At 45.5% G+C, this 71,399-nt stretch overlaps 2 protein-coding genes across 7 annotated transcripts; both read right to left on the bottom strand.

Annotated features, from left to right (window-relative positions):
- Positions 1–11,730: 11,730 nt before the first annotated feature.
- On the bottom strand, positions 11,731–53,470 carry DZIP1L (DAZ interacting zinc finger protein 1 like). Of its 4 annotated transcripts, XM_032869618.1 has the most exons (19): positions 53,306–53,470; positions 50,373–50,629; positions 49,700–49,762; positions 47,785–47,869; positions 43,607–44,188; positions 41,173–41,257; positions 38,069–38,190; positions 37,212–37,373; positions 34,270–34,398; positions 29,004–29,066; positions 27,445–27,585; positions 25,169–25,199; positions 24,017–24,070; positions 20,118–20,251; positions 19,228–19,420; positions 16,524–16,740; positions 15,893–16,083; positions 14,195–14,334; positions 11,731–12,657 (listed from the first exon to the last, which is right to left on the bottom strand). In XM_032869618.1, exons 5-19 carry the CDS (start codon positions 44,105–44,107, stop codon positions 12,496–12,498), a joined length of 2,325 nt encoding a protein of 774 aa, XP_032725509.1. In that variant the 5' UTR covers positions 44,108–44,188; positions 47,785–47,869; positions 49,700–49,762; positions 50,373–50,629; positions 53,306–53,470; the 3' UTR covers positions 11,731–12,495. The 4 variants fall into 4 exon arrangements, with proteins under 4 accessions (XP_032725509.1, XP_032725511.1, XP_032725510.1 ...); XM_032869620.1 differs by lacking the exon at positions 49,700–49,762; XM_032869619.1 differs by lacking the exon at positions 53,306–53,470 and having other exon boundaries at positions 50,373–50,950.
- Positions 53,471–59,613: 6,143 nt separating this feature from the next.
- Positions 59,614–69,039, bottom strand: A4GNT (alpha-1,4-N-acetylglucosaminyltransferase). Of its 3 annotated transcripts, XM_032869783.1 has the most exons (4): positions 68,934–69,039; positions 65,634–65,822; positions 64,134–64,567; positions 59,614–60,247 (listed from the first exon to the last, which is right to left on the bottom strand). In XM_032869783.1, the coding sequence occupies exons 2-4, from the start codon at positions 65,755–65,757 to the stop codon at positions 59,633–59,635; spliced, it is 1,173 nt and encodes a 390-aa protein (XP_032725674.1). In that variant the 5' UTR covers positions 65,758–65,822; positions 68,934–69,039; the 3' UTR covers positions 59,614–59,632. The 3 variants fall into 3 exon arrangements, with proteins under 3 accessions (XP_032725674.1, XP_032725675.1, XP_032725676.1); XM_032869784.1 differs by lacking the exon at positions 68,934–69,039 and having other exon boundaries at positions 65,634–66,082; XM_032869785.1 differs by lacking the exons at positions 65,634–65,822; positions 68,934–69,039 and adding an exon at positions 64,774–64,804.
- Positions 69,040–71,399: the final 2,360 nt, after the last annotated feature.

The raw sequence follows: 71,399 nt of genomic DNA, 5'->3' as shown, positions 1-71,399 counted from the left end.
GGAGGCCTGAAGGGCCTGGACTCAAGTGCACAGTTTGAAGTAGGGACTCTCGCGTGACTGTTGCATTTCACTCCCTAGAATAACCTCCACTTGCTGTGGCTTTTGAAGAGGGTTAAACAACAAAATGTGACCAAGTAAGTTTGTAAGTCTAATTGGTTTTATGAAGCAATTCATAAATCGGGCATCTTTCCATCTAGCAAGTAGAGAGATTCTCCTAGGAGCCTTATAAAATGGAAGGTTTTCATAGGAAGGAGGCTGGAGCAATGAGTTACTAGCAAAAGAAAAGAAAGAATTATTTCAGGCCAGCACTTTCTGGGGGGAGTAGTTTGGGGCTGGAGGGCAGAACTGCAGGGTTTTTATCATATTGATTATCTCACTAGTGCTGATCACGACATTTCAGATTGACTTTTAACAGGTTACAGACCTTGGGACACTCTGGGTGGCTCAGTCAGTTAAGTGTCTTACTCTTGATTTCAGCTCAGGTCATGATCTCAGGATCATGATCTCAGGGTCATGAGATCCAGCCCTGTGTCAGGCTCTGCGCTGTGTGTGGAGTCTGCTTAAGATTCTCTCTTCCCCTCTCCCTCTGCCCCTCCCCCACACCCCTACTCTACTCTCTCATCAAATTAATTAATTAATTAATTAATTGATGTATGTCGGCCACATTCCTGGGATAGGTCAAAACTGTAATTAAGTCTTGGTTTCTGTTGTGGGGGGCAAATGACTTCAATTTGGGTTTGTTTTTTAACTTTTTAACAAGAGTTAAAGTTATTTACCAATTAAAATGCTCTACTTTTAGGCCCTCATTTTCAAATAAAATTGAAACCTCAGGAAGACATACCTTAGTTTCCTGGGGGTTTCAGAACCTTGTGGCAGCCCCACTCCCTTGTGGGCTGGAGAAGCATGTGAGAACCTGACTTACCAGGATGCAATACCAGGGTGTGATCCCAGGGATGATTCCAGAGTATGGATCCCAGGGTGTGGACCCAGGATGGGATCCCAGAGTGTGGATCCCACCCAAAGTGTGATCCCAGGGCATGATCCCCGGATGTGGGTCCTAGGGGGTGGATCCCAAGTTGTGATCCCAGGATATGATCCCAAGGCATGTACTCTAGTGTGTGACCCCAGGTTATAATCCCAGGGTATGACCCCAGGGTATGGATCCCAAGTGTGATTCCAGGATGTGATCCCAGGGTGTGGATGCCCTGGTGTGATACCATAGTATTGTCAGGGAGGAAGACTTTCCTCTGCCCTTTGCTTCTTCTAGCTGGACTTAGAATCAAATTGACGTGAGACAAATTAGCAGCAGAAAGTCAAATTTATTAGCACACCTATGGAAAATCCACAGACATGAAATTCTCAAGACAATGAGGGAACATGAAGCTTATATGAGATAAGCACAGGCCTAAGGATACAAAGGGGAGAAAACTCATTAGCAAGAAGGTGAAAGAAGGTGTTTGGAAAAAACAGGATTGATCTATCATGTAGCTGAGTTCCTTCTGTAAAGAGGGTCTAGTTAATACTTCTCTTCCAGCTGCAGGCTCTCCTTCCAATGTAAATTTAGTCAGTTATGAGGGAGGCAGAGCACCTTTCTGGCATCTGCTGGATTTTTACTATTTTCAACTCAAAATAATCTTTACGTCAAAGTGGCCCATTTTGGGGTATCTCATACTGCACTTCTTCAGTATAATCCCAAGGTGTGAGTCCCAAGGTGTGGTTTCAGTATGGGATCCTAGGGTACGGCTTTGGTGTTGTGATCCCAGGGGGTGAGGCCAGCGTGTGGACCCCAGGCTGTAAATGCCAGGGTGTGATTCCTTGCTGTGGGACCCTCATACATTCAGGTCCCTGAGAGCATCCATTTCCTCCTCTGTTAAATCAGGAATCTAGTACCTACTACAGCATGAAACACACCCAAATAAAAATATACCTTATGTCACAGGAATAATTGAAAAAATAAACCAACATCTACAACAGCTCCCAAAACACCACACATACAGACATTCCTACTAGAGAGTATCTCCAGATTTGAACGAGCTTATCCAAGGCAGGAGACCTCAGGTAAGCAAAGAACAAACAAAAAAAGAATGAACATTTAATGAAAGGTTTCCAGATGAGGCAAAAAAGAAAAGTTCCTCTACCCAGCCATAGAGACCTGATAAGGCCAAGGTTAGGACAGGCTTCTGCAGATGGAAGAAATGTCTTTTCCTCATTCTGGGTTCAGACTGTATGGTCAAGAACAAAATGTCTTCAGGACAGTACTTACTTTAATGCATCAACTGGTAAAAGAGGTGAGTATATCTAACAGGAGACTGAACTTGGAGGACTCCCATCCATCATCATTCATTAAGACCTAGCTCACCGCAGCCTCACTTCCTGGGCCCGGTGTGCAGGGGCCTAGGGCTTTCATCAGCCTCTATTAATGGTGATGTGGTCATCTAATGAGGTTCTAGAAGGGCAGGAATAGTTTTGGACAAAGGAAAGTAAGCAGCCCAAGCCTCAAGGGGCTCTGCTCTTTTCCATGTCCTCCTTGAGATTTTCAGTCTTCCCTAAGACCCAAATGGGCTGGGGCAGCAGTGCCATTTGAAAGGGCGCCTCAAGTCCAGATGAGGGTGCAGGGAACTCAGTCCCTGTTTCTCCCCTTCTCAGTTCTCACTGACTCTCCACCCTGAATGAGGGGTCAATCAGATAGATGTCCAAAGGGGTCCCAGGACTTGTGGCAGGCATATGCTCTTACTAGTTGGGGCAGTGATTCCTTGAGAGCATGCAAATTTGGGTTCCAAAAATGCTACTAACATGCTAATTTGGGGTGACACATTTTTCACAGAGGAAGTTCAAGGTTCTTAGTTACCAAAAGTCCATTGCCACGTGAATGGGCCCATGTGTCAATTCTCATGCTTCCATGTTTTAGTTCAGTGCAGCCACAGGCTGACAACTTGGGAGAGCAGTGGGTGACATTTATCCTGCGTGTCCCTCACTGCTGACACCCAGGACAGTCCTCTAACTACTCATAGGCTTCAACAGTCCTTTGGGGGTGGTCCCTTCTGTACCCCCTGAGGTGTTTCAAGACTGTTGCACAGCAACACAAATGGACTCTTCCAGTTGATGTCCTTTCTTACCTCCAGCTGTTGTGGTGACATCCTGCTCTCCTGGGTCAGTCTTATGCCATGGTAGAGAACACAGGGACATGCCTTGCATAATGGACAGACCTTGCTCTTCTCCCTCCACCCAAGGACCCCTTTCCTATCCTTGCTGCAGGCAGCTGTCTGTGGAAAGCAGGGACATGGTCAACATAGAAAGGGAACACATTCTAGAAAGGCAATGATTAAGGTCTAACAACCTCAAGAGAAGACATGGTTGGAAGACATGTTAGTCTACATTTGTGTTATAAAATTCTAAATGGTAAATTTACCAAGACCAGAAAATTATCATTTGATTTTCCTATATACAGTGGGCAAGATTTATATTTGCACTCACCAACAACGAAACACTGCAACAAGATTTGAGAGTGTCATTGGAAGGCTGTATTCACAGGTGGCATGATTGTAAGTAATGATGGAACTAGCATTAAATAATAGGTCTCAGGGAATTGCAAAGACCAGTAGATCTGTATTGTTCCAATACACACAGCCACAGCTTTGGGAGAAATAACAGTGTTGCTACCTTTTCCTCATGGTGAAGGATATGAAGTTAGCCAGGAATGGTACATTTGATAAGAAAGAACAGGAAGAGATGGTGCCAGGATACTACCCAGGGTCTTCACACGCAATGACTCAACAAGAAACAAATCCCTAAGTAACTCTTCTCCACTGATTTGTCTATGCTCATGAACCCATGAGCTTTGTAATTCTTTGTTTCAATCAAATTATTTATACAGGCAGCCCCATGAAAAATATTTGTCCAAGGCCATGTACTCCCTGGAGGTTGCCTGGGCACGGTTGTGTCTTTTGGAGGCAGGGGAATGGGGTTTGTGGGGAAGAGCTGGACAGAAGCCTGCTTGGGAAAGTGCATTCAAAACTGAGGACAAAAGAACCCAGTAATGAGTGGAGGCTTTTATCCCCTTCAAATAACTTCATTAGCCTTCCAAAATCCTCTCCAAATAGAATAAAAATAAATTGTAAAAAAGAAAACTGAGCAAAATTAAATGTTTGAACATTTTAGGTTAATGTCAGGAGGAAGTATAGCACAGTAGTTAAGAACAGTAGCTTCTAAAGACAATTACCCTGGCCTCAAACCCCACTTCCATCATTTACAGTCATGGGACCTTGAACCTATCGGAGCCTCAGTACTCTGCTCTGTAAAATGGGGGAATAATAGTACTCATAGTCTCATTGTCTCAAAAGTCTCATTGATATGCTATTTGTATAACTTTCATGACATACTATTTGTACAATAAATGCTCAATCAATGTAAACCACTATTGTTTATTTGTTGAGGTAACAGGCCAACCATATACAGAAAAAAAAAAATCCCAGATCTGTTTCTATTAAATCCAGTTAATTATCCCATTTATCTTTACATTTAGCATACTTTCATTTTTTAAAAGTGTTTTTGAATTTAAAATCACACTGTATCCCAGTAAGGATAGACAAAAACAAATCCACCCATACCTACAAACACTGAGATTTTTATAGAATTGTAGAGATTAAAAGAATAACTTAAACTTAAATCAAGAAAAAGGCAGACTGACTACAAAGCAACAGCATTTGGAGTGATGACAGAATTCTCCAGAACACAATGGAATCGTGTCTTTAATGTAATGACAGAAAGCAATTATTATCCTAGTATTCTATACCTAAATAGTCTGTCTTTTAAGAATGAGAGTGAAATCTTTCTATTTTCCATTTTCACTTACTCTAAGGGCACACAGTGTAAAAGCATAGAGCATCCCTAAACCCATGCAACTTCAAGACAGGTCTTCTCGAGCCTTATCCCCCCTCAGACTGTCACCCCTAAGCCCCATCATTATGGAAACTGAAATGACTGAGGAATGTATTGAGAATGCCCAAATCCACACTCTGAAATGAGAAAAACACACAATTTCATGGACTCTTTAACCTAAGTGTATTTGCCATCTATGCCACAGCTGCTGATGAGTAAAAATTCTGTGATCATTTATATAGAGCCACATTCCAAATATTGGGGCTCCAAGCCCCTCCAACTTTGGCCAGTAGGAAATTCCATCTTTTGCCACAGAACCCTTCCTAGCCTTTTTAGATCTCTCAGAATTCACATGTGAAATGCAAATGTACCTCAGTCTGCTCACCTGGGGGTCCTAAGTAGGGTCATGCTCCTTCCTGGAGTGCCTGGGAGGCCCCACATAAAAACAGAACCTCCACCTGCACCTTCCCTTATCTCTCCCCCTCCCTGTGTCCTGCTGTCCCTGCTTGTCTCACAGATGTGCCTCATCCCCTCCGCTATGGAGTTCAGACTAACCATTTTCTGGCTTCCTCTGGGCCACCCCAAAGCAACTGTCTCACCATAGCAGAACTGCCTCTGACCTCAGCGGCCCCCCTCTGCCCAGACCCAGGTCTCTCCCACAGCGACATGGGCCCCTAGTGATACCTTCCTGAACCTATAATTCCTAAAGGGTTTTTTCAAAAGTCATTTTGTTTCTGCTATACATTAACCACAAAAGAACTAATTCTAAAACAAAAAAAAAAAAAAAAGACAATTATATGAAAAACGGCTCAGAACCATGAAATAGAGGCTGATTATAAATATAGGCTTGAGGCATTATGAAATGAGGCAGCTCTAAATTTTCAAAGAACAAAGAGAAAGCAAGAGGATTTTTTAAATATCAAAAGGACTTTCAGGTTATAATTAGTAAATTGACTAACCTTTTTAAAGGTAAAAGTGAATTTCCAAAGCCTAAGGCTTTCATGGGATTCTAGAATACCATAAGTCTAGGAAATGTCCCCTGCCAACCTCCCCAGTCCCCAGGTGAGAAGACTAAAGGTTACATGACTTGCCCAAGGCCACCAAACCTGTTTGTGGCTGTCAGGATTTGAATCAGAGCTCCTGACTTGCTTCTTCAGGTTCTTTCCACTCAGTCTACAAGAGAAGCTGCATTCCCAAATGGGCCACAACCCCAGAATTACATGGACCGATGCAGGGTGGTGGTGGTGGTGGTGGTGGTTGATGGGAGTGGTCACTGTGTAGGTGGTGGTGGTGCAGGAGCCAGTGGTGCTGGTGAGATATATATAAATATACATATATATGCTGAGGGGACAGTTCAAGGGCAACTCAAGGGCATGTCAGCCAAAGCTGAGATTCAGTTGTAACAGGGTACATCTAAAAAAATTGATGGACTGAGGAACATGGTGCAGTGGGTAGAGACAAATCAATTAGATGTATCTATAAACAAAATACAAGAAATAATACAGCAACTGAGGAAGCAACAAAGGATTTTTCAATGCAGGATTGCCATGCATGTTGGCTATTCCCAGGACAGGGAACACCTCCCAACGGTGAGACTCTTGGAGAGCACACCTGGTGGAAACCCATAGATATCTGTTGATTGCTCTTTCCATGCAAGACTCTCAGGTAGACCTTGCCCACACTAGGGTAAGCAGGGAAGCAAGGCAAGTAAGTCCCGGCTCTCTACCCTATCTTTTGTTTTTGTTTTTTTTAATCACAAGGGAGTTTCCTGGCTGAATGAGACAGTTTGCCAAGTCCTGCCCACCTGTCCCGGAGAGGTGGTGCGGGCTGGAAGAACCCTGGTTTTCTCTTGCAGAGAAGTCCCCATACCGTTAAGTCTGTGTGTGGCCATGGCTTTGTAGCCCACAGTGCCACCATGTGGTAGGCACCAGTTGGCTGATACAACTGAAGCTTTAAGCCAATATATCGCTTCAGGCCAGGGAACCCTGAGCACTTTTCTTTGCATGGCTACTGTGCTAAATCAATGCAGAGAAAAGGCTGTTGAGCCTTAGGGTGCAAGAGACCTCAGGGACCATCTCTCAGGCCTGAGTTCTCACCAGTCTCCTCTGTAAGGTAGGCTGTGGTCAGAATCAGTGAGCAGCAGGTGGTTCTCTGTTCTTGAGACCACCCATGGAATCCAGTCCTCTGATGCATTCCGTGGACTATGAAATGCAGCTTCAGCTTCTACAAGAGCCTAGTAACAACCAGCTATTGACAGTGGCAGGACAATTCCGATCATTATCTCGCCCTGGTTCGGGTCCTTCTACCCGCCACCTTCACACCTTTATTTTAAGCTCCCTGTGCCCCTTGGAAATATTTTTCTTTCTGGTTCCTTGCTTAAGTTAGTTCCGCTGTCTAGTCTTGTCATTAGGTAGAACAATGTATGAAGGCGCTCCTGGCATAGGAACGGACATGGAACTGGCCCAGCTCAGCATAAGATGGCAAGCGTCTGCTCTGTGCATGTTCAAGTGATCCAAGGGTCAGCAACACAACCTCCTCCCTACAGAACTTAGCAAGTGTTGGTGTCTGGCAGCACCATTTTCTGCCCGTTGTTCTCAAGGTGGAGCCTGCAGCATTATCTCCAGCAGGAAGACAGGCTGGTTGCCATTTGTAACAGGCATGAAACAGAGCGCAAGCCATGCAGGTGTACAATGATTCCTTCCAGTCCTTCCCTCCTAAACCTAGAAAGGACTTGATGGATATTTGTAACTCCCTTCAGAAACTGGTAGCAGACAAGGAGGGCAGAGTGAAGAGAAAAACAGTACAGAATTCCACTTGTGGTTCTGTTGACTTTAGAGATTGCTTTATTTGAATTCCCTATAAACGTACAGTTTGATTATAGTATGTAAAACAACTTACGTTATTTCACATTAGACTTTCCAAAGCTGAAATAGTCTTACTACACTAGATCTACAGAAGAAGCGATTGATAATGGTCTTAATCTTCGTTTTGGTTATATACTACTACCAAGTTCCAGCCGCGAGCCCAGAGCATCTTCTACTCCCTAAATTGTGGGTTTATATTTTTAGATGGTTTCAGGTTGTAAACATACACTTATTACTAACTTCCAATCAATGCCATCCCCACGTGTCTAAGTTAAACTTTTCTTTTTTTTAATAAGCTCTATGAGCTCAAACTCATGATGCTGAGATCAACAGTCGCATGCTCTTCTGACTGAGCCAGCCAAGTGCCTCTAAGTTAAACACAATTTTGAAGTTATCTCAGAAGATACGTCTATTTATTGGGCACGGGGGCGTCTCAGTCAGCTAAGCATCCAACTCTTGATTTTAACTGAGGTCTTGATCTCAGGATTGTGAGGAACGGGTCATTCTACCCAGAAGTATTCAAAAGAGACCCCCAGTACGACCCAAATAGTTTCTGTAGTATACAACAAAAAGGAAAAGTTAATCACATCAACACGGGGCCGGGGGGGGGGGAGATTAAGAATATGGTCAGGCAATTTGTACAAGTAAAAATAGAAATAATTGATATGACGATGAAAAAGGGACTCCTAATAGAAGATCACGAAAAAATGTCAATTTTTTAAAAGTGAGTTTTCATTTTTCACTCAACACATTGTCATATCCCAACATTTAAAGACAAACAATACCCCCTGGTGGCCAGGGAAGGAGAAAATGAGCTCACACTGCAAACATTAAGCTAAATTGGTTTGGGTTTTCTGGAGAGAATTTGGCCATCGATAACAAAAATCCCCAAAAGTAGGTGGTTTGGAGCCAGGGATCCAGGGCCAGCCAGTCAGGGCAGATCCCAGTTATACTACTTGCTGGCACCAGGACTTGAATCAAGTTTCTTTCAAGGACTGCTCTATGTCTCAGTGACTAGTCGTTCAGTGACTGTAAAGAGTTGCACCAGCTCCCTGACTGCTGTGAGGTTCAGCCGGTGAATATTCATGAGCACCTTGGACCAGTGCCTGGCACATCACATGGCTTTCATTATGATGTTGGTCCAGCAACCTCACTTCTAAGTATTTATCCTAAGGAAATCTTAATTAAGGGCACAAAGATGTATATATGCATTTATCACTTCATTATTTAGCAAAGGCCAAAAGTGGAAATGTCTGGTTAAATAAATTTTTGCAGAATTTACCTCATAATACTATGGGCCCATTAACTATAATTATGTTGATACATATGTACTGATGTGAGCACATTCATATTCTGTTTTCGAGAAGGGAGGTCAAGCTAGGGAAGAATAAATATAATGGAACCCTAGGAAGGAGACATACATGTTTTTTTAATCAGAGCATGTATAGCTTGATGTTAACAATCATGTTAACATGTTGACCCTTGATTTGGGGGTTACTCAAATTTCTTTTTCTTTTTTGATTGTCTGTGTCTTCCAATTTTTCTACATCAATCTCATTGTTCATATAATTTTTAAGTAATTTATTATGCTGCATACTGAGATGGTTAATCTCAGTCAATTTGACTGAGCTAAGGGTTGCTCAAATAGCTGGTAAAACATTCTTTGTGGATATGTCTCTCAGGATGTTTCTGGAAGAGATGAGCATTTGAATCAGTAGACTGAATGAAGAAGATCCATCCTCCCCAGTGTGGGTAGGTATCATCCAATCCACTGGGGACCAGAACAGAGGAAGGCAGAGGAAGGATGAAATAGCTTTCTCTTCTTGAGCTGGGACATTTATCTTATCCTGCCCTCAGACATTGGAGCTTCTGGTTTGGGGACCTTTGGACACCAGGACCCTTCCTTGTTCTCCAATCTGCAGATGGCCATGGGATTTCTCCATCTCCATAACCATATCAGCAAATCCCTATGATAAATTCCCTCTGTATACCTATATCCACACCTATATCCTATGGCTTCTGTTCCTCTCGAAACCCTAATACACACATGTTCCAAAGTTCTTATCAATTTTGCCACACATTCTAAAATTGGTTTGAAAGTGGGGAGGGATAAGCAGCATAGAAATATAAAACTAATGTTAGTCTCCAAAGTAGATAGAAAAACATACTCAGAAACATATAACTTCATAGTGAACACTCAGGTACAGAGTCATTCTCAGTAATTATCACTAGTGTCTGTGTGTTCACATGCAAACACATGTGCACACACATCTGTTTCCTTTGGGTTCCCTCTGAAAGCAAAGCCTGAGGCAAGGATTTGGGAACAGGTTCATTTATTTCAGAGCTGCTCCCAAGAAGCTTAAGTGAGTGAAAAAAATGCAACAGTGGAGAGAAAGGCCAATAAGAGGAGCGCTAGTAAAAAGTAACTGCTGCAGGCAACTGGGATTCACTCCCACTGGGCACTCTCTGAGAAGCTGTGATAAACCTCAGAACTGTCCCACCAACGCACAGGCAAGCTGGAGCAATTACCCAACTCCCCTCCCACCTGGGCTGCAGGCTACCCTGGTAGCATCAGCTCTCCCACGCTTCAGGGTTACATCTGTAAATAGGCTACGCAGCCTCCCACAGCATCAAAGACACCCCTTGGCCAAAGAGCAGTGACCCTAGGATGCATGTGTGAAGTGGGTGGGCTGCCATCCGACATCAGCTCAGAGTTGCAGGAGACCCAGATGTGGTGGGGGCAGAGGAGACCTGGATGCGGATCCACCATCTTTCATACCTCCCTTGCCCAAACCCCACTAATAGGAGACCAGGACTTTGTTGGGAGAATCCTGGGAGGCGGATGAACCCACCACAATTCCCACTCGTTGCCCCTTCTCCTCCTCACACACTCACCTGCGACCATCACTGCACAGGTCCTCAGCTGCTCAAAGGTGTGAGAAACACAAAGGGAATTTACCCCCCAGCCGGCCAGAGCTGCACCAGCCCCAAGTCCCACATCATGCCCTTCATAAGCTGTCTTCTGGCTTCACTGAACAGCCTGGTACTGCGGCCCCCTAAGCCTTCCCCCGACCCCAGATACCCTTTGTCCTCTGCAGTGCCTTTCCTCCCTCGTTTCCCCTGGTTCCTCCCACCAGAACTTCTGGTCCTGGCCCAGGTGTCAAAACCAGAGGTCAAAAGAAGCCTGGATGAAGGGCTGGGGAGGGCAAGAGACCCCAGGTGAGGAGAGAGAGAGATGGAGCAAGACTAGCCATGAGTTTCGTTCCTAATGGCTGGGGCTGGGTGTTGGGGATGTGCACTGATCACACTACTCCTGAAACCTGTGACCAAAGGGGACCCATCACAGCGGCAGAATGGTAAGTACAGCTGCAACTTCTTACCCAGCCCTCTCTTAGTTTGCCTTTACATTTCCCTTACTCTCCTCCTGCAGAGAGGTCTGAAGCTTGCCCTCCTGTCTCCCCATTTGGCTGCCTCTCCACTAAACCCTTTCCTTGCTGCATACTCAAAGTCTCAGTCATTGTCTTTGCTGCCTGACAAATGGGCAGATGTACTGGGGTTCCTCTACGTGTGAGTCTTGGAGGCACAAGGCTTTATCTCCCTTAAGGCCAGAAATTGCTGTTGGACTCTGAGGAATGGAGTAGGTTGACAGGGTGGGGGCACTAGAGCCCAGCCCTTTCTCCCCAGTGGCGGTGGGGGGTGGTAAGAGGGGTCCCTGCTCCACAGCTCCCACTGGGCTGGCGGAGATGTCAGCCCTGCCAGGCAGTCTGGGGGCTCCCTCTCCTCTACCAGTGGTGGGACCTCCCCCACTCTCTGAGGACTCTCCCTGACCCTTCTGCTTCCTCCGCCTTCAGCCCAGCCAACCTCTGGCACTCCTAACTCCATCTTGGCAACCGCATCCCGACAGACCTCACCTGACACGACCAAGGTGCACTCGCTTCACCCCCACTCTGACCCTGCTGAAGCTCCAAAAATAATGAGTACACACGAGTTGTAACCATTGTGTTATTTAAATGTTCACATATAATAAATTAAGCTCTTCACGTTAAAAAAAATACAGTGGTTGCATAGATAACTTAATTTTGGAGATAATATCAAAAATTAAATTTGTGGTCCTTTGAGCATGGGGTCCCATCCAGGTGGCTTTCCTTCCCTCCTACCACTGCACAAGCACAGCCAGACATCAGCTCTGAGACCCTCTCCAGGACCGCCCCTTACAGCACTGGCTGGCTCGGGCTCTACTACCATAGCACCCTAAGCTCTGTCACTAGTTTAGCACCCTGTAATTCTACCCCAGTCACCTCTGCCAGCACCCCAATTCAGCAGGGAGAGGCTGAAGGGCCTGGCACAGAGCAAGCACTCAGTAACTGACTTTAGATCAGTCACTGAATGACTGACTGAGGCATGTGTCCCCACAAAGACACCATGCAGGGTTAAGACTCATCTACACACTGTTCCCACATATTCACAAAATGCCAGCAAATAAAGATCAAGGGGCTCCTTCAGGCCAGAGTGAACACGGAGGTGGGAAAGGAGACTGCTCATTATAGCCCTTTATAACCCATTATAACCCTTTCTCAAGCCTTGGGACCCAGGGGCACCAAGCACCCCTGGTGCTCGGGAGCAGGACAGGTGGGAGGGAAGAAATTATATCCAACTTCTGCTCTGCTTCTTTCCAAAGGAGATCTCTTGGTTACTGGTGAAGACAAGAGGCTAGCAGCCTCTTCTGTTCAGGGAGCCCACCTCTGGGGCAGGATCACCATCCAGGGACCCTGGGTCGGCCAGGGCTCCAAGGGCTGGCATCAGACTTCTCAGGTGGCTTTGAGCGAGACAGGGGCTTCGGTTTTTCTCTCTGGCCCAGGTCCTGGGGGAGCTCTTCCAAGGAAGAAATCTCCAAGTCACTCTCAGCATCAGAAAGCTACAGGGAGGGAAGGGGGAGAGGAAAATGCATTCTGACAATGGAGGATGAAAATGCTGGACAGACATGGGGGCAAAATGCAGGTTTGGAAGGAGCAGGAGGGAGATGCTCCTTCTCCTATTTGTTCCCATTTCCCTGTCTTAGAAGACCTGATTCAGAGACCCGGAGTCAGAGTGATTTCAAATGCTCCTGAAATCCCACTGGCCAAACCAAGGCAAGTTCTTTGGAAAGGCTTATGGCAAGTCAAGTTGCTCTTGTAATTTAAACTTTGTCCAGATTTGTTAATTCCCCACATTGATGGAGCTGAAAGCCCAGAGCATTGACTTTTCTGAGTCCCTGAGCTGAATGCAGCCCAGGCTAATGTGCACCTCCCCTCCTCTCGGACAGCTGCTCTGGGGCCTGGTAAACACCCTGACTCAAGGAGTAGCAGAGACGCTCCAGAACACTAGGATCCCCTAGCCTGGAAAGCGGTTGGGCTGTAGCCAATGGAAAATCCTGAGCAGGCCAAGGGCCCAGGCAACCTCTGGGCCACGGACCCCACTCCAGAACTTTCAGTGCCCTCCTGGCCTTTGATAGGAACATCCTATGCGTTTTTTCCCAGAATGTAAGGCCAAGCAGCTAGAACCACCCTGGGCCCAGGGCAGCAGGCTCTGAGCAGAGCCTCCACTTGCTCTGGGACATAGGAGAAAGGACAAATACTTGTTTAATCATTTGGACTTCCTACTCATAAACTGCACACAGCCTGCACAAGAAAACAAACACATTATATAGTAAGTGTATGATCTTGTGAGGACCAAAAAGTGACTGTCCACTCTCCTGGTCATCCCAAGAGGTGGCTTTTCAACTGAGAAGGGTGAGAGAGGAACGTGAAGTAACGAGCTCTGAATGTTTCTGCCTAAGCAGGTAATGGGCATGTGGGAGTTGTTCCCTGCCTAGAGGCAGTGGGGAGGGGGTCCTGGTGGTAATGGTCACAGAGGCTGATGGCAGCTAGAGTCTCAGAGAGGGAAGACCACCAAGACATTCTTAATGATAAGGAATGGCCTTGAATATTCTGAACAAAGATCTCTAGATATTCCTGTTCTACGTTGTCACCTACTACTATGTGCCCCTCCAACACCCTGCCCTCAGAGAGAAGTCTTCTCTGCACACACAGCCTGGAGTTGGGGTCCGGAGCTGACTGAAGGAAGGGGGTGGGGCCCATGGTGAGATGAAGCCGAGCCAGAAGACAGTAGCTACTGTAAGCAGCCAGGCACAGAACCAGGCTCTGTCAGAGGCAGGACATAGGAGCATGAGTGACCAGGAGAAATGATCTGTTGAGCAGTTCCTTGTGTAATGAACCAAAAGGCTTCTTAACATCAACAAGAATATAAATAAGAAGTGGCCATCCCTCCCCCTGTGCAGAGGCAGAAGAGACAGGGAGGTCACCTGCAATGTCCCACTAGGGCCAAGGCTAACACTACACCCCATCCCAGGGCCAATACTTGGAGTTGGCTCTATTAGAAATGGCAAGACAACCTCCAAGAGTCCTATGCCCTACCTGAGGCTTGTTTCCCGGCACGGCAGCCCTCTGGGGCCCAGTGTTAGGCAGTAAGAACAGACTGACCCCTCCAGAGGGCTTCTTCACTGGAGCTTCCAGCTGTTTCTCAAGGTTTTTGACCAGCGACTGTACTAGTGTTCCTGGAAGACAACCAGAGGGAAAATTCCAGAGAATGAATGCCTCATCCTTATAAGTCATGACCAGGCTCTGGTGTGGATAGAGGGAGTGTGGAGAAGGGTCAGAAGGAAGAAGGAAAGGCAGCCACAAAGAAGAGGGGCAAGGGCAGAGAGAAGGCCCAGGCCAGCGTGTACTGGTGAAAAGAGGCTTTGCCCATCTTAAAAATATAACTTCAGTTAATGGCATGGCTGTGAACAGAGACTTAGGAAGCTGTTCTTCCCTCTTAATGGCAGGACCTCTGCCCAGCTGGTATACGAAAAGCAAGACTAACAGGCAAACACAGCCTACTTCAACATCTTCACTGAGAAGACAAGTATCATAAATGTAAATTATCACAGAGGAGCCAGGGGCCAGACAGGCTTTCTGCAAACTCCATGCAGGAAGAGGACTAAGCAGGGACATAGACTCTGAACAGACTCCTGGTGACATGCTAAACCCCGTGGGATGTCCAGGCCTCAGGAACACCAGGAAGCAGAGAGCTAACCACCACCTGGTAGGGTTCAAATGTCTGAGGGCCTGAGCAGATATCTGGGACTACAAAAACCCTTGGTTCATTGATTCATTCAAGAATTGTTTGTTAAGGGGTGCCTGGGTGGCTCTGTCAGTTAAGCATCTCACTCTTTTTTTTTTTTTTTTTTTTTAAGATTTATTTATTTGTCAGAGAGAGAGAGAGAGAACACATAAGCAGGCAGAGGCAGAGAGAGAAGCAGGCTCCCCACTGAGAAAGGAGCCTGATGTGGGACTCGATCCCAAGACCCTGGGATCATGGCCAGAGCCGAAGGCTGTCGCTTAACTGACTGAGCCACCTAGGTGTCCCAAGCACCCGACTCTTGATTTTTGCTTAGGTCATGATCTCAGGATGATGAGATCAAGCCCTGAGTCAGGCTCTGTGCTCAGCATGGAGTCTGCTTGAGATTCTCTCTCTCTCTCTCTGCCCCTCCCATGCCCCCCCCACCCCATTCACTCACATGGGTGTACTCTCTCAAATAGATAAGTAAATAAATACAATCTTAAAAAAAAAAAAAAAGAATTGTTTGCTAAGGGCCACTATGTCTAGGCACCATGTTCCTTACCCCTCATTGTCTTGTCCCAGTACTTCATTTTACAGCAAAGGAACCAAAACCCCTCACTCAGACACAAGCAGGCCGCAAGTGACAGAGCCCAGACTGTCTCAGAGGACTCGCGACTCCTGCTTCCAAAATCTTTCCACCCTATCATCCCACTTGGTGGCTATCAGCACCGGGTTCTGGCGGATTCCGGTGGACTGGGAGGCTTGGAATGAGCGAGTGAGCTCCTCCAAACTCTAACAGTTAAGAAAAAAAGGGGCAAAATAAACCTCTCAGATTCTTCCTTCTGATATCTCTGCGATCCCAGGAAAATATCTGATGGGAGGGAGGGTCATTCTCCCCAAGTTTCAATGAGTTGCCAAATCAGAAAACCCAGAGAAAATCACAGGGTATTTCCAGAACTAGAGAAATCTAGGCTGGAAAAGGGCTGTCCCAGTGGTCCCAGACCACTCACCTGAGGAAGTCAGGCCGCCTGAGCCCTTGTTAGGAGGCTGGGCACTCCCCTCTGAGGTCTCGGTGTCAGACCAGTCCCAGTCATCCTCTGGCCGGGACCCCATCCTGGAGGGACCTCGTGGGGGCTGGAGGGATGTCCGCTGCACCGAATTTCCCTCCTCCGAGTCCTCTTCAGAACTGAATGGGGGAGTACTGTCATGGAGGGGAAAAATGAGGCCTATATGGACCAGAAACACTTTAAAAGCCAAACCTCACCACTTGCAAGCATGTCTGGTTTGCCCTGAGCCAGCCCTGCTCCTTCCTTGGGCCCAGGTGACAGTCAGGAGGTACCCTGGAGCACAGAAGCCACACCAGCAGCTCTGTTAGAAGATGGGGACCAAACCCTCCTGGTGCAGCAATGAAGGCTTAAGGAAGAAATAGAGAAGGAAGTGTAGGTTTGTCCCGCCTGGGAACAAAGGACCCTGGTCTCTTCATGGGGGCTTGGGAGGGGACCCCACCTGAGGCCCCTCCTGTTCACTTCTGTCTCTGCCCCTCACCTGTTTGCAGAAGCCTGTGGGAAGCCCTGGTAAGGACTGCCTGAGGCTGGGAGCTGCAGCCACAGACCCAGTAGGAATGCAGAGTCCAGGGCTCACCTCAGCCCAGGCCCTGGGGAAACAGGGGTGCCAGAGCATCCATGTGCTCTGGGCCGTGGAGTGGGGGTGGGCATGTGGGCCAGGCCGGGGCCATGGCTGCCGCGGCTCTGAAGAGTCGTCGTGGGAGGCTCTGCTGGTTTGGATGGCAACGCCACATGCAGGTTCCTGGACTTCGCCTGTGCCTCTTTGATGACCAATGGGTTCTGCTGGCTTTTGACTAGAAACACAGAGAGGAATAAGTTCCAGGGCATGACCATCTAGGCCCTCGAGCCTGAAGAAGACAGAAAGAGAGGTTCTGGCCCACTAGAAATGGGACAAGTCACTCTGTCACTCTATACCATAATAGCCACAGCCAATAAAGTCCTTGCCCCCACTCCCAGCTGTCTGTCCTGCTGCTGGCTTGACTCAGGGTTGGGGACGGCCCATAGTTCCACCAGAGACCAGGAGAGCAGCTTGTGTTCCAGGGTCATGACATCATTCCAGGAATCCCACGGGAGTCGGGAGGTCTGAAGAGGGGCCCAGCTTTCCTGCAGCTTCACCCTGCAGTCCTAGGACCTGATCTCCCCAGGAGCCCCACCCTCTCTACCCACCCAGGCTGCAGCTGCGAGAGTTCAGGTAACCTTGCAGGAAGGCCCTGCTGCCACCAGAGGTCGCCACAGGACCACATGGGCCACCCACATCCACCACTGTCCTCCCAAACAGGCGGGTGGCAGGAGGGCTAAAGGCAGGCCAGCAGACCCAGCGCCTCCCTCCTTTGAACTGCATCAAGTCCCATTGAGGCTGGGGGTAGGAGGAGGGTGAGGATCCAGGATCGACAATTTTTTTAATGGAAAGAGAAGCACATCGCAGGGAGTCAGAGTAAGTTCTCTTGCATGAAACTCTCGTGTGTGGACTGTCACCGTATAAATGTGTTTCTTACTGTAGTTCAAGATAGGAAACGTCTGAAATACACTGCTCTCCGAGAACGCATTTACACGGAAGTGGATCTTCTAGGAGGGGCAGACTGAAGGGAAGGGAAGGCAGACAAAACTGGCTGAGGGAAGGGAACGACGACAGCTAGTTACTGCATACCGACAGCAAGCTAAGCCCTCTACCTACAGCATCCACCGAGCCCCGAGCCCTTAGGACAGTGCTGTTCTCCCTGCTTTACCAAGGATGCAGGAGATCCAGGGACTCAATCAAGGCCCACAATTCCATGGAAGGAAGTGGTCAGTACAAACTCAGGTCATCAGCCACCCCAAAGCCAGGGTTCTTGCTACTCATGGCCTTGCTTCATCCCACAGCTTTGCCCCAAAACAAAAAGAGGCGCAATCGAGGCAGAAATCAGAGATGAGCATTCACATAGCACTCATGGGACCTAGAAAACTAGCATGTGGGCGTAGAGCTGGAAAGAGAGGTCTACAAAATGCTGTAAAAATACATTACTCATCTCACACCTCCGAGACATGCCCTGGAGAAGGTGGGGCCCCTGGATCTGGGAAGGGGAGCTTGGCAAGGGGTGGTTCTCACTCTTGGCTTTCTGACCACAGGAGCAAGGGCTAGACAGGAGGGGGCACCTGGAGGAACAAGGTACCTTTCCTCTTTTGGAAGCCTGTCCTCAGAAGATGCTTTCATTCCTCTTCCCTGCCTCCCTGGCCCCTCTCTCCTCTCAGCCCACGCACCCACACACCCCACCCCTATGCTTGGCCCCATCACACCTCCTAGTCTGGGCTGGTTTCCCAGCTGAGGTAGCAAGCCTTGGCACAGATCAGCCTCAATAGATTTTAAAATTATTGGTCCCTGTACCAACAAAAATCATCTCACATATCCCCAGAGAATGTGTCCACACTCTGGAAAATTCCTTAGCATGAAGAGTTCAGGTTGGGTCTGCCTATACAGGAGGCGATAAGAGAATCGGTATCCCTCTGGCCACATATGAGGGAAAGGAGCTGCAACATCATCCTGCACAAACAGCCTCGAACCCCTGAAGCCCTCCCTAGAGCCCCCAGTTTCAGCAGCCCAGTGGATCTGGGAATCCTCCAGAAATGGGGGATTCTCAAACCTAAGAACACAAATTCCCTTGCTTTCTCAGTTCCTTGAGGACAGAGACTAGAGGGTCCTCACCCACACATTTGAATTCTCCCCAAGAACCACTGGGCCTGTCCTTGTCACAAGCCCCAGGGGCAAATCAGGGACTGTGATCTGGCCCAGGGAACCACAGTCAAGCTCTGAGGATGTGTGGGCAGGCAGAACTCACCCAGCCTCTCACGCCCTCCCACTGCTCCCCAGCAGAATTTCCATCTGACTCCTATTTGCCTCCACCTGCAGCCCCAGTGCTCTCAGGCCTTGGGTCTTCTCCCGGCACTGACATGCCCCACTTCAGAGCCAGAAACAGAATGGGCTACTCTCTGTTGGAGCAAAGTACAAGTTGTGATCAAAGCAAGTAAAGCAGTGTAGAGCCAAGGTGCTGAGTGGGGCAGCACACTCAGGGCTGACCACAGGCCCAACTCTGGCTCTCCACCAACTTCCCTGGGTGACTCGCGCCCACTCCTGGATTCTGGTTCCCCCAAGAGAGAACTTTTGGACTCAGTCATCTGTGAGGACACGCCCCTCTCACCCTTGAAAGTAATGCCCTGCTGGGGACAGGCAGTGCACCCTCCTTGTGTGCAAACCAGCCCGGATCCTCCCAGTCACAGCCCCCAGGGATGCCCTTTTGCCAGCTCACCTGGAGCCTTGGTGTCTGGCTGGGACGCTGATGCCCTCTTCCTCTGTCCCTCCTTCACTCTGCTGGTGGCTTCCTTGACAAGCTTTTCCCTCAGACTCAGAAATTCAGAAAACCTCCGTGCCTTCTGCTCCCTCTGGGCTCTCAGGAGGGACTCAAGGTGTCTGAGAGTTTGAATGGAGATTCCCTTTGCATCCTAAAAAAGACAGACATTCCTCTTTGAAGACAGAAGCCCCCTCAACCTCCCCCAAAGCCTCTCGTACCTGCTGCTGACCTGGGAGTCCCTGTGATCAGCGCTGGGTGTTCTCTGGGAGAGGATACAGTGAGCGTCAGAGCAGGGTGGGCAGGGGGTGCACATGCTGCACAAAGCGTGGTGGTTTAGGGTCTGGGAGCCTTGTCAAAACATGCATGGTAGGCACCTGGGTGGGTCAGTTGGGTAAGCGTCTGTCTTTGGCTGAGATCATGATCCCAGGGTCTAGAATTGACCCCGGCATAGGACTCCCTGTTCAGTGGGGAGTCTGTTTCTCCCTCTCCCTGCCACTCCCTCTACTTGTGTTCTCTCGCTCTCATTCTCTCTCAAATGAATAAATAAAAATAAAAATAATAAATGGGCACAGAAGAAAGCAGCCCATGAGTGGAGAGCACAGAGAGGTCAGGACACAGGGTGACACCCCCAGCAACCACTAGAAATGGAGGAGAGAGACCATACTGCTGACGTGAGGTAAGGAGAAGCCATGTGGGCTTATATTCCCAGATATGAAAGGCTCCCCAGCTGGAACAAGTAAGATGAATAAGCCTACGCAGCTAAGAGAAATCAAGCACTTGCCAGGTTAAGAATGCTACGTATCCAAATGGTAGGCAGCAGCCCTTGCAGCTGTGGCCCCCGCACTTACTCTCTTTATCCCCATGCTTTCCAGTTTCTCTTCCAGGGTGTCCTCCAAGATTGGCCTGAACTGCTTCAGCAGGGTGGAGTTTCGCCTCAGAGCAGCCAGCACATTCTGTTGTCCGTCTCGGGAGTCCTCCAGATCTGCAGCACACAACAATCCACCAAGGTCAGCCTGGGCACCCAAAACCTCCACTCTCAAAGTCACATAGCACCTGCGTGGCCCTCACCAGCCCATGACCCATGTCTCTGGCCAGCGAGCCCAGAGCCACGGACCCCACCTGAGTGTCCATCCCAGACGCCCGGGGATGTTTCTGCTGCTGGCTCCCACTGCTTCAGACCACCTACCTGCCTGCAGGATTCTCCTCCCCTGCCCGTCCGGGCTGCCAGGATCTGGGCTCAGTGCTGCCCAGGTGAATCTGGGATTTGTGGGCTTTTGACTTGCTCTTGAGCCCTAGAAGCAGCTTGTTGCCGAGCTCCGTTCCTCCCCCCAACCCAGTTTTCTTGAGACATAACTGACACAGAGCAGCTTATACTTTTAAGGTGTATAGCACAGTGACTTGACTTTATTCTGAGATTATCACAGTAAGCTTGGTTAACACCCACCCTCTCATACAGATACAAAAGAAAAAATGAAACAAGTTTCCCCTTATGATGAAACCTCTTGGGATCTACTCTCTTAGCAGCTTTCCTGTATGTCTTCCAGCAGTGGTAACTCTGGTCCTCCTGTCCATGACCTCCCTGGCACTCGTTTCTGCTCTCACGGGCAGCTTGTACCTTTTGACCACCTTCCTCCAATCCCCTTCCCCTACCCACCACCTCTGGTAACCACAAATTATGATCTTTTCTTCTACGAGTTTGGTTTTGGGTTTGTTTTGATTCTACATATAAAGGAGATGATATAGTATTTGTCTTTCTCTGTCTGACTTATTTCATTTCACATAATGCCCTCAAAGTCCATCCATATTGTCACAAATGGCAGGCTTTCCCCCATTTTATGGCTAAATAATATTCCATTATATATATCTACCTCAACCTCATTATCTATTTATCCATCAATGAACACTTAGGCTGTTTCTGTATGTTGGCATTTGTAAACCACAGATTCCAGGCCCTGCCGGCTGCCAGCCCTGTGATCCTGGCCCCAAATGACACTCTCACCTACTGCTGTATCACGTTCTGCTCCCATCCAGGGGATTGAATTCTCACGGGACAGACACCATAAACTCCCTTCAAGTTTACTGTCTCTAGAGATCAGGGACTCGCCCTCCAAAGCAGTACACAGAAGGACCACAGGAGTTAAAAATCCATATTCCCTGGCCCCACCCTCCAGAGAGTCTGATTCCATAAGTCCAGGAAAGGACCCTGGAAACTGCACTTTAACTTGTCTAAATGATTATGGTGGAGTTGAGCCACAGACCATACTGTGAGAAATATGGACCCAGAGGATAATAAAATAAGCCATTACAATAAAATGTGGTCATTGCTGCAAAGAGGCCTTCCAAGGAGTCGGGTCTAGTGTAGGGTGGGCAGAGGGAGGGAGGGTGGGCACACTGCCCTTACAGCAGGACCAGACCTTAGATTCACTCAGTAGACATTTTCTGACAAGTAATATGGAGAATGAACAGGCCTGTACTGGGGTGCTGGGGGGCACAGAAGAAGACCCTCAAGGGGCTCACATTCAAGAATGGTCATGTCAACTGTGGCCACACATTTGAATCTCCTGGGCCCCATCCCAAACTAATGACATCACAATCTCTGAAGCTGGACCCTAGACCTCAGATCTTCTAACACCCAAGCCTGAGAACCAAGTGTTCTAGAGCAATGGTTCCTGAAATGTGAGCATGAGTGATGGCACCACCAGGTAACTTATTAGAAATGCGGATTTTCAGATCTCACTCCAACCCTACGGAGTCAAAAATTATGGATTGGGAACCCAGCAACCTGTGTTTTAGCAAGCTGCCCCCCACAAGGTTGGTCCTCCTCCATCAAGTCCACGCTGGGGCATAAGCCCCAACCGTGGCTGCACATCGGAATCACCAGGAGCTTTAAATACTACCAATGCCTGGAACCCACCTCCTATATGTTCTGTTTAAGGTCGGGGGGGTGGCTGGTGGGGTCCTCGGAGAGTTGCAAGTGACCTGGGTGATTCTTAATGTGCAGTCAGCTGCGGACAGCCACTGGTGTGACAGTGGGTCTCCAACAAGCATCAGGACGCCCAGAGATTGCAAACATGGGCTGCTGGACCCCAACCCAGAATTTCTGACTCTGCTTATGTGGGATAAGGCTGAGAATCTGACAACTTTCCTTTCTAACAAGTTCCCAAGTGGTATTTCTCCTGCTGATCCGGGACTAGAAGAGGCAGGCCAGCATACGAAGAGGTCCAGCACAGTGTATCAGTGTGGGAGACACCAGCTTCGTGTGACAAGTGGGATGGGTAGGGGTCAGCCAAAGCACCCTCCTCAGCCCCGCTCTCCACGATCTCGGCAGCCTCTGCGGAAGGATTTGGTTCCTCCCCTCTATGGACCTCAGCAGGTCCAGTAATGTGTTAACAGTGTTACTCAGCAGAGAGCTTCCCCCAACAAAGTTACATGTATCTCTAATTTGTACTTCTAAATTCCAAGGTTAAGTGCACGGGATGGGGGTGGGGAGTAGTAGAGGACTAATTAAATAAATTTTGGTGGGGCACCTGGGTGGCTCAGTGGGTTAAAGCCTCTGTCTTTGGCTCAGGACGTGATCTCAGGGTCCTGGGATTGAGCCCCACATCGGGCTCTCTGCTCAGTGGGGAGCCTGCTTCCTCCTCTCTCTCTCTCTCTCTCTGCCTGCCTCTCTGCCTACTTGTGATCTCTGTCTGTCAAATAAATAAATAAAATCCTTAAATAAATAGATCATTAAATTTTGGTTCATCCATCCAACAGAATACTGTAAAGCCCTGCAAAAATAATGAAGCAACTGTACATAAAGGGACAGGAAATGATTTCCCAATAAGTTTTTGAGAAAATAACCAAATACAGAGCAGTATGTATAGTATGATCCCATCTGGGAAAAAGGAAAAAAATGCATACACATATGTGCTTATATCTGCACCAAATATCTCTGGAAAGATAAATGAGAAAGCATAGCAGTGTGATCTCTGGGTGGAAACTGGATAGCCCGGCAGGAGGGAGACCTACTTCTCACTGTACACACACCCTTTTGCTCACTTGCTCACTTGCTTGCTTGTTTTTTTTTTTTTCCAAGAGCATAGATTACTGTTTCAGAAGTAAAGGAAGAAATATTACATTAAAAAACAAAATTCCCATGGTGAACTCTTTGGTGACACAAATAAAACCCTTTCCTGGGTGCACTGGTTGGGTCACTTTTGTCATATCAGAGCCCAGCTCCAAAGGGCAGGCCCTGGTCAGCAGGTCAGCTGCGTGCACTCCCTGATCTCTCCTGGGAGCTCTTCTCCCCAACTCCCACAGGAGCTCCCACAGTCAGAGGAACACTGCTATTTTTTTTCCACTTCTTATTTGCATCCCCTGAATCATCTGGTTGAGCTCTCTCTGCATACCAGACTCACCACCGAATGGACTGAATGAAAACAAAAGGTGCCCAGGACTGTGGAGAGGGAGCCCAGGCAGATTCCAAATCCCGCCTCCGCCCACCTGCCGGCTCTGTGACTCCAGGCCGTCACTGGCCCTCTCTGGGCTTCCCCATCAGTGAGCCATCAGATCGCACATTAAGGCCTGTGTGTAACCTGCCTGGCACACACAAGGTGCTTAAAGTACTCGTCTCATATTTCTACTTCCCTTCCCCGGGCTTCCGGTAGCCAGACACAGTGAGGGAGAGACAAACTAGACAAGGAGGACAAATCTAATGCAGGACGAATCCTGCATTAGACACCGGGGAAAGAGAGTCAGGCCTCACCTTCCTCAGAAGAGTCTTCTTCTGTGACCACATCCTTCAGGCCCTCACAGGTCCCTGAGGAGAGCCCAACAGTTAGTGGCCCCGATGCCCCGGATACCATCCCTGACTTGGAGGAAAGCGCAGAACACCACATGACTGCCAGCCAGAAAGAGCAAGCCTTCCAGTCATTTCTTCACCAGGAGAGGCAGGATGGATGGAGTTGCAGTCACGAGCACAGACAGCGCGAGCCAGAAAGACCAGAGTTCCCAGCCCAGCTTGCCCATTGCTGGTCCTTCACAACCCCGGGGCGGGGTGGTGGGGGGTCGGCTATCCCAGAACCTCAGCAAGCCCCAGTCTCCTCATCTAAAAAATGAGGCCGATAATGCTGGGCCCACATTAAGAAGTGGGGACAATGTAATGAGACAATGAATCTAAAGTGCTTGGCGACGCGCATGGCACACATCCCAGCCCCAGCCCTCAGGACGTTCAAGGCCACAGGGAGGCTGCTTCTCTGACCTGCTGGCCAAGCTGGGGAAGGAACATCTGACTTAGAGGCAGGAATTAGGGACAGGCATGTGGGTTTGCAAGAAAAGGCAGAAAGGTGGCTAAAGAGACAGGACAGAAGAAGTGGGAGTCCAACGGGCCAGGTTTCATAAGGGCCTGGCCAAGGTCCTCCATGCAGGGGCGGTCTCCTGTGTGTTACTGGCTCCCTTTAGACGCCAGCACGTGCATCCATGAGACACTCACACACACAAGAAGCACACAGCAGCACACCAGGGTACCCAGAGGAAGACTACACATACTCTAGACAGGCCACATTCATATTCAACTTGCTACACCCTGAGAGGAAGGTCAAAGTTGATTGCTCGAACCCTAGGCATGAGGAATTAGAATCTTTTCGTGAAAAGCTCCATCAATCATTGCCCGCAGGATCTTCACCATTCCCCGGGTCTCCACCACCCCACAGAGAAGAACAGGCCAGGCCAGAATCCATCTGTCTGTCCCAGAAGCAGATCTCTTCTTGCCCTGCCCTCCCTCACCCAGCCAGCGAGCCTGACACCCCATGACCCAGGAGCTGCTCTCACTGCCACCCCCTCATTCTATAAACTGACTGGTGGGGGACAGGAGAGAGAAGAGGCCAAGACTATTAGAAAACACCCCATGAGAACTTACCCTCCTCCTTCCTGAGAGACATGGTCTGGATCTGCAAAGATACATAACAGAACAGGCAGCCGGGAACCCTGCTCTGTACAGTAGGCCTGCCCAGCACCATAAAGAAGGGATAGTCAGTTTCCATATCCCCCACTGGGAACTAGAAGGAGCTCGGAGAACGCTGCCCCAACCCCCCAGTACACCTCCTGCCATCCATATGTAAGGGGGGGTGATGGCACCAAGGTTGAACAGCAGCATCCATTATGGGGAGGCAAGAATGCCCCTCTTCAGAGAGGGACTGTGATTTGAAGGGCAGGAGCCCCACATGAGTGGAGTGGGACAGGCATACAGCAATATGCTGGTACACCTGGTGGACAACCAGGGTGAGGCGGGCTCTCCCCACCATGGGGACATGAGCGGAGGGGCCCCTGGGCAGAAGGAGGCATGAGCTGGACAATCATTAAACTGCTGAGCCCTCCCTTTTCCAGAAGGTGCCTCTTCATCCTCCTTCCACACAGTTGCACATGGAACAGCCACCTGTGACGTGGCCCCACACCACAACCATAGCCAAGTGTCTAGGTTGGGGCAGAGAACTCTGCATTGGAAACATGTGAAGTCAAGAGCCAGTGGCAGCCAACTGGTTTTGGGTTTGCTTGTTTGTTGTTTGTTTGTTTGTATTGCCATATGGGATTGGTATGACGTGAAAGCTGATCTTCAGAATAAAAGGAACAAGTTTAAGCAAATCTAGAGAAAAGGACAGAGACACACAGCAAAGGAACACTCCTGACCACATTTATGTCTCTCATTCTAGTTAATCCCAGACTCAGCTGCTCTCCTGCCTTGAACTCTCTGAGACATCCTGTCTACCCTTAAGACAAATTTCCTCTTCTGCTTAAGCTTCAGTTGTTTTTTATTATCTACTGATGAATGACACATCCAATGCCAATTTCCAACTACTTCTTCCTTTGCCTACCTCTATTCTAGAGACTCTAAAACTAATTATTTGCCTTCTAACCTTTCTTGCAGCTATGGTTGCCCATGTAACACAGCTCTGACCAATAAAATATAAGCAAAAGTCTGAGAAAGGGGCCTTTTCATCAACTTCTTCTACTGAATATAGTTGTGATGGTTGGGGCTATGGAAGCCATCTTGCAATTATAAGGGTCAAACATGAAAACAAAAGTCAACCCACAGAAGATGGTAAAAAAGAAAAACTGAGTTTGGATTTTCAATGACATAATTTTGCTGCTAAACCGAGGCCATCAACTGTCTCCTCTTTTGACGTTACAATACAAATAAACCCCTACTAACCTATTCTAAATCCAGGTTTAGCCAATGGGCTCCCTAGTGAAATATCTGCAAACAGGAGTCCCGCGTAACAGAAGGAAGAAATCTCCAGACTGGACCTGAGGTGGCCAGAGCAGGAAAGAGCTATGTGGGGGGAGGCCCAGTAAAACGAAAAGCAGAAGAGAGGGTCCGATCCATTACCCGAGTGACTGGGTAGAACTGAAAACACAAAAACCAGGGAGCGGGAACAAGAAGACTGAACTCGATAGTGACAGGAGGCGCTCTGCTCAGAGAATCTGTGTGGAGGGGGTTTCAGAAGCAAGGCTCTGAGGCCACAGAGGGACCCCTCTGATGGCAGAGACACCTGTCCCCTGACCTGCAGCTCAGAAGTGGGAGCTGAGCCCAGACTAGGCAGAGAGTTAGCAGCAGTATGTCAAGGGGTCAGCTCTAGGAGAGAGGTGCTACGTGAGCAGATGACTTCTCACCATACTAATTTGTCTGACAACATCTTCAGCGGCCATTAATTTAGAACAAGTGTTTTGACCAGGAAATGATGTCTGAGAACGCAATGAAAAGAGCCCAAGTTTTGCAGTGCACTGCCTGGCCAGGGCTGAATCCCCCCACTGGCTCTTATAGGGTGTGCTCTGTGGACTTGAGGGAGGTACCTGCTTCTCCAGCCTGTTCCATCATCTGTCAAAGGAAGATGGGGGGAAGCCAATGTCTGCCTTGAAGGGCAGCAGTGAGGTTTAAATGAAGTAATACACCAAGTATCAAGCAGGTGCCAGCCCTTAGACAGTGTCTGGTGTTAGTGTGAACTTAGCTCAGCCCCTCCGGACAACAGGGCTATCTTCAGCCTGGAAAGAGATAGCCGCAGCTTCCTCATTCTTCTCTCTGCTGAGAGAGCCTCGCTAATGAGACCACTGCCAGTGAGTCTGGAGAATCAAAGGAGATCCTCACAGAGAAGAGGCCTAGGGGCCTCAGGGTCTGGCAAGGAGGAGGGACAGACCTACCATCTCCTCCTGGGAGGCAATGAGCCTGGCTTGTTCCTGGAGCTGGGCGCGGAGAGCACTGATCTGGCGCTGGGACCGGGCAGCTGCTTTCCTCTGATCCTGAGACAGGGAGGCCCGGAGCATCTCGTTCTGCTCCTGCAGCTGGTGGGCACAGGGGACTTGGTCAGTCAGGTGTCGCAGCGACCTCGGAGTGCCCGGGAGCTGCAGGGCCTGCTCTTGTAGGCACACGCTGGCCGCAGTTTCATCTGAAGTGGGGTGGGGGCTTCCAGACCTGGGCAGGTGGCTTCTAACAGGATGGACTACTATCCAGTTTGGGCATATTTCCAAGCTGTGCTTGAGGGGAAGTGAGAATTGGATGCAGGCCCCTACAATCAGGGCGAACAGGCTTTCTGTCCAGCATGACCACCCACGGAAGGACAGTCAGGTAACCTGAGGCCATTCATGAGTCATCCAATGGTGTTTTTAGGGAAAAACCGAAGGTGAAGAAAATACCATCCCGTGCTATTTTAAGAGTAGAGAGAAGATGAGACTGTTTCTATTTGCATAAAGAAACTCTAGAAAAATACCCAAGAAAGCAGTACAAGTGGACAGACAGCCACGGGGTGGGTGCTGGGGGCCGGAAGACGGAGTTGGGGTGGAAGTGAACCTCCATGTATTTCAGTACATTGTATTGAGTGTGCCTTCATATGTTTCTTCCACTTTTGGAATAAATTAAACTGTATTTCCCATCTGAAGATGTTTCAAATAAAATAAAACCATCAGATGGTCAGGGCTCCTGGGTGGCTCAGTGGGTTAAAGCCTCCGTCTTCAGCTCAGGTCATGATCCCAGGGTCCTGGGATCAAGCCCCGCATTGGACTCTCTGCTCAGCAGGGAGTCTGCTTCTCTTCATTTCTCTCTGCCTGCCTCTCTGCCTACTTGTGATCTCTCTGTTAAATAGATAAATAAAATCTTTTTTAAAAAACCCATCAGATGGGAATTATTGGAAATGGGAGTGCCAGCCTCTGATCTGAGCACCTGCCTCTTCTGGGCTTTCTGTAGGCAGTACCTGGAGCTTCTGATAACCAGCTTCCTCCTCAACTTGCTTCCTCCTCAGGGGCATTTTCATAGAAGCTGTTTTCTCATCCTGAGGCCTGCTGCTCCCTATTCCCCGATCTCAGTATTTGAGCCTTTCCATGTGGGCTCCCCTTGAATGATGGCTTAGGTTCTCTCCTGGGTGGGGTTTCAAGGAAGAACCCAAACATGAAATGACCAGATAATGCATCTAAGGTTTCCAGGCCTGCTCTCTGTGGATGGCCTGAAGGGGTCCCTGCATAGGGGACCACAGAGTAAAGCAGGTGTTGGGTTCAGAAGACAAATCCCAGAGGCCCTGACTCCTGGCCAGGAAGGCTGCTGTTTGGGCGGCTGACCCCTTCTGGGGATTGATTAGGGTCAGCCACCAGGAACACCATCAGCAACCAAATACTGGTCAGTTTGAGGAGGCTAGTGATAGAGGATGGGGGTGCCATAGGGTAAGAGGAGGTCTCAGGAAACCCAGCTACCCCAGACCACCCAGAGTTACCTCTTGCTTCTGAGCCGCATGCTTTCCCTGAAGTTCCTTCATTTTTCTCTTCCATTCTGCCTTCTGAAAAAGATAAACAGGACTCTGGATATCAGAATGTACTACAAAGCTACAGGAATTAAAAAGTGCTGGCTCATGATTAGGCAAAGTAGTAAAAAGAAGAGAAATCCCAGACAAAGACTAGGGGGTGGTGGGGGATAGAATCTTAGTCTGGGGGAAATAGATTATTGACAAATGGAGTTCAAAAAGGTGGTTAACTGCCTGGAAAAAAATATATGAACTTGAATCTTTATTTCATATCTTAAACCAAAATAAATTTTAGGTGGGTCAAAGATTTAAACTTAAAAATTGGAAGTGATATCAGTAAAACAGTACCATAAGAAATTCCAGCTCTCAAACCACCCACAGGTGCGGATTCCTCTGTGGGAGCCCAGGAACCCAGCTGAGAGTTTCTGGCACTTCAAAGGAGGAAAAACAAAAACAAAAACAACAAACAACAACAACAAAAAAAAACCCTGGGAATAGATGCACTCCAGAGAAGTTTCACTTTACCTGCCTCAGCTCTCCCCAAGGAGACACAGCTTGATGCCTAGAGAGACACCCCCATAGCCTGCAATTTTTCCCATGAAGGAAAGTGAGAGCAAGTGAGCACCCACCGCCCCAGCCTCACGGGGTGCTGCCCAGGAGGCCCACTTCTCTCCCCCGCCCTCAGAACCGGGGAACAGGGCAGAGCCAAATCAGCCTGTGGTGCCCGGCATGGGGATCTCAACAACCATCCACAGATCCGACTGGCTGATTTGTAGACACCAGGAGGTGTAAGACAAGAAGTATTTGCATGCAACCAATATTAAGTTATTATCAGCTTAAAATAGACTGCTGTACTATAAGATGGTTTATGTAAATCTCACACTAACCACAAAAAACCTATAGCAGATATGCAAAAGGTGAAGGAATCAACACATACCATTACAAAATAAAACCATCACATCAAAATGGAAGGCAGCAAGAGAGGAGGAAAGGAACAAAGTAACTACAACACAGTCTGAAAACAATTAACAAAATGGCAATAGTAATTCCTTACTCACCATTAACTACTTTAAATTTAAATGGACCAAGTTCTCCAATCAAAAGACACAGAGTGACTGAATGGATTAGAAAAACGAGATCCAGCTATAGGCTGCCTACAAGAGATTCATCTCAAGGACACACACAGGCTGAAACTGAAGGGATGGGAAAAGATATTTCATGCAAACCACAACCAGAAGAATGGGGTAGCTATAATTCTGTCAAAGGCTTTAAGTAAAAAACTGTTAGAAGAGACAAGTCACTATATAATGATAAAGTGGCTAATTCATCAATATAACAATTATAAATATAGAAGCATCCAAAATCAGAGCACCTAAATATATAAAGCAAATATTAATACAACTGAGGGGAGAAAGAGCAATACAGTAAGAGTATGGGGCTTCATTGGCCCACTTTCAACAACGGAGAGATCATCCATGCAGAAAACCAAAAGGGAACACTAGACTTGAACGTCACTATAGACCAAATGGGCAAGACAGACATATACAAAACATTCTACCCAAAAGGAGAACCACCTATGGAATGTGAAAAAATATTTTGCAAACCACATATCTGATAGGGGGCTCACATCCAAAATATAAGGAACGTCTACACCTCAGTACAAAAAGAAAAAAAAATTAATAGACAAAGAGTCTAAATAGACATTTCCCCAAAGAAGTCCTACAACATTAGTCATTAGTGAGCACAAAAATGTAAATCAAACCACAATGAGATATACCACACCTTACACCTGTCAAGATGGCTATTATTAAAATAGATATAGATAGATAGATAGATAGATAGATAAAACAAGTGTTGGTGAGGATGTGAAGAAAAGAGGATCCTCAAATACTGCTGGAGGGAATGTAAATTATTGTAGTTATTATGAAAAACAGAGTGGAAGTACCTCAAAAATTAAAAACAGACTTACTCATTTCCCCTGGATATCTCCCAGGTAGACATGAGATGTATTTGTTAATAAACTTGTTTGTTTTTCTGTTATTAAAAAAAAAAAAATTTAAGGGTGCCTCAGTGGCTCAGTCAGTTAAGCATCTGACTTGATTTCAGCTCAGGGTCATGAGATGAGCCCCACAATGGGCTCTGTGCTCTGAGTAGAGTCTGTTTGTACCTCTTCCCCTGCACCTCCCCTCTCTTGCAAATGCCCTCTCTCTCTTTCTCAAATAAATAAATAAATAAATAATTTTTAAAAATTAAAAACAGAACTAACATGTAATCCAACAACCCCACTTCTTGATATTGATCTAAAAAAACTGAAATCAGGATCTCAAAGAGATACCCTCCCATGTCCATTGCAGCATTATTCACAATAGCCAAAACAGGGAAACCTAATAATCCACTGATAGATGAATAGATAAAGCAAACATGGTACATACATACACTGGAATACTATTCAGTCTTAAAAAAGAAGGAAATCCTGCATCAACATGAATGAACCTAGAGGACATAACACTATGTGAAATAAACCAGACAAGAAAGACAAACACTGTATGATCTCACTTACTTGTGGAATCTAAAACTCATAGAAACAGAGAGAGAATGGTGGTTGCCAGGGGTTAAGATGGGGAGAAAGTGGGAAGGTTATGGTCAAAGGGTACAAGGTTTGTTCTACAAGATATGTTGTATATTTAAAATTAGCTCAGAAGGTAGATCTTAATTTGTGTTATCACCACACACACAAAGAAAATAATAATAATAATAAAGAGGGTGGGAAGAAACTTTGGGAGGTGATAGATATGACTGTGCCCTCATGTGGTGATGGTTTCAAAGGTAAATAGTTATTCCCAAACTCACTGAGTCATGTACACCAAATATGCACAACTTCTTACATGCCAATCATACCTTAATAAAGAGGGATGTATGAATGAAGGAATAAATAAATAAATAAGGCCTTAAAGGCACTAAAAGGAAACAAAGAAACATTTTCTTTTTAAACCTCAGAGTGGCCATATACAAAAGATTGATAATTTGATCATTTTGACCACATAAACATTATTAATTTCATATGGTCAACAAAACTGGAGGCACAATATTGTGGGGGAAACAACCACAAGAACAGGACGCCTGGGTGACTCAGTCACTTAAGCATCTGCCTTTGGCTCAGGTCATGATCCCAAGGTCCAGGGATTGAGTCCAGCATTGGGCTCCCAGCTCAGCAGGGAGCCTGCTTCTCCCTCTGCCTGCTGCTCTCCCTGCTTGTGCACTCTCTCTCTCTGACAAAAATGTAAATAAAATCTTTTTGAAAAATTAAATAACCACAAGAACAAGAAAAGTTTGGGTTAAGTTCCATATCATAGAAACTCTCAAATTGGTAAGGAAATCCATAGAAAAAGAGGCAAATGATGAGAACAAAGGTCATTTCTTAAAGTGAAACCTGTAAAACACCAAGCAGTAAAAACACTTTACCGATCTCAGTTAGACTTTAAGCTCTTTCCCAACAATCTTAGCAAGCGGAAACAGAAGCACGATCTGATAGAGTGATCAGGTCCTTCCTTGTCCTGGAGCGATCAGTGATGCAGACCAAATGTAGCTGGACTGTTGTAAGATCCCTCCAGTGGTGGCCGGAGCCACCTCCTGCAGCCTCAGGAAAGCAGACTGGGTGCCAGCCTCTCCAACTCCACACCCAGGGGCCTCTCGGCGGCAGCATGAAATCGGCCTGGGTGGGAAAACTTACACCATGGACAATGGCAACTGCTACAAATTAAAGCTTTTTTCGGTCCAGAGAGTGGTTGTTGGATATTTACCATCACCCACAAGACCCACCGGAAACGCCTTCAAAACAGGAGACTATCACACTTCCTTAGAGTTGTTTTCAACTGGGTTGGAACCAAAATGAGGGTGAAGGTACCCAGTAAGGGACATAACTGTATGTATTTTGAAAAGATGCCAAGCAAACCTGATATTGCTCCCATGTATATACCAGCCTCACCTGAGAACCCTAAGAATCTGATCCCATGCTTTCATGCATCGGCAGAAGGTCTGCAAAGGTAAAACCTGATGTCTTCCACATGAAAAAATGCTCAACATCATTAGCCATCAGGGAAATATGAATCAAAACCACAATGAGATACCACCTTACACCAGTCAGAATGGCAAAAATTAACAAGACAGGAAACAACTGTTGGCAAGGATGTGGAGAAAGGGGAACCCTCCTACACTGTTGGTAGGAATGCAAGCTGGTGCAGCCACTCTGGAAAACAGCATGGAGGTTCCTCAAAAGGTTGAAAATGGAGCTACCCTATGACCAAGCAATTGCACTACGGGATATTTACCCCAAATATATAGATGTAGTGAAAAAAGGGGGCATATGCACCCCAGTGTTTACAGGAGCAATGTCCACAATAGCCAAACTGTGGAAGGAGCTGGGATGCCCTTCAACAGACAAATGGATAAAGAAGATGTAATCCATATACACAATGGAATACTACTCAGCCATCAGAAAGGATGAATACCCATCAACATGGATCAACATGGATGGAACTGGAGGGGATTATGTTAAGTGAAGTAAGTCAAGCAGAGAAAGACAATTATCACATGGCTTCACTCATATATGGAACATAAGCAATAGCACAGAGGACCATAGGGGAAAGGAAGGAAATCCAAAGGGGGAGAAATCAGAGAGGGAGATGAACCATGAGAGACTATGGACCCCAGGAAACAACCCAAGGGTTTCAGAGGGGAGGAGGGAGTGGGGTAACTGGGTGATGGGTATTAAGGAGGGCATGTGCTATGACGAGCACTGGGTGTTATAGCCACTAATGAATCACTGAACAATGCATCAAAAACTAATGATGTACTATATAGTACACACTATATATGTACTGTATAGTGGTGGCTAACTGAACATAATAAAATAATAATAATAATAATAAAATAGAAAATATCAAACTGCATAATGCATAGAGAAGATAAATATTGTTTTGTTAAAAATATATTTCCATTTTATTTGTACATACATGAACACATCAACATAGGTCTATCTGCATATGTGCACATATGTGCAATAGTAAAATGTAAAATTTTCTTGCTGTGCATGAATTAAAAAAATTTTAAAGGTTAAAAAAAAAACAGAAACAAAAACCTAATGCCTTCCAACTTCCATAAAGCCAAGAGCAAAACTGAGAGACTTTGTTGATAGCAATATGGCTGGCTGTAGGGAAAAAGGAAAGAGCCCTCAGCTCACCTGAACGTCCATCTTCTCCCTCAGGACCTGGAGCTCCTGAGTCTGCCTGAGTCGCTCCTCAGACTCCTCATCCCGCAGTGACCCGAGATTGGACTCCACCACACTGTGGGACTGCAGCACCTGCAGTTTCTGAAAAGCCAGGGCCCGGTTTTATTCAGATGAAGAGCTAATCTTGATGTTGTCTTTTATACGGTCAGAAGGGCCCACCTCACCCCACCACAAACTCCAGCTTGTCTTCACCGGACATCTATGTGCCTGCATATACTCACACAAGTCTGCATTCCCCTCCACAAAGGTTCCCCTGAGAGCTCAATGCTTACACAGGAGAAGCAGGCACCCATGGACAAACAGAATTCAAGAGCAGAATTTCAACTGCACTGAAATTCGACTGTACCCAAAGCCCAGAGCTCACCAGACATTTCTGCCCCCATTTCCTCCTCAGTCTTGAATAGGCTGAAGAGAATCAGACTCTTAGAGGCTTTAGGAGGGTCTCATGCACTCTGGACCATTCCCTGAGCTCTCCTGTCCCTCTTCCCATCAAAAAATGCTGGCTGTCACCAACAAGGCCTGGCTTGGCCTGGCTTGGAGTGGTGTCACCAATACCTAGTGATTCCTGAGCATGCAGTGTGTAATCTGAAGGAAAAGGCACAGAAAGGGGGATCCAAGAGATCAGGCCTTGCCACCTGTGGTTACACTTTTAAACATATCACTTCTGCAGTCACAAAAGCAAATTATCTCCATCTCTATTACCACCCCAAACTCACAAGCCCCCCATTAAAGCTTTAAAGAACTGCACGTCCCTGAGTTTAACTTGTTACCATTCTTCAACTCTTCTCGACTGCTAAAGCAATATCAGGTAAAATCTTAACCATTTCTAATTGAGTATTATCATAGAGTAAAATGCTTTTTCAAGTGTATGTGCAACCCTCAGCTTCTGATGTGTCATTACTGTCTTCACACCAATGTTTAGACAACCAGAGAGCAGGCTCTCTCGGCATCACAAACCTTCATGGCAATTCCCATTCAACTAGGGACTCCTTTGGCAGCTGGATTTACCCCACATCTTCTCTCAAGTTCTCTCTGCAGTCAGGCAACTTAGCCAAAGTAAGCTCACAGGACTTGGTATCAAAGAGAAAATTTTGAGGAGAAACATCTTCAAGAAGTATTTCCCTTTCATTGGCCCTCCTAACACCAAGGGGAATCTTTTCTTGTGTAATGAGACAGACGGTCTTACTGTGTTATTCATTCCCATGGTAAATGAAATCTTATCTTTTTCTCCCCCAAATAAGAAGAAAAACTAACAAAATAATTATCCAAATACACTGAGAAGTGTGTATCCAGTTTGGTTCCTATAATAATAAAATGTCACTTGAGAGGAGATGGGGAAGACATACGGACACAAAAACACAGCATAAGCAATCCTATAGAGGAAAAACCAAAAAAAAGTGATATTCTGGTTTAGGAAAATGTGATCCAAGTTAAAAAGAAACCATGGATGGTAAGAATTATGTCCTCATTTACCAAAATTTCGAATTTCTGAACTGAAGGAACCCTGTGAGGTGGTTTCTGAACAATAACTCCAAATTCAAACCAATACCTATCAAATGTCTAGTCAGCTAACACCATGTTGGGGGAGGAATGGGAGTCAACAGGGGTGTGGGCGAGCTCAGGAATGATGAGCACAGAGCTGGTAAGAGCACGAGCTCCATGGGGTAGAGTGGCATCTTGTCACCCACATATCATCCCTTACCGCATGTGGGAACATTTAGGATGAGAGGACTTGGGTCACTAGAGATAACCACACACACACACACACACACACACACACACACATCAACTCAACCCCAAGCCTTCCCCATCCTTGACTTCCCATCTCAGATTGAGATAATGGACCACCCAAGATCCCAGGCATATCCTATAACGATCTCCTCCTGGAAGAGTTGTCCAGGTGTTTCTTTAGCAAAACGTAGAATGATTGTGAGAAATGCGATCAAACAGTTCATTTTCAAAAACAAAAAAATTATTCTCCTTGATGTTAGAAGGACCAATAATTAGAGCTAAATATATTCTGAACATGTTTCTCCTCAGAACATTTTCAGCCATACAGTCATACAGGCTTATATGGTAAGATACAGTCCAGGGATAATAACCTATAATAAGGTTTTCCTGAATAAACCTGACAGTAGACCCAGTAGAAGAGAAGAGGCTTTGAAGTTTCAAAAGTTAAGTTCAAATCCCAATGTCTACCTCTTAGTAGCTGTGTGACCCCATAACAGGGGGCCTCAATGTCTTCTCCTGCAAAGGAGGAATGATAATAGCTTTCTTTTAAGGAACTTTAAAAAAGAAGTAAGTAAACGGATAATGTACCTACTTTGAGAATGTTATGGTTGTTTTGTTGTTGTGAGGATTAAAAGTTAATGTATATATATAAAATGACCCACACAGGGGTTGGAAACCAGTAACTACAGTCAGTAAATCTTACTATTATGTGTGATCTCCACAGACCCCAACAGAGTGCCTGGAAGGTAGGCAGCACTCAACTCACAACTTGCTGGGAGAAAAGTGCATTCATTTAAATTCTGCCTCATCTCTTGTCCAGTGATGAAAGAAAGCCCTTTGCAAAAATAAAGATAATGTCTGGGAATTTCTTACTACATACCAGACAATGTTAAGTGCGGTCTATGTGCTAATGTAGCCCTTTCAGCAGCCTATCTTACAGAAAAGAAACTGAGGCACAGGAAGGCTAAGTAACTCACCTAAGGTCACACAGCCAATATGTGACAGAACAGGGATTCGATTCCTGGCACCGGCCTCTGTTATCCGGCCTCATATTATATTAGCCCAAATGGCAGATGAAATAAAACTAGTACAAACTAAGAAATAAATTTTGAGAATAAACAGCTTTTTAGCAAAAGAACTTTGAATGCTTTTGTGTTGGGTACCTCTTCTAGTGCAGAGTTATGGTTGGCAACACTTTTAAATTCATCCCAAAATAATTTTTTTAGCTTGTCTATTTCCTCATAGAGCTTGACCCGCTCTTTTTCTTTCCATTCATCAAATTCTTTCTTAGCTTCTATTTCCTTCTGACGGGTGATCTCTGCTTCCTGGAAGAAAAGCAAGAACAATAGACTCATTAATTCCACATTATGGCAAATATTGATTGAGAAAATGCTAGGGCTCCTTGTCTGGGCAAGTCACTATGGAGACCCAAAGAACATTCATTACCACAGTCCCCATCGTTTGGTCATGGAGCGGGACAAGTCTTATCTGAACTGTAAAGTCTCTTGAGGATAGGGACCCTGTCTTTTCTCTCTCTTTGTTCGAGGCATAGTTGACGCTAGATAAATGAGGAATGATAAAATGAGGAAATGAATGAAGAATGACTACATGAAGGAAGGGGTGAGGCAAGTTTACATATTTTCATTCTACAGTTATCTACTAAGTGCATCCCTGAGACTGGACTTTGGAGTTTATCCAGTCTTTGTTCTCAAAAAAGCGAACCAGGCAGGTGAAGTAAGAAGCTAACATTCTGGTCCAAATGCCCTCACAGGGTGCCGGAAAAGGCAGGAAAGTGAAATTCTCCGCTTTACTTTTGGTCATACAGATCTGGAAAAATAATTGAGTTTTCCTTCCCAGACAACCCAAGATCATTTGCCACACTCAGGAAGATGCCACCCTGGCTCTGACTCTCAGCAGCAGAAAACCAGCCAGACTTCTGGTCCTGTGGGAGACAGGTGCCCCATGGGTCTCCTGGGTAGTCCACAAGCGGCTCTCCCCAGTGCCTCCTCTCCGAGACCACCTGCAGCTGCCGCTGCCTCTCCGCCTCCCTCTGCGCTTCCAGCTCCCCTTGGGTCCATTTTAGCTTGGCCCGCAGCTCTTCCAACACCTCCTCCACTGGCTGTTCCTGTTTCTTCTGCTTCTCTGTGGGGTCCATGAAAAAAAAGGGTGGCCAGTTTAAGTGAAAAAGTGAGTGGAGCACCGTTCCTCGCCTACGCAATCAGCCACACCTCAGGCTGAGACCAGCTCTGCCACTTCCATTGGACATTGACCAGGGGCAAGTGACTTAACCTCCCCGACCCTCAGTTTCCCCAAGTTGGAAAATGGGGATAACAGCACCCAGCTCAGATGGGTTGTTGTGAGGATGAAACGTGATAGTGCAAAGTGCTTAGCATACTGCCTGGCCTGACAGCTCCATTAACGTGAACTATGATTGTCATTGAAGATAACTATTTGGGCAGTCCTGACTCATGCAGATGTAAACGCGAGATCAGTAGAGTAACAGAAGCAGAATACGAAATAGCACATGCACAGTCATTACTGATACAAAGAACATATCAATGGGTCCCGACAGCCATCAGAGAGGAGTTGAACATAGTGAAGATAATTGTAGTTTGAAGTTCACTTTGTTCAGCAACACAGCAAGGTATTAAGTTTCAAATGAAAAAAAAAAAAAAAAGCATGTATTATGAAGGAAAATTTCAGCCAAGGTTGCTTTAAGTGCATGGATGCTTTAACTTTTCTAAGATTAATAAAAAAGAATGAATTGTAAGAGAACATTCTAACTAAACCACATACTTATAAACCAAGAGTTACAGGTTAATGAAAAAGACACCAATTGTACTTGAACATTTGTTACTTTTCAAAGTACCTTTAGTTCCTATTAGATAGGTGGCATCATTATTAAAACTCTAAGCCTGTCTCTGAAATGAGATACGGTTTTCCTCAGACTGGACTTTTTGGAAACAAGCAATTTTTAGATGTAGTGGAAATTAATTTGGGTTAACAAAGTGATTTGAGAGAGTATGAAAAAGGAGAACAGGGGTATATGAAAAGCCAGCTGCCTGAGAATAAAAAGATCATGAACATTAATTTAGCAAAAGTTGCCTTAAGAACATATTTTCCCTCTCCTTCAGCACTTACCCTTAAGAAAATAACAAGGAATATGCACAAAGATTTACATAGAGGAATGTTGATCATCATATGATTTCCAGGAGGGAAATTTATGAGTAACCCATATAAAGTACAAAGTAATTTAATTGTGAAATAAATTAGGATAGTCAGAGGATGGGATACTATTCAGCCATTAAAAAGCATATTTTCCAAGATGAGTAAATGACATTGAAAATGTAATATATTCTTAATAGAAGATAAGCAACAGTTAAAACTGCATAGTATAGGATTATATACGTACACAGAAAAATAATGACATAGAACAAACCAAAATATTAACTAGCTGATACTGTCCATGGTTTTTATTTTCTCTTTTCTACCCTTCTGTATTTAAATTTTCCAGGTCAAGGGACACCTGGGTAGCTCAGCCAATTAAGCGTCTGCCTTCAGCTCAGGTCATGATCCCAGAGTCCTGGGATTGAGATCCACATCAGGCTCCTTGCTCAGTGGAGAGCCTTCTTCTCCCTCTGCCTCTGCTCCCCCCGCTTGTGTGCTCTCTCTCTCTCTCTCTCTCTCTAGCATATAAATAAATAAATAAATCCTTTTAAAAATTAACAAACATTTTAAAAAGATAAATTAAATTTTAAATAATTTTCCAGGTCAAAGACATTTTTTCCAGCTTTTTATTGTGGTAAAATATACATACTATAAAATTTAGCATTTATCCCTTTTTAAATGTACAGTTCAATGGTGTTAAATGCATTCATAATTCATAATGCTGTGCAACCATCACCACCATCCACTTCCATAAGTCTTTTCATTCTTGTAAAACAAAAACTCTATATGCTTTAAATAACTCCCATGGACCCCCTCCCCCGCCCCCCACAACCATCACTTTACTTTCTGTTTCTATAAATTTGATGACTCTAGGTACCTCATATCAGTGGAATCACACAGAATCTGTCCTTTTGAGACTGACTGACTTCACTTACCATAATATCCTCAAGGTTCACTCATGTTGTAACATGTCACATAATTTCCTTTTTAAGGCTGAATCATATTCCCTTGCATGTATACATCACATTTTGTTTACCTATTCATCTGTCTATGGACATTTGGATGCTCCCACATCTTAGCCACTGTGAATAATGCTGCTATGAACATCGGTATACAAATATCTCTTCAAAGACATGTCTTTTTATCAGAAAAATTCATTTGGGAAGTAGAAAATCTGTTTTTCTTTAGCAGTCTCCAATACAGAATCAAGAAGAATGAGATATATAATAAATGCATAACAATTAGGTAAATGGTGCTGTTTTAAAACTCTAAGTCTGCTCTTTGAAAAGGAAATTAAAATGAAAAAAATAAGAAAAATGTTTTATTCAATGGGATTTTTATATTTATATGATTTATATTTTCATATTTATATTTATTTTATGTGTTAACAGTTATTTCTTATGAACCACAAATATAAAGTATGTAAATCTCTTTATGGGGGAACATACAGTCTCCCTACTTGTTTTGGAATTTGAAATGGTAAAATCAAAGTGATTAAGTCATAATTAGCTCATGTACATACAAAATGTCAAAAACCTGGTCTAACTGCTCATTAACCCCATTTAAACCCCTTCCTAGTTAGCATCAGAAAATAGCAGATTCATAGGAGATTGGAAGGTGAGGACCCTTCAGAGTCATGCCATTTGACTGCCCCATTCACAGCAAAAGCCACTGAGACTCTGAGGAGGTGCATTGACTGTGGTCACATCATAGAAAGGAATAGAGCTAACACCAGAACTTACCTATCTTACTCCCTTCTTCTCTACACACATGGTCAGAAACCCTCCCAGGCCCACATGGGATGGATGCCCCACCACCCCATGGTAGATGGTGAGATCATCCCCTTCTTTACTGGATGATGAGGTCTGAGGACAGCTGTGATGGTCTACATGCCCCACACCCACTGCAGACCAGCCCAGACTCTTCGACCGTCCCAGGAAGGCCTCCTGGACTCACCGCCTTCCGCTGTGCCCGTGTGCCTGCGTTGGATGTGGCCCCGGAGGAAGGTGGCATTCATGAACGTCTTGTCACACAGGTGGCACTGCACAGAAGGGAAATGGTGGTAAGCCAGGATTACATCACCTGGCTCAACCTGGTGTCCTCCCAATATCAAAATTCCCATTTCCGTGGGCTTCCAGGGCTGCTTCAGAAATGAAGATTTGATCTGAACGCTATGGTGCCCTGGGGACTGGTGAGCACTGACTAGGTATTTGAGGACACCAAGGAATTTTTGTTGGTTTTTTCAAGGCATGATGATGCTCTTGTGTTTATATTTAAAAGCAAGAGTCCTTGCCTTTTAGAGATACATAGTGAAATAGGTATAGATAACACCATACACTTAACACACTTCAAAGTGACACAGGGGTGGGGCAAGTGGGTAGGGGAACACACGCAAAAATATCGATAGTTGATAATGATTGGGCTGGGTAATGTACAGATAAAGGTTCATTACACTACTCTCTCTTTTGTGCACATTTAAAAATTTTCACACTACAAAGGAAAAAAAAAAAAAAAGAAAGCCAATGCCCAGGTCCCACCCCTGGGGTTGAGAACAACCAGAGCAGAGGATAGAAAATAATAGTATCTCTAATTCCACTTCACTCTCCTCAAGCATTTCAGACACTGCCAATCTATCATATCATCTTTTCACTGTAAAATTTCAAACTTTCTCCAACACAACAAAATTGCAGGTTGCCAATCCTACTCAAGCAGACTAAGAGGACAGATTATTTGCGATCTTTACACAAATGTGACAGAAATTGCCAGTTGTCCCCCAAGACCCATTTTCCCTCTTTCCTCAGTAATAGAAACCCTTATTTTTAGCTGGTCATAAGGTTAATGAGAATAAACACTTTATGTTCCAACCTCCCTTGCCATGTGACTAAATTCTGGCCAATGACATGTAAGCAGAAGTGATAAATGCAACTTCTAGAAAGTATCATTAAGGGAGTTAGGACCGTACAGTAGCAGCTCCTTCTTCCTCTGACAACAGAACTCCCAGTTTTCTTCAGGGGAATTACCCTGCTCCTCACTCTCCATCCACAGGCTTCTGTCCATCCCCAGCTCCAAGGTGAGACATGGGACCTAGACCAAAGCCAGTCGCAATCCTGAATTCCCAGGGACCTGTGAGTGGCTCCCAGATGGGTAGGAGATCAAAAACAGCCAAATACAGGACACAGTGAAAAATGGCCCAGGTCTCTGGGACCAAAGTGGGCCTTCTATCATGCCAGCCTTGAACCTGGGAAAATGAGATACTGGCACTGGTGGCCCAACTTCCTACCACACAGACAGACTCTTTCTGAGAATGGAACCCACACTAAAGAAGAGTTGCCAACAGCTACAGAAAAACAAACTAATTTCTAGTGCCATCATCTGATTCCAAGGACAAGCCACATGTGAGTCCCACCAGAGCTCTGGATTTTTCAGTTAAAGTAACCAATAAATTCTTTATTGGCCTAAGCCAAGTTAAACTGCTGTTCTGGCATTTACTACTGAAAGGATTCTGACATTTTTATAATAATTAACATTGTATCATATTATTCCTTCTGTCTCACCCACCCCCAGACTATGAATTTCTTGAACACCTGAGCCAGATGACTTGTGCCTGCCTCCTGAGAGCCTGGTCCATGGCCAGGCCCCCACGGCAATTCATGAAAGTGCAATGTCCCCAGGCCACACTTCATGCAGATGCAAATGTTCATATGCCACTCCAGGTAATGAAATGTCACTAGGTTGAATGATGGAGTCACTTTCGGGAATGGGCCTGGCGGAACCACAGTACCAGTCTCTTACTACAGACTGATTCTACACACACACACACACACACACACACACGCACACACACGCCTTTTTATATCACACTGCTACATACACACACAAACCTTTCAAACACACACACTCACACCCTCCATAAATACACACACCTTTACACACATATATATCCTTCATTCATTCATTCATACACACACACACACGAACTATAAATATATCTTTAGATGCATACTTCACACACAAACATACGTTAGACACCACACACTCTACATACATACATACACATATCCAAACATTCACATGGTAGACACACATATTCACACTGTCCTTAAACATGCACAACCTCTACATTCACACCTGCATGCCCTAGACAGGCACCCTCTCCACAAACACACACATATATTATACACGTATGCACACACATCCTTCAGATACACACTTGCCCCCCAACACACACACACATGCTGGAGAACTTGATGAGACATCTCTAACGTCTGCTCCTCACCCCAGAAAACAGGGCCCACAGCAATCCTGGGACCCAGGGTGCTGGTGCCCAGGTGGCCAGGTGGTGACTGAGCCCACAGCCCTCCCCCTCCCCGACCCTGCAGAGAGTCCTCACCGCGTGGTAGCTGTGGGCCCCCGTCTGCAGGAGCAGCTGCTGCAAGGTGCCAATCATCTTGCGACGCCGTCGGCTCTCCTCTCTCACACCCCTGAGCTCGTCAGCCTGGCGCCCCAACTCCTGCTGGCCACGCTGCTGCTGGCCCAGGCTGGCCTGCAGCCGGGCCTCCAGCTGGGCGACACTAGTGCTCAAGCAATCCTGGCAGTGCAGCAGGTACTCGATGATGAGCTGGGCCAAGCGCAGCACCTTGAGCAGCACCGGGTCCACAGGATGCCCACAGCGGCTGCATGCCTCCCGGTCCAAATTGCAGAAGGTCACCCCGGTGATGTTCTCCTGCAGGGCAGCCACGTCCAGCTCCCGCGCCACACGGTCCACATCCAGGGCGCTAATGCGCCTCCAGTCCACGCTCTCAGAGCGAGGCTGGAACTTGAAGGTAGGCAGGGGGTAGGCCCCAAAGAGGGAGCCACTGAGGCCTTCAGCAGGGGTAGCCGGGGACTGCATGGGCTGAGGAAGCCCTGGGCTGCCCACCGAGGGAGGGTGCCACCAAGGCCACGGCAGCAGGCACAGGAGCTGAGAGAGGGCCTGGAAAATAAGGAGGGTTTCCGAGTTTGGTGAGATGCATCTGGCTGCAGGTACTGTACACCTGGCCAGCGGGAGCCTAAGTGGGGCAAAGGGAGGGAGCTGGATAGCAGCCATAGTACCCATGGGATGCACTGACTGGGTGAGAGCTGAGGGAGCCAATGGTGTGGGCTCTGTAATCACAGGAATGGGGATTCAGATCGAAGCCTTGGGCAAGTTCCTTCACATCCTTAAACGTTCTGTGTATATTGGGGATCCTGGAGTCTACTCTTCAGGCTTGTGGTTAGGAATAAGGCAAGTGAAGCACCCAGCCTAATACCTGAAACATAGGAGGTCCTCCTAGGACCTCATTCCTAGGAATGCAGCAAGTGACTCCCCCCCACTGCTATGTGTGTGTCCCTGCCAGAGGTGTTTGTCAGAGGGAGGGGTCAAATGTCTAAGTGGTCTTTCTGCAACCCTATACTGACCTCAGGATAAGTTCCAGTAACTTGCCCGTGGGAGGCAAAGCCTCCTAACAACCACCACACTCCATCCTGTCCTCCCGTCATTACAAGACTACAGCCGACCAGGAACGGGCTACATTCTATAAAGTGTGCCCCAACTGTAAAGTGTGATCACAGGACTATGGTCCCACTGGGGGGATGTGAGTAAGATGATGGCCACCACGGTCGGAGGAGGCTTAACAGAGTAGCCATGTCTCCGCACAGACTCTACTCCATCCACGACGGTCTTCCTTTCAAACCTACTGATTTAGAAAAGAGGTCCAGTTTGTTCTCAGACTCCTCTCCACTCTCTTGGGAGACACAGAAATTGTTCTCTCTCTTTAAAAAGTAATTTGACAGTAGCAATAAGATTTTAAAATGAACATTTCACAACAAAGAATTCTAATTTATCCTACAGATAAACATATACAAGTGTGCAAAGTCGCTTGTACAAAAGGGTCATGTAGTATTGTTTGTAACAGCAAAGTACAAGAAAAAATACAAGAAAGTGAAGTACGAAGTACAACAGGGGATACAAATGGTAACTCTATACAACGAAATACTATGCAGCTATTGATAAGAATAAGGCAACAACTATTCACACACTGAAACAGAGTAATGACTGTGTATCTATGTATACATATACATAAATACAAGTATACACACACGTAAATATACACATATATATACATATGTATTTCCACACCTGTTTAAATAACATAATCACATCAAATAATAATTTGCAAAAATAAAGATATATATATCTCACATATGTATCTATCTATAGCTTTCAGTATATGTCAATAGCTATAGATCTATAGATATAACTCACATTATTGCCTATGAGGAAGGAGGGAAATGAGGGGTGAAACGGGGATAAATAAATGAATACATGGATGGTGCATGGGTAGGAGGTGGGTAAACAGACAAGCCTTACACAGAGCGATGATGATAATGATACATGTATATAACATATATACATATACACATGTATGAATGATTCATATTTGTTGCTCATATGTAATAATAGCAAAATAGAATACACTGATTTACGGTTCCTATATGTGCTTCATTGTCTATCATTTCGTTACCACAGACTATGGTATTTCTACAAAAACGAACAAGCTGTTAGTAATGGTTGCCTCTGGGAGGGGAAAGGAAGTCGGAAGATTTCGGTTTTCCACTTTCCCCCTTCCTATACTATCCAGTATATCTTTACATCATCATCTATTACTTTAATAATTTTCATAGAAATAATACAATTTCTGCCCTTGAACTTCAAATCTGACCGGGGAACAATAAGGACAGATGAACTTATTTAATCAAGTTCTTTCCAGATCATGTGATTCAAACTTTTAAATACAAGAGAAAGTCAGAGGAGAGAGGTCACTGATCTCATGAAGGGGAAAGGCCTTGTGGGTTTGTAAAGGGGGGGGCCTCCAGGGAAGGTCCCTGACACCCCTGAGCCTTCACCTGAGAAGGACAGTGAGGGTTCTGCCCCACATGCCTGCACCCTGCGGGCCTCGGTGCAGCAAGTGCCAGCTTCTGCCGGACACAAATTCTACATTGAAACCTCCAAGCAGCTGTCACAATTCCCATTCTACAAACAAGGAAACGGATTTCTGGAGGGGCTAAGAGTCTTGCCCCAGATTGGGAGGCCAGAGTTGAAGCACAGTTGGAGGTGCATCTGGCCCTAAAGCTTATGGACTCTGAACACTGATTCTTGAGACTCTCTGTCCTTAAATTTGGCTTTGATCAGATCATGATGGCTTATCCCTCAAACTCATTCATTCATTCACCCACTGCCCCCTTCATTTACAGCATGTCTACTCAGGCCAGACCCCGTGCCAGGCATTGGGGCTGCCAAGGTACAGGAACCACATACCGTCCTGCACCCAGGCGCTCAGCATGGCCCCTTGTTACCACCGCACCATGTCCAAACCGCTTAGCCCAGCCTTGAAGACTGCCCGCAGGCTGCCAATGGCCCACCTTTTCCATTGCCGCTCCCACACTTCCTTTCTTATCTACTCTTCCCCCAACCAGACTCCAAAACCAAAACCATCCAGCCATCTGCACCCCCATCACGGCCATGACAAGATCAGTCCATTTCTACTTAATGTGTTCTGTTATTTAAACAAACAAACCAAAAAAAAAAAAAAAGAGAGAGAGAGAGAGAGAGACTAGAGTCCTGCTACTTACCATTCTGAGCTCCAAGCCGCAACTGTGTCCCTGGAGCCTCAGAGACAATTGTCACAACAAGCTATGCCTTGGAGCAACAGCAGGTTACCAGGCATGCTGTGGGCAAGGGTAACAGGACACCTGCTTCCTGTCCTCCCCCAGGCAGGGAGCTCACCTACAACTCACTGTTTAACTATTTAAGCTTTGGCCTCAACTTGTGCCCACAGTCCTCTCTCTAAGAGTAAGGCTAAGAATGCTCCATTGGCAAAGGCAACTCCCACCTTTTTGAATGTTCCTTCCAGCCTCTTCCATGAACAATTACTATCCTTTTACCCTTCTTTTAATAAGGTGGGGGAAAGGGGAGAAGGCAGAGGGGATGGGGCATGCGCGGTGCTCCCGTGATATTCTGCTGTTCACTCACGACCCATCTCTCCCTGCGCACTCTCCCTGACGATGAGTTCACACATACCCACAGCTTCAGCAACCAAAGGCCTGCTTTAGGATGATCCTCAGCCACTCCCAGATCTCTTTTTTCTGGCCCATTTCTCTCTTGGGACCTTTAGATCCAGCCTTCCAGTACTGATTATATCAGAAATTGCATAAATAAAATCTTTTTAAAAAAATGGGGCACCTGGTTGGCTCAGTGGGTTAAAGCCTCTGCCTTCGGCTCAGGTCATGATCCCAGGGTCCTGGGATCAAGCCCCGCATCAGGGTCTCTGCTCAGCAGGGAGCCTGCTTCCCCCTCTCTCTCTGCCTGCCTCTCTGCCTACTTGTGATCTCTGTCTGTCAGATAAATAAATAAAATCTTTAAAAAAAAAAAGAGATTGCAAATCCAAATTCCCCCAGGTCCAGGAAGTAGCATTAAATGCAGGAATGTGCCAGGTATAAAAAAAAAACCCACAGTACAAGCTTGAGGATAAAAGGCAACTGATTCCCTACCTTAGTGTCCAGGATCCAACTAGGCAGCAGTTCTCAAAGTGTGGTCCTTGACCAGCAGCAACAGAGCATCAGCATCTGCTGGGAACTTGTTAGAAATGCGAATCTCGGGATTTATTGATGCAGAGCCATGGTGGGAGGGAATGTTGAGGATTGTGGCAAATTGGGGAGTGCATACCCCGTTTAGAAGGGGCAGCCACCTTGGGGCACCTGGGAGGCACAGCTGGTTGAGCAATTGACTCTTGGTTTGGGCTCAGGTCATGATCTCATGGGTCCTGGAATGGAGCCCTGGGTTAGCTCTGTGCTCAGCAGGAAGCCTGCTTGAGATTCTCTCCCTCTGCCCCTCCCCCAATTTGCGTGCAGTCACTTGCTCCACCCCTCACCCCCCACCCCCCACCCCCGTCTCTAAAATAAATAAGTAAGTCTCAAAAAACAAAAACAAACAAAACAAAGGAAAGGGCAGCCACCCCTGGGCTTCAGCCACAGGAGAATGGATTTTCTGCGTTCTTCATTGGCTAATCCCAAATTCACTAAAAAGATATTCAAACACCTTTATGAACTGTTTCCAAACTACCTTTCTAGCTGCATCTCTCACTTACAATATTACTTGCTGTCCACACATTCCTATCTCCAGGCTATCTATTTATGGGCACTGTTTTTAAGAGCTTCGTGAAGAATAACTCATGTAATCTTCAGAACAATCCCTCAAGGAGGTCCTCATATTATCCAAACTGCAAAGAAGTAAAAAAGTTTTTCCCAGATGCAGGAGGCAAGATCCAAACCCATGCAGCCTGCTTTCAGAGTCTGAGCTTTTAGCCACTATGCCACCACAGTACAGATGGACCTCTACCACCTCCCCCTGCTTCTGCTGCAGGTGAATGAGTGCCTGCTTCAAGGCCTTGCTCACACCTGACAGCCACCATAAATCCCTCCCCAGGCCCAGAGTCAAAATGTCCTGCCCCTCCCTGGGACTCTTGGAGCCCAGGGTATACTCTCCTCTGGATGCCTTACCACATTCTGGTCTATACTAGTGTTTCTGTGCAACATTCACTTATTCATCCCATCAGCAAATGACTCCTGAGCCCCTTCCAAGTGCCAGGCACCACAACTGACACTCAGAATTAGTGGTGACCTAGGCAATAGTCCCTGCCATCATTAATAAAACTAGTTACCAAGGGTTGCCTGGGTGGCTCAGTGGTTTAAGCCTCTGCCTTCAGCTCAGGTCATGGTCTCAGGGTCCTGTGATCGAGCCCCGCATCGGGCTCTCTGCTTAGCAGGTAGCCTGCTATCCTTTCTCTCTCTGCCTGCTTGTGCTCTCTGTCAAATAAATAAAATCTTTAAAAAAAAACTAGTTACCAGTTCTGCACACACAATTATAAGGTCTTCCATGCACTATCCCACTTAGTTCTCCCTACCACCTAGTGTACAGATGAAGAAATTTAGAGATGAAGCAAGAGGGCAGACAACATCCCACAATCATACAACTAGTAGTAAATGATGGTGTCTGGCGCTAGACTTCTCCAGAAAGACAGAAAAACAGACAGGATTGACCATACAGAATGGTATGTGCTGGGGTAGGAGCTGGGACAGGGTGCAGTGGGTGTACCAAAGAGAGCCCATGGCAGGACATTCCTGTCTCCTTTCTCCTCCAAGTCCCCAGCTATAAGTTCTGCAAGGGCTGAGACCATGGCTTATTCATATCTGTTGTATTCCAACCCCAAAAATAAGACTTGCAGCCCAGATTGCTATTGACCTGGGCAGAATTATCAAAATCTTAGAATATCTGCCTCAAAATCCTATATTCTTGGGTATTTGGAGAAATGAGCCTATGAACCAGCAAGAATTAGGATAAAGAGGAAGAACAGAGTTGGGAGTCCTTAATTTGGACCCACAGGAGAGAAATGCCATTCAGACTTACCAAAATGCTGGATTTGTTACAATATGTGTCCACAACCTGATCCCACTGGCCGCTAATGAAAGCCTAGAGAATGGGAGCCCTTATGGGTGGGGTCAGGATCCTCAGCGAGAAGCCCCAGGGCCCACATTGACTATCCAGATATGGCTGCAGGCCTGAAACCCTCATGTTTACACCCTGACCACACTCTGTAAACACTGAGGATGGCACCCCACTCCCAGTTATACAGAATTCTGAATTAGGGACCTGAGTTCATGTGATCTTACTGAACCGCAGAAGTGTCACTCCTGTCTCCCACTAGAACCCCCAGGTTCTCAGAAGTCTTAGGGCTCTGCCTTCCAAAGGTGAGCAAGAACTGGGGGAATTTGAAGATTATGATAGCAGCCATCACTGATTAAGTTTCTGTGTATCAGGCACCATGCCAGCCTTTAAAAGTACTATTTCTAGCCATCATACAACCTTGGATGTAGCTATGATTTGCCTCATCTGACCAACATAGAAACTGAGGCTCAGGAGAGCTGAGGGACTGGACCCAGGTCACTCAGCAATGAGATAATGAAGCCAAGATTCAAATCAGGGTCTGTCTGACTCCAGAGCTTTGGAATTATGCCCAGCTACCTCCCAACAATGACGATAATGACACAGAAATTACTTCCCACCATGGAAATGACAGTACCTCAGATTTCTTGACCAAACTGCAGGAACTGAAACTTGATGGCAAATCACAACAGGATCAGTGCTGGGGACCTGAAATCCTTTCTGTATCTCCACGGAGTTTAGCTGAACGGGACTCAACTGCGCAGCCGGCATCCAGGTTAGGATGGCAGGAGACAAAGCCCAAAGAGAGTGCAACAGGTTACCTGGAAACCACACACCCCAAAGGGCAGTCACACTGTGCTTTCTCCAGGCATCAGCGGACTGTCTTCCCCACACCTGGGAGTAGAAACACAAGGCAGAAATGACTTGCTATCATTAGGAAATCCAAAGCTGTGTTAACCATCTCTGCATGTTTTGGTGGGGTCCCAGGAAGCTTCCCAATCCTATACCAATGTCATGAATTCGTAGGACCCAAAGGAACTATTATTTATGCTAGCATTCTAAATTTGCTTCATTGTTGAACGGATGGTGTCTACCTGGGGCAATCCCACAGCCAAGAGAAAAAGCCCATCTACCACCCTTGCTTTGCACCCCCCAATGATGGGGTGATCACCACCTCACAAGGCAGCCATCCCACGGTGAAACAGCTTCTGGAGGATTTATGGTTCTTCTGAAACCTGCCCAGCTATAACCCACCAAAGAGAACTTGCTCAAAATTCAACCAGACAACTGATCTTTTTAAATTCTGATTTTTTTTTTTAATATCAATGGACAGCTAGACTCTACCACTGCAGCTGCCACCTTGCTGTCTCTTCTGCTTCCTCAAGAATGCAGCCAAGAGGAGATATTAGGAGAGCCAAGCTACCAAGGCAGTTGCCAGGCAATCATTGACAAGCCTGCCCTCACTCCCCGAGCTACCCTCAGCAGCACCTACCCTGGGGAGCCCAGGCTTGTCATTAGCGCTGCTAATTGTCGTGGCTGCCAAGGAAACCTTCACACAGTTTGCAAACAGGCCATGCACACACCATAGGCAAGGGATCCCAAAAGAGAGGAGAGTGACTCAGGCGCTCTCCTGAAAGACTATCGTTACAGATCTTCGACTTACTCTCTGCCTCTGCTGTTTTCTAAAGAAAGATGTACACTTTTCACTCTTTGTTGCCCTTCCCAGGGGCTGCACCCACTGCCCGAACCACCGAGTGGCACACAGCTCTCCCCTACAGCTGGCTTGCATTCCCGGTAACTTTAAGGAGGTAGTTTTATTTATTTTTTTGAATACGGTTGACACACAATGTTGTGCTACTTTCAGATGTACAACTTTAGTGATTTGACAAGTTAATACTTTATGCTATGTTCACCACAAGTGTAACCACCATCTGTCCCCTTACATCACTTCTACAGCATCACTAACTGTATTCCTTATGCTCTGCTTTTTCGTCCTGTGACTTACTCACTCCAGAACTGAAGCCCTGGATCTCCTTCTAAGTAGGTATTTTTAAAAGACACGACCAGCAGGTTTGTAAAAAACATCTCTTAAGTTTTTGTCACAAAAGAATTTTCCTTAAAATAAAAATCAGGGCTAGGATTTTGACTGGCATTGCTTAAGAATATTTTGGAGGGGAAGATTACAAACTGACATGACCTGTCTTCCCAGGTGCAGAATTGTCAAAAATCAGCACTGCTTTTCACATCTAAAAGAATATGGGTTTAGAATATAACGGTGTTTTCTTTCCCAAGAGGAGTCATTGCGCCTTGGCAGATGTTATTTTCAGTCATCAGACCCCCACAAATTCCTCCCTAGGGGTGCATGGCCTAGCAGCAGCTGGCATTGCAGGTACTTAACCCCCCTGGCAACCAGGACCGGCCCTCTCTGAAAAGGGCCCACAAGAAGGTTCACCACCATGTTGTCCCCTTTCCTGCTCCCAGCAGTGTCCATTGAGCCACAACCCTTTAACCCAGCTCCAGCTTTGTGGCAGAACCCAGTTAAAATCCACAAAGGAATTCAGGTTTCTGTTCCCAACCTAAAGCATATAACTTCATGGGACCATTTTATTAAGCTGGATGGTATCCAAAACTATTTCCACATGAGGAAGATGTCTCTAGACTCTTGGTGCTGACAGAGAGAGAGAGAAAAAAAAAGACTGCTTATCAACCACTTGACTGGAGGACCGGCCTTCTCTAAAAGGAGTAGTTCTCACTGGCTAGTCCTCAGCTCTGCGGGCCAGGAGAAGGTGATGAGAGACCTCCCTGACAGAGGCGGTAGACCACCCGCCCGGTCTGCTGAGTTAAGTGTGAGAGGCCACAGTCAAAGCACCTCACACTCACCAGGCCTCTCTTCAAAGTCCTTTTAGAACTCAAATTCCCCTAGACAACCAAGGGGCAGGAAAGCCCTGGGCCCTAAGGAGCGCTGGATGAAGAGTAGCCCTGCCCAAGTCCTCCAGACCCCCTTCTAGACCCTCGTTCCAAACAAAGGAAGTCTCCCCTGGACTTTTATCTGTAACCACCTCAAAAGGAAATACCATTGCTGCCTCTTGCTAAACTCCAGCCCCAGAGTGCAAGAGGGACAAACCAGAGATGCCTATGTGTTTGTTTTTAAATCATCTCATTATGGAAAGATCGCCTTTTACGTGCAGAACCCAAAGCATCAAGTCCTCCAAACCATATTTACTTTTTTCAAAAAGTAAGCATCCAAGTCTGTCTGTCCACCCAGAGAAGCCCAGTCCTGGGGGATGCAGTCACTCCTGGTTCCCTCGGGGCGGGGTTAGGGGGAAGGTACCTCGGTCCAGAGCAGGCCAACGGAGCTGGAGGTGAGGGGCAGAGCCCGGCGGTCTAGAGGCAGCTCGGCAGTGCCGCTCCCGCAGCTCCCGGGCTGGACCCCGAGAGGGCGTCTGAGCCGCTATTGTTTAACCTCCCGCGACTCGGCGCACACACCGCGAGGACTGCAAGGGCGCTCCGCACCCGCAGCCCTCCCCGGGCCGAATTCCTGCCATAGTTTTCCCACGCGGCCCTGCTCACCTGGGTGCAGCCGGAGCCGGCAGCGGTCCAGAGGCGCGGGCTACCCAGCGTGGCCCCGGCCCCGCCTCCCGGCTCGCTCCACCGCCCCCACCGCCCGGAGGCAGTTCCCGGAACCGCCTGCGCCACGCGGGCCGGGGATGCACCCCCCGGAGCCGAGAGCCTGGACTACCTCCCCGGCGGGGAGAGCGCGGACCAGCCCACCCCAGTGCTGCAGACCTCCGGACCCGCGGGCCCCCGACCCTTCCGCGCCAGCAGCTGGAGGCCCGGGGTCTGCTATGCCGCCGGCTCCAGGGATCGCAGCCCCACCTCCCCCGCACGAGGGTGGAGACTCTCGCCAGCGCCCCCGGGACAAGCTATTTTTAAGTCTGTTACGAGGCTGGAGGGAGGGGAATGCCACGTTTAATCCGTCGGGAAAATCCGGGATCCTACAGAGTGGCTCCCAGGTCTTGCTGAGAGAGCGCCCGCGTGGAACCCAAGGAGCTGGACGCGCTCCCACCTACACACACACACACACACGCACACGCATACGCGCACACGCTAACAACAAAGCCTGGCCTGCTGGAAAGCACGAGCAGTTGCAGAACTAGTACTTAAAGCAAGCAACCCCACAACCCCCAACCTTCTAGCTTGCCATGTGGATCCAGCTCTGAAACCCAGGACCAAAGAACTCTTTCTCTCCTGCTATTGGTCCCTGATCCCTAGCCAGTCACTGCTTTACCGAGACCCAGATTTCTGGGACTTTTTTTAAAAAGCCTCCCCCCCCCCCCCCCCCCCTCCCCGCTCCCGTCTCAATCTGCCACACTGGGTCTTGGGGCAGCCAAAGCAACAGTGTATGGGAACAAGTGTTAGAAGAATGTAGAGAAATCGGACCCCCTCTGCATTGCTGGTGGGAATATAAAATGGTACAGCTGCTGTGAAAAAGAGAACAAGAGAACGGTGATTCCTTAAATAAGTGAAAATAAAATTACCATTTGATTCAGCAATTCCATTTCTGGTTATATACTCAAAAGAATGAAAACAAGGACCAAAACAAACTTGTGCTCACAACAGCATTATTCACCATAGCCAAAAGGTGCAAACAACGTAAGTGTCCATGAACATATAAATTGATAAACACAATGTGCTGCGTACATACAATGAACTATTATTCAGTCTTAAAACAGTGAAATACTGGGGGCACCTGGATGGCTCATTCAGTTAAGTGGCTGCCTTTGGCTCAGGTCTTGATCTCAGGGTCCTGGGTTGGAGCCCCACCTAGGGCTTCCTGCTCAGTGGGGAGTCTGCTTCTCCCTCTCCCTCAGCTTCTCCATCCTCATGCTCTCTATCTCTCTCTCTCTCTCTTTCAAATAAATAAATAACTTTTTTTAAAAAATAATGAAATACTGATGCATCCCACAATATGAATGAACCTTGGAAATATTATGCTAGGTGAAATAAGCCAGATACAGAAGGAGAAATGTTGTGATTCCACTTATACGAGGTAATTGGAATAGTTACATTCATAGAGATATTCCTGAAAATGGAATGGTGGTTACCAGGGGCTGGGGCAGGGTGAGAGGAGTGTAGCGAATAAGAAGTTATTGTTTATTGGGTACAGAGTTTCAATGGCAAAGTTCTAGAGATGAAGAGTGGTGTTGGCTGTGCAACAATGTGAAGGTACTTAATGCCACTGAATTGTGCATTTGAAAAGGATTGAAATGATAAGTTTTATGGTATATATATATATATATTTTTTTTTTTATCCCTATTTTTTTAGGGGGGAAAAAAAAAAAAAAAAACCTGGGTGGCCAGGACCAAGATCAAGTAGGGATGTCTGTAGGCATCTACTCTGATAGGAAACCTTGTTCCTCCTCTCCCTCTTGGCGAGGACACTTCACCCCAGGAGTTCCTGCCACCTAGTAGAGGAGAGAAAAGAATCAAGGCTTTAGTCAATTAGCACTGGGGAGCGGTCACACTCTGCTGTACCACCTCTGCCACAGCACACGCAAGAGTTGGCAGCACCAGTGGGGACAGGGATATAGTCCATGACAAGGTACAGGCCAAAAGAGACTGGCCCTAAATGGCTAAGCCAGGGAACATCACTGTCACCAGGAGCAGCTGAGCCATAACTATTGGATGGGAGGAGAAAAGGGTGGGTTCTCAGTACCTATGGTTTGCATCTGGCCCCTTTGCCTCTCACCCCTTCCTCAGCCAGTGACAGACACCACTCTCTGACTCAGCACAGCCATCACAGCTGGTCTCCTTCCTACACTTAGGGATGTGTCAGGAGACAGTGTGACAGACTGCCCTTTGAAGGTGGACTTTGGAACCTAGGAAGCCCACAATAAGAGTGCTCTCTGCTGTCAACTGTTGGCATCACAGCTCAGAAACCATCTCCAGAGGCAGCTCCAGCTTCCAGAAGGACATGTGACGTGTATGAGGCAGATCTCCCAGTGCTGAGATGCTGGCCATGCATGGTAACTGAGGTAATTTTAGGTCAAAATTATATTGTTGGGTTTTCACAGTGCTGATGTATAGACAGGTATAGAGTCAAAGGGAGATTTTACATAAAAAACTGGTTTGTTGATTTCTCTTGAAAAATCTGAGGATCTAGCAACAAGAGGCCTGCACTCTCACATATCAAGTTGGCTGATGCCGACAGGGGGCCTCTTCCCTAGGCACAGCCTACACTCTAGCTTATTCCCTGAAAAAAGTCACTCTAAAGGATATTGATGCCCTTAAGAAGAGATCTCCTTTCTCAGGAAAAAGATTTTCTCTTCCGCAAAATGAAAAAGGCACTGTCAGCCTAACCAGGACTGGCTCTCTGAGTCTAGAAACAAACCCAAGGCATGGCAAACTGGGACGAACTAAAAAAACTGCAACTAAAATATTAAAAATGTTTGTTTCCTTAGTATACAAAAAGTATACATATCAATAAGAAATAGAAAGCAACCCAATAGAAAAGCCGACAAAATATATTAGGCAATTCACAGAATAAGTGAATATATATTATTAAGAATGTGTAACACTAAGTCTCACCAAAATTAATGTGACAATTCAGTACATTTTTAAAACTATTGTATTGGTTAAAATTAATAGATGTTTGGCATTGGTGAAGGATGGGAAAATAGGCAATTTCAAAGAGCTTTTTTGAAAATAATTTGGCACCACATATCAAAATGTAAAGTCCTCAAAAATGCAGGAATCGGAGCTTTTGCTACAACATTACATGCACTATTAAAATTGAAATCAACTTAAATGTCCACCAGTTGGGTACTTACTAAATACATTACGATATATATCCTGCAATGAAACATTCTGCAACCATTGGGAAGAATAATGATGCTAATGAGAAAGGGTATCAAGGATACGTACTGTTAAAGTGAAAAATAACTGACATAATAATCATATGAGAAATTCAGGGGTGATATTCAAATATTTAACTATCAGACTTGCACAGCCACTAGCCACTAGCCCACAGGAAACTGGACAGCCTCCTAGGGCCAGTCTTAACCCTTTACTTGCTACACTGTGGGGGTGCTGGAAGGAAGAGCTAGGGTGGACAAGGTGCTAGTAGGAAATACTTGGAAGGCCTGTGGCCAAAGTTTTTTACTGATAGCACGCTATACATGCAGAGAAAAGGGGAGAGATACATACCAACTTGACAGTAGTGCAAGAGGCACTTCCTTTATTTTATTTTATTTTATTTTATTTTATTTATTATGTTATGTTAGTCACCATACAGTACTTCATTAGTTTTGGGGCCAAAGCTTCTTACCAATGCAGAGAAAAGGGGAGAGAGACATACCAAACTTGACAGTGGTACAAGAGGTACTTTCACTCTTTGCTCTATACAATCTTATTGTTTGAAATTCTAAGAATGAGTGTGGGATTTGGAAAATAAATCAATATAGAGAAACCACCAGCATGGCCTATTTTCAAAGTCTATCATGACATAAACATGTGCCGCAGACTAACAGAAGAGGTCACAAGGAATCCAGGGCCAACTGGAACCCCAGTTTGCTCTCCACACTTCTTACTACTCACTGCTTTTAGCCCCTTGCCCCACCCCACCCCCACCTCCACCTCTTGACATATCCTTTCTTACAAAACAAACTGTACTTCTTAAGCAATACATTATTAATTTATTTCTGACATTTTATTAACTAAAGACATTTTATTCTCAGATAAATCTCCCTATAAACATCAAATTATCAACATTAACACAATGAATTGTTAAAATCACAGCCCCACATAAGGAAATGTGACATTCAGATTGACCTATTTCATCCCATCATGAAACACCTCAGATATTTTTAAAATATTAAAACTATTCCTGGGGTGCCTGGGTAGCTCAGTTAAGCACCGGACCCTTGATTTTAGCTCAGGTCATGATCTCAGGGTCGTGAGTTTGAGCCCCATCTCGGGTTTGCGCTGGGCATGGAGCCTGCTTGAGATTCTCTCTCCCTCTCCCTCGCCCTCTGCCCCTCCCCCATCCTGATCCCATGGGTGCACACGCAATCTCTCTAAAAAAAAAAAAAAAAAGAAAGAAAATGAAAGGAAAAAAGAAATATTAAAGTTATTCCTAATTAAATCCTTCAGAACCTTTGGGAATGTTAGTTGGAGAACCATTTCTCATGTATTCTTCAGATGCAGAAATGAAATCCAATGTCTGTGACTATCCTCTCAGAAAGGGTGGGCCCTGGAAATCCTCACCTGGGGGGACAATCACGAGAGCTCAAAACCAGCAGGAGTTTAGCTGTGAGGGGGAGCAGCAGGCCCCAAAAGCTGACCATGGTGTCAGATATCTAAGAATCCAGAGCAAGTAGCCAGAAATAAATAAAGCTGGACCAGAGACATGACTTGTGAGTATTTTTTAATAAGACTATCAGAGCATTGATTCCCAAAGGGGGAAATAGCACAGTGAAAGGGGATGGGGTGGGGGGCCATGTAGTTTGAAAACTCATCATATTTTTATATTTGGAAAAAACAGAAACTATTTTTCCAATAAAGCCAACTACCAAAAGGAAAGTGCTAGAAAATCTTGGTTGATGAATATTTATAGAAGAAATATTGATTCTCATACATCCTGGAGCGGGGAGGTAAATTTTTATGTGACTGTTAAAGGGGAAATGGTTTGTAAAAATTAGAATTTGTAATTTGTTTTTATAAGCCAATTAAGGTAGGGTAGGGAACAGCAGATACCCTGGGAAAAGCAAGAGGGTATCAGAGCGGGGATGTGGCCAGTCATTAGAATAAGTACGAGGGACCTACAATGGGCTGAAAGTTCCTGTCCCACCAAAATGCATATGTTGAAATCCTACCCTTCAGTGTGATGATGATAGGAGTGGGGTCTTTGGGAGGAAATTAGGTCATGAGGGTGAAGCCCTCATGAGTGGGATCAGTTCCTCTATAAAAGGGACACCAGAGATTCCCCTTGACCTTTTCCACTATATGAAGATTCAACAAGAAAAGTGCCCTCTGCCACCTGAAGAGGATCCTCACCCTAATTTTAGACTACCGGCCTCCAGAACTGTGAGAACTCAATTTCTGTTGTTTATATGCCACCCAGGCTGTGACACTTGGCTAGTGCTGTCCAGACTGACTGAGACAGACCCTTGTCTGCTTGATCCAGCTCTATCTTCTACAACTCAATCAGTGCTTGGCACACGGAAGAGACTCAGTTAATGCTCATTGACTGAAAGCATTAATGAATATCAAAATCAGGACCAGAGATCAAGTCTCTTTTTCCTCAGTCAATTCTCTAACAGGTCCTAAAATTAATCTTACAGAAGTAAATGTAACATGTAACAAAACTGTTAGCTGTCTCTCCTAACACCCATTTTCTCTTCCTCCTTAGATTTTTCAGCCTCTCTTGCAGCTATACTCTGACCAGTGAGATGTAAGAGGAAGTGTTATAAGGGACTTGTAGGAGGTCTTCATAAAATATAGGAAGTGCACCTCCCTCCCTCCTACCTTGCACTGCCCAAAGTGCAGACATAATGGGCTGGAGATCAAGCAACCATATAGACCATGGGCTATGGGACACTAAGGATGGCAAATGATAAACAAAAAGATGCAAGAAACCTAGGTCCCCAATGATCGTAGTGACCATACCCACCCCCACTCCCCGAATCACCAGCCTTCAGACATCTTTTACATGAGATAGAAAGAAGCTTCTATATTTTACACACTGATGTCTTTGGGAATTTTCTACTACAGAGAGAGATGATCCTAACTAATACATGGGTCAGCCCCACCCCCTGGGGAACGTGGGCATGAACCAAAAACTTCCACTCCAGGAAGTGTTCGGTCCTACGATGCAGCAGCAACAGCCCAATGCTGCCTCTATTTGTTACCTGCACTCAGAGTCCCAGTCCCCGAGCCCTCTGGGCCTTGAATCAGGTCTCTGTAAGTCCTGGGACAGTGTTTACGGCAGAGGTTCTCCACCAGCGTGTTGCTTCCTCTGACCACAGTCCTCCCTTCCTTGTTCATGTAGTTCCACAGATGCAGGGCGTATGAGTCATTGAAGCTCAGGTCTTTGTCCCAGACTTCATAGTAGCGCCTCCACTCCGGATAGGATATGGGGTAAAATCTTTGGGGGTGTAGAAAGGACAAGTTCAAACACCTGAGGTCACTCACCTCCTGGAAGTCTCCAAGTCTGCACCACAGCCTCAACATCCTCGTCATCAAACTGGGACCCTGGTTGCCCCAGATTTCTGAATTGTAGTGTTCAACAAAGTTTTCCATGCAATCCCACAGGAAGGGGTGGTGGGGGAGGAAGCCAAACACCCCATTACTAGAGTACCGAGAAGACTGTGCAGCCAGAAAGTTCTCCTCGGGGATGGGTCTGATGGAGATGACATCGGTGTCCATGTAGATGCCGCCATACTTCCAGATGATGGCCAGGCGGGACGCATCAGAACTGACGTGGAGCCAGTTGCTCTCCACACTGGCATTGATCTGCAAGAACAAGAGCAAATCAGCCCCAGCAGCAGGGGGACAGGGCAGGCTGTCCCAACGGGAGGCCAGCCCAGGGTGGCTGTGGAGAAGGAAGCAAGCCAGCTTCTCAAAAATCTACTGGACAAAAGCCCAGTTTTGCAAATTTACCAAACTTAGTTCCACCCAAAAATTTGCCTTCAAGTGACAAGTTTGCAGCAGTCAGTAACAATGGGAAGATTTTAGCAGCTTTTAAAGATTTTGTGAATTTGTTTTTAAAAAAAAAAAATGAAACAATGGAATAGTAAAGAAGAAACCCAGCAGGGATTTCACTATAAACCCATTGAGTCATTTTCAGCAGGGTGTAATTTTTTTTAAAACAATCTCTTTATTTGACAGAGACACAGTGAGAGAGGAAACACAAGTGGGGGTGGGGGGGTGGGGGAGCAGGTAGGAGAAGGAGAAGCAGACTCCCTGCTGAACAGGGAGCCCTCCTAGGATCCTGGGATCATGACCTGAGCTGAAAGCAGACACTTAAGGACTGAGCTGCCCAGGCGCCCACAGCAGGGTGTACATTGACCACAAATATGAAACTGTGAAGAAAGAATTTCTTGAGTCCTAAAAATGCTAAAAACTGATAAAGAAAAAAAAATAAACTAGGAAACTGTAAATAGATCAATATGTATGTTTTTTGAGAAATTGGTAGAAGACTCTTAAAATGCGTGCATGTCTTCTTTCAGTAGTTAATTCCTTGAATAATATCCATGGAGGGCCTACTTTCTATGTGCCAAGCTTTGTTATAGTTGCTAAGGAGATAGCAGTAAACAGACAGACAAAAATCTCTGCTAGGTGGAGATAGATGATAAACAAATTAATATATGATACGTTGAGTGTTCATAAGGACTGTGCAGGAAGAAATGCTGGATAAGGGGACTATGAAGGGAGCAGGATGGAGCCCTATCTTATCTTGGCTTCCAGTAGAAACCTGAATGAATTTGATGAGGGAAGCATATCTCAGAGAAGAGGGTTCTAGGTAGAGGTACAACAAGTGCAAAGACCCTGAGGTAGGACCTCACTCGCTATGTGCAGGAACAGAAAGGAGATAGAGTGGCCAAAGCAGAGTAGTGAAGGAGAGGGATAGGATGTGGGGGCAGAGAGGGATGGGAGGAGAGGGAGAGCAGATCACATAGGCTGGGGTAAAGACTGAAATTATTTGGAAGATTTGGAAGAAAGGAGTCAAGTGATCTTAGTCTTAAAAGGGTCATGCTGACTACTATGTGGAAAACAGACAGGGGTGGGGCTTGGGAGGTGGCAAGGGCGGAAGCACAGAGGCAAGTTAGGAAGGCTGTTGATGTGGTCAGATGTGTCCCAGAGCCGCCCTGTTCTGAAAACTTAACATTGTAAAACTGACGTACCGCTTGGGGAACCCAAACTACACCCTATGGAACATTAGCTCCAAGAAAACATTGATGTCCTACCAAAAGAGGCATCCATGCTCAAATCAGTTTGGAAAATGCTGTGTTGAATCAAGTTAACGTTTCTTTAGTTCAGAAATGCAGAGGCTTTCATCTCCTCATGTACATGATTAGTCTGTGAGGGGCAAAAAGTGGGGGGTGGGGGTATAGTATGTAGCATCGTCCAAGACAATTGGAGCAGAGATTTATTTGTCCAAGGAGCAAAGCACCATTTAGCTAATGTTCGCCTACCCCAGGTGTGGGGAAAGTAGGCCAACACACTGCCTGTTCTTGTTTAGTCCTCCTGGAACACCCTCTAGCAGGCTTGCCCTGCGAGCGACAGGGACCTCGCCAGCCTGTTCCTCCCAGGGGCCCCCTCTACTGCCAGGTGCTGTCTCCCTGGTCCATGGCCTGCCCTGCTTTCTCCCAGGGGCTCATGCTGGCAGCTGCCTAATTGTTGGGGTGTGCTGGTGGCTGCAGGTGTAATCTTAGTGTGGTGAACTGTTCCATCCCCTCCTGGTGGGTGTCAATTTGAGAGCTCCAGACTCTTCAGGAGAAGAGATGGACACACTGAGATCTAGAAGTCCCACGGGGCCAAGAGTAAAACTAGGCACCGCCCCCACAGGCCTGTCCCGTAGTCCAGAAAATGCCTCCAGATGGCAGTATGTAGCAGCTGGGGTGTCCTCTCCCCAGGACAGTAGACTGAATAATGACCACCCAAAGACCTCAGGCACTGGAGTCTAGAACCTGTAAACGTCACCGTGTACGGAAAAAGGGTCTTTGCAGATGGGATTACAGTAAGGATCTTAAGATGGGGAGATTATTCTGGCTTGTCCTGATGAGCCCTAAATGCTATCACAAGTATCATTTAAAGACAGATGTAGAGGGAATGTTCACACACACTCACACACACACACACACACACACACAGGAAAAGGACACATGCAGATCTCCACAGGAAGGATTTTTCTCTAGAGCCTCCCTGGGAACTGGGCCCCTGCCAGCACCATGACATCCACCCAGTGAAACAGATTTGGGACTTGTAGCCTCCATAACTGTAAGAGAAGAAATGTCTGCCGTTTCAGGCCACCCAGTGTGTGTTCATCTATCACAGCAGCCATAGGAAACTAACACAAGAAGGTGCACAGTGGCTTCACTATTGCCTCTTGGCCTGCAAAACCTAAAGGATTTACAGTCTGGCACTTTACAGAGAAAATGTTTGCTGCCATTTGGTCTAGCCTCTGCTTTAAACTTAGAAAGGATTTTATATGGCAAGAAAATGGTGTTATTTGGATGTCAATTTTTAAATTACCTTTGAGTTTTTAGAATAATTTTATTTTTAAAATGAACATATTTTCATCACTAAATGCACTCCTAATCGAATCACATAAAAACACCTACTATTACCATGCATTGTATTATTTTCTTCAGGTTGTTTTCTTCCACATAGATCGGAGGGGTGGGGTATATAACTAAAACAATTACAATTACATTATAACATAAGTGTATTTATTCTTCTGTTGTATTGCATTGTAGTCTTTATACGATGTCACAGCTAAAAACTGCATAGTGAAGTTATTAAGTGGTTCTACTGTAATTTCCTTAAGCATTATCCAATCATGGGTCCTCTGTGAGAGAAATGTTTAATTGAAATATTATTTCCTTATTATGCTATGTTATCAAGATGAAGATTACAAAATTCTCAAGAGCTCCAGGAGTTTTCTTGAGTCATAAGATATGACCCAAGAAAAAAGATATTTCTTGGGTCATATCCTAATATAACCCCATCTCATATAACAGCACTCTGCCTGATCCTTCACGAATTTTCTGTTCACATCATTTTCAAATTAAATATTGCCTAGTTTCCCACTTAGATGCAAAAAAAAATAAAGTTTAACATAGATAAGTTTAAATAAATTAAAAATAAGTGGTTATAGCCCCCAGAAAAGATCTAGAAACTCATTTGGTTCAGAATAGTCACAAAGGAGGGCACCTGGGTGGCTCAGTTGGTTAAGCGACTGCCTTCAGCTCAGGTCATGATCCTGGAGTCCTGGCATCAAGTCCCACGTCGGGCTCCCTGCTTGACAAGGAGTCTGCTGCTCCCACTGACCTCTCCTCTCATGCTCTCTGTCTCTCTCTCATTCTCTTTCTCTCAAATAATAAATAAATAAAATCTTAAAAAAAAAAAAAAAGAACAGTCTCGAAGGAAAACTTGTTCCTAAGAAATAAGGCTGGAGGCATGAGACAAGAGGCTCAAGATGAACCTAACTTAAGTCTCTCCTGCTTATTTGAATCAGGATTCAACACTGTAGAAAAAAGGCCAGGATCTGGGTCCTAGTCCCATCTCTGACACTGAGTCCTTGTGCTCTGTTTACCTATCCATAAAATGAGCAAATGGGACCCCTTTTCTGCGGTCCCTCCCAACGCTGACCTTCTAAGAGCCTCTCAACACTTACGCGAATGTACCATGAAAGCAATGGTGTGTCTTCAAACAGCCTTTTCATATCCAAAGGGAAGAAGAAAACATTGTCTATTGCTGAGAGGAGGGAAAAGCCTGGGTAAGTGGAGTTTGAGGGTAGCCATGTGGTGTCATAGAGACCCTTCATGAAGAACACCACAGGCTGCCCAGGGTAAATCTTGGCAGCAGACTCCACAGCACAAGAGACCAGTGGAGTTGGCTCCATTCTCTCTGAGGTCTCTATGAACACAATGCCACGCCCATGGCCCAGGAGGGCTCCCAGGTCCTGCTGGGACTTCTGGGGAGGAAGGCAGGAGAAGAGGCAGCTGGACTTGACGTTGAGCTGGTAGAAGAAGACACAGACAAGCAGCAGGATGCCCAACAGGAAGAGCTGGAGCTCCTTCAGCATGTCTACGTCTCTCTCCTGGCCTGCTCCTTGAAAGAAACACAATTCATTACAAAAATACACACACAACACCTGATGAAGACAGCATGCAAGAAAATGGGACATGAATATCACTTCTAAGATTAGATTTTTAAATCCTAAAAAAATAGGGTCAAATCAAGTACAATAATAGTAAAAGAAAAATGCATTCACTAGGGTTTATCTGAGGGATTTGAGGAAAATAATCATTCACCCTTTTGAGGGGCCCATAGAGCACCAGGCATGAAGAGCATCAAGACATGAACTATGGTAGAAATTTTTCTGAAGTTTGCCCCAGGTTGTCTAACTTCAGTTTCCAGGGCTTCAGGGAAAGGGGCATCTTTGGTTCTCAGGGTTTCCAAGTCAAGAGAATGGGAGAAAATTGGAAACCTTCATTTGGAGAGTCATAACCAGGTATTTGAGGAAATCAGAAGAATTCAGGATCCAGCCCAGTTTTATAGGCACACAACAAACATTCAAAGACAATTAATTAGAACTAGAATCTAACACCTATAAGGATGTGTTGTTGCAACTTAATTTTTCTCCCTAAAATCATCCTCATTTCTGTTGAAGATAGCCAAATTAAAACTAATTCATTTGGGAAAAAAAAGTCCATTTTAACAAATATGACCTATTTATTTTTTAAAAATATTTTATTCATTTGACAGACAGAGATCACAAGCAGGCAGAGAGGAAGGCAGAGAGAGGAGGAAGCAGGTTCCCCGCTGAGCAGAAAGCCTGATGGGGGGCTGGATCCCAGGACCCTGGGATCATGACCTGAGCCAAAAGCAGAGGCTATAACCCACTGAGCCACCCAGGCGCCCCTGGCCTAATTATTTATAGCAAGAATTGTGATCGATCATATGGGTTTCAGAAAATCTGCTCTGCTGGAACTTTTTATAAGGAATTTCACACTGAACTTTTAATAGCCTCTTAAGGCCAGAAGCCAAGCCAAATACTTGCCATCAGACTCACCTACAATACCTATAGATTTGGGGGAATTCCTCTCTTCCTGAAGTCCCCAAAATATCCTGAGGTTCCTGTACCTGACAGGAAGTGACATTCTTTACTTACCTGGTAAGGCCCCTCGGAACTCTATAAGCAAGGTATCAGGCCAATATTTCCAAGGAGCTTTATTGACTCCATAAAGCCAACCTTCATTCCTTAAAGTTCTCCAGTCATATCTGAGTCTATGCATGTGTCTCTCAAATATGACATTCCAGTTAAAGCTTTAGTAATACAGCCAATGTTCTTAAGGGTGTCCTGTTACAAGGAGAACAGATTCTCATTGGATTTATGCAAATGACTATAATTGCCTTGAGAGAAAGAATACTGAGTTCTGAATTCTGGAGGGTTTGGATAGGGAGAAAAGATAATTATTTTTATTTGCTTACAATGGAATATTTTATCAAATTTCTATTAACTCACAGATACCTTAAGAGAAAAGTTTTCCTTGAATCTGGAAGGGCAAACATTAGAGAAAGAGCAATGTTTTAAACAAGAATCATAAAAATTATAATCATCTTTTTCAATTCAGTTCGTCTCATGTAATTCATTCTTGTTCTGTTTGAATGCATTTTTTCCATTAGTTCTAGAGATTCTTACCCAGTTTTATCTTATGATCTTAAAGATATCAGAAACCTGTGTTCATCAAAAGCCCTTTTCATGAATTTCCTTGAAGCTGGAAGACATTTGCAAGAGCATTAGGACAATAACTGTAAATGACAAACGACTCAAAAATAGCCATGGTTAAAAGTCTGATTGTTATAATGCAGTTGACAAGGAAATTTGTTTTTTTTTGTGACACACAACATTTCAATAAGTAGAATTTCAAGTGATGACATTATTACAGGACATATTAAAACTAGGAATTTTATGTAATTTCTGCAATGGTTATAGCGTTTGCCCACACAACATAACTTAAAAAAGTTTACCATCATTTGTTTGACAATGCTTCCCATGTACCATACCAAATAAACATACCAAAATTATGTTAATTGGTACTAACCAATTGGTTAATTGGTTAGTACCAATTAATATACCAAATAAGTCTAATTAGTCAAAAAGACTTCATTTAGAATTTGAATTTGGGAGAAGTTTGTTAAAAAGCTGAGCAGTTTCAAAAGCATATGCCTAAATAGGATTACAGATCATCACAAAACTTAAAACTTAATTAATCTGAAAAAAGGAAACTTTAATTAATCTGTTTAACAAAGGTGGCCTTAAGAGATACCAAAAGCAAATATAACATACATATTTGTTAACAAAATTTAGCTTTTTTAATATTGAGAAGTTTTAATTTTCTTACATAATCAAAAAAACTGGTGAAGACAAAACATAGATCTTTGTTTTTTCTGTGCAGAAAAAGAAAAAAAAAATTTTCATAATTTCTTATCAAGAGCAGACAAACAATCCAATCCCTGTCTTTTTAACAGGGAGGAAAACCAAATTCCAATCTTATATTAGTGCACTTTCAAAATTCATTCATTCCTATCTTAGTCTTGACCATATATAAAATTATTTTCTAAAGATTCTCCTTCACTAACATTTTATGACTTTCTTTTTCCATTAAGACTTTGTCCTCTTTCCTCTCTAAACAATCAATCTCATTTCAGGACAAAATCATTATTCCTCAACAAAAATGTATCCTCATTCTTTATACAAGATACATCTCTCACTTTCCTATGTACAGAGTTGCTTTCCATATTACTTCCAACAGTCTCAATCACATTTATCAGAATTTTAATTCTTAAAAACCTCAGTCTCTAGGTGAAAACTAAGTAGGAAGCATCTATGAGCTGTCTGTTATATCAGAATTCTTTAAATTGGCCAATTTATAGATATATTTCATAATTTCTAAAAATGTGTTTTTTCATAGTACAACTTTCAATAAAGCATAATGCATGTTTATAAGCAGACCCAAATTTATCTTTAGTTTCTTTGTAATAAGAACCAAAAGCAAATAAACCTATGTTTAATAATTAATATTTCAGTATTCTACCTTATTAAAAAACTTTTTATTCATTCAACTTATTTGTTTTTAACAATAACCCATGAATACTTCATGAGGCTGACAAAATCAACCATTATTTTTAATGTTGACAACTCTAAAGACATGTTTATTTTTTAACTTTATTTTTAATTTTTTTGGAAGGATAGGAGACTTATTTTGATTAATTAATTAATTAATTAAATTGACTTATAATGTATTATTGGTTTCAGAGGTAGAAGTCAGCGTTTCATCAGTCTTATATAACACCCAGTGTTATATAACACTCATTACATCATATGCCCTCCTTAATGTCTATCACCCAGTTACCCCATCCCCCCACACCCCCTCCAGCTGCCGTATTTTAATTAAACCAAAAAACTTGAATTTTAACTTATTAAAGATTATCCCAGATCACATGAACTTGAAAAACATTTGGATTATTCTTATCTTTCTGAGTTTTAGAATGGCAGGTTTTTACAAGTGTTTGCCTTTAAGCTAATTAAAAAGAGCTCTTTTACAAATTAATTTTTAGCAATACCATTCAGAGGTAGAGAGAATATGTCACATTTATAACACATATACACACATATACACAAACAAGAGGCTACCAAAATCTAGTCTTTATTTCACTAACATTTGTGGAGAGGACATTACAGATCCAATTTCCAAATATCTCTCTTTTATAAAACAAATCTGATTAATCATAAGGTAGCATATAATCTATGGATCCATTAATGAGTCATTTTCCATTTTCCAATTAGAACAAGGCCAGTTTTGCCCAAAGATACCAAAGCTGCAGCAACAAGCCAAATGAAACCCAGAGTGCCTCTGTGGTCATTGGTCCCTCCCCAAGGTTGGGGGCTTTACTGATCAAGCCAAATGGCTTCCTAGCTTCTGGTTGGTTAGTCTTATGATTGGTTTTCTCTAATTGTGTGCACAAGAAAACGAATTCAGACATGTCAAAAGAATCCCACTTGGGCCATCTGAGACTCCAGTCATTCTTAGTGAAAATGTCCCATTTAAGTAACCACTTCCAAGTAGAGGCTCAGTGTACGCTGTGCATCAAGCCTGCAGGAGTTTCCCGAGACAGCTCCTTTAGGCTCTCAGTCACCTGAAAGCACTGTTTGGCCTGAAGGAGCAAGTGTCCCTTCTCCCTGAAGCTGAGTGATTCAGCCTGTAGTGTTTCTAGCTGGAAAATTCAATCAAGCTTTATATTAATAACATCAATTAGCGTAATGCCAAATCAAAACGACCAGCCCATCCACCCCAACTCCTCTAGGTTATCTCCACCTAGAGAATATTACTGGTAACCCTCAACAGCTCCAGTAAAAGTCAGGACCATCAACTCCAGTTGAAGAGGTTCAGATATGGGAAGAACTCACCCAATACACCTTCGAGGTGCTAAGAAGTTGGAGGGGCACAAAGAGCCCTGCGGTGCCGAGCCTGTGTTCCAGGGGACCCCCAGGTGATCTCACAAGAGTTGCTCTGCTATCCTGCTGGCTATATCCAAGAACAGTTGATGCAAATTGAATAAACCTTCTAGAATATTTAAAAGAAAGAGTTTTATTTGAACTCAAGCTAGGGCAGTTGCCCAGGATACACAATCTTCACAAAGAAGAGGGTGATCTGCTGAAGGAACATTTGGTGCACTTTTAAAAAGTTACAAATAATTAAACAAAGGACATTTCAGAAAGATGCAGACCTTAGCATAAGCTTCTAGCATATGCAAGGCTGTATAACTTTAAAAATCATGGGAACCAGGGAGGTTTTTCCCTTTTTCTTATCTTTGTGTTTGGAATGCTCCTTTTTTGTTATTTTTTATACAAATCAGATGTACAGTGTATGCTCACAGCAGAATTAAAGCCCATACTCTGAGGTTTTGAAAAGTCACTTTCACCTTGGTAAGTGTTCAAGTATAGCTTCCCTGGAAGCCCAGGGGCAGGATCCACAAACATTAGAAGTTGAAAGATTCCTTTATTTTATCACCTTCCAGCCAGGAACTTGCAGTTAACCAATATCTGAGGTCTTAGCAATGACGACAAGTTTTTCTACTATCCTACTATACTTTCCAATAAATCACCGTTTAATCATCCAATTCAAAAACTAGGGGAATTAAATCATTGGCAGAAGCTCAACACCAAACACAAGAAGTTCTCAGGATGCTTCTCCTTTTCCTAAAATGCCTCAAACACAGAGACTTGGGGAATATAAGGTGTTTGCACCATCTATCAGGTGACCCATACACTAATCCTGCCTGTTCATGGATCTATCAGGGAGGGTTAAATGTATCATAGCACAACCCTGGAGCCAATAGATTGTGCACCTGGGCAGTTCGCTTCAGTCAAAATTATGGGCAGAGATGTGGGAAAGTTTCCTCACTAGACAGTCCTATAAATGGATTCTAACTTTGCAAACACAGGTTTGATTAAAAGAAAAGCAAAGCCATCACCACAAAGCAATGGACAAACCCCAGTAGTCCAAGGACCTGGTGATCTGGAATGGGAGTTGATTCTCCAATTTCAGTGACATGGGTTTGGAAAGGGTGCTTTGGCCCAGAGGTCACCCTTTGGTGTGTGAACTGCCTGTCAGTTTCAGGAGGTCAGCTTCATTAGCCTCCACTGATGCGGTAGCCCCCACATCTCCGGAGTCAGTGTCACTCTCCTGTGGTCTGCTCCCCAGCACCCCCTGACAGGATCACTCAGTAACAGCATTCAGAGACATCCTCTGCTCAGGAAGCCACCTGTCTTCAGTCCAGAGCCTTCTCCCATCCATGATCAGGTATCCACCTGGTGTTCCCCCTGGGTGTTCTGGTGTGAAAACGGAGGTTCCCCCCCTGAGCAAATTTTGGATCCTGACATAACAGATCCTACATCAAGGAAGGTAAAACTCTCCAACTCGTCTCTGGCTTCCTGTTTCTATGTGGCCAAGGCTCCCCAGGACAGCTCTTTGGGCCTCCACACACACCTTTCTTTGCAACTGAATTTATTCTCTGAACCTAGGAATTCTATGTTCAGCATGCCTTGGCATTTTTCTGGAGTTCCCTAGCATTGGATGGATTGGTTTTCTTTCTCTGCAGTGGGGAGGGGAGAGCAGAGCTCCTGCTCCCCACTCTGGGGTAACTAAAGGGCTCCAATTTGGGGGAGCAATACATCCCTAATGCCTGTGTCTCAGGTACTCACATATCCTAGTGCCTTCTAGCTGCTTGCAGCATGGTCAAAATCACTGAGCAAGTGGTGGAATCAGAGAAGAGTGAAGTACTTGGTAGTCTTTGTCCCAAGAATGAAAGTAAACATTGGTGATGCCCTGAAATCCTAAAGCACAAAAAGTAGGACCTGTCTACCCAAGATCTATGGAGATGGTATGAAGGAAAGAGCACTGAGCTTAGAGTCGTATCACTATCCGCCCCAGGCTGAAGGCACCAGGACAAGACCCCAGGTCTGCTGGGAGCCTCCGCTCCCTCATGCGCTCTGGATGATAACTGACTGCAGGCTCACAGTGAGCGTGAAAGAGCTCTTGGTAAGGCAAAGCACAATGCTCACTGTCCACCACAGTGAAGAAAGGACAAAAAGAACATGATGACCATAAATGGCATTTCAACTCCCTGATGACAAACATTAAGTTATTGTTTTCAGATTAAAGAAATCTATTTCCCAGTAAACCTTGAAAAAGGAAATCCTCGGCCCTGTGTGAGAGGCAATTAGGCATGTGCAGAAGCCAAGCAGTGTGTCACTGGCACGGGATGGCGGGTGTGGTGGGGTGCGGCAGGGACCTTTCAGGGCCCCAGCGTGAGGTCCTTTCTAAGTCCCTCTGAGGAGGCCTCCTGTCACCTGAGCCACTCTATCAGAAAC

This window comes from Lontra canadensis, unplaced genomic scaffold (genome assembly GCF_010015895.1).
Source record: "Lontra canadensis isolate GAN:19392208 unplaced genomic scaffold, GSC_riverotter_1.0 scaffold38, whole genome shotgun sequence".
NCBI lineage: Eukaryota > Metazoa > Chordata > Mammalia > Carnivora > Mustelidae > Lontra > Lontra canadensis.
The sequence above is the reverse complement of the archived record's forward strand: the minus strand, read 5'-3'. Positions and strand labels throughout refer to the sequence as shown.

Coding starts and splice junctions, on each gene's coding strand:
- DZIP1L (XM_032869617.1), bottom strand. Junction 37,374..38,068: donor AGAGGCAGCGGCAGCTGCAG/GTGGTCTCGGAG, acceptor CTTTTCTTCCAG/GAAGCAGAGATCACCCGTCA. Junction 19,421..20,117: donor AAAGCATGGGGATAAAGAGA/GTAAGTGCGGGG, acceptor TGTCTTTTTTAG/GATGCAAAGGGAATCTCCAT.
- A4GNT (XM_032869783.1), bottom strand. CDS start 65,757: ATGCATAGACTCAGATATGACTGGAGAACTTTAAGGAATGAAGGTTGG. Junction 64,568..65,633: donor GTTCCGAGGGGCCTTACCAG/GTAAGTAAAGAA, acceptor TCTTTCAAGGAG/CAGGCCAGGAGAGAGACGTA. Junction 60,248..64,133: donor TGCTTTCATGGTACATTCGC/GTAAGTGTTGAG, acceptor TTGTTCTTGCAG/ATCAATGCCAGTGTGGAGAG.